Source organism: Dermacentor silvarum, chromosome 5, assembly GCF_013339745.2.
Source record: "Dermacentor silvarum isolate Dsil-2018 chromosome 5, BIME_Dsil_1.4, whole genome shotgun sequence".
Taxonomy (NCBI): Eukaryota; Metazoa; Arthropoda; class Arachnida; order Ixodida; family Ixodidae; genus Dermacentor; species Dermacentor silvarum.
The window spans coordinates 50,134,158-50,198,264 of NC_051158.1; the positions used below are offsets into that span (position 1 = coordinate 50,134,158).

General features: G+C 46.8%; 1 protein-coding gene across 1 annotated transcript; it reads left to right on the top strand.

Annotated features, from left to right (window-relative positions):
• The first annotated feature begins 3,675 nt into the window (after nt 1-3,675).
• Nucleotides 3,676-48,312, top strand: LOC119453381 (cytochrome P450 3A41). Its single transcript, XM_037715423.2, has 14 exons — nt 3,676-3,916; nt 13,364-13,460; nt 20,460-20,512; nt 23,435-23,531; nt 23,591-23,716; nt 26,814-27,063; nt 34,329-34,459; nt 35,895-36,003; nt 39,723-39,789; nt 39,846-39,954; nt 43,050-43,138; nt 43,930-44,070; nt 44,998-45,163; nt 47,985-48,312. Exons 1-14 carry the CDS (start codon nt 3,831-3,833, stop codon nt 48,072-48,074), a joined length of 1,611 nt encoding a protein of 536 aa, XP_037571351.1. The 5' UTR covers nt 3,676-3,830; the 3' UTR covers nt 48,075-48,312.
• Nucleotides 48,313-64,107: the final 15,795 nt, after the last annotated feature.

Here is a 64,107-nt window from a genome sequence, read left to right on the forward strand (position 1 = left end):
GTGCGAATGCAAGCGTGCGAAGGTAAGGAAGACCGCTTAATGGACGCGCCACCTACCACCACGCCTAATGTTTGAAGTCACGAGATCGAGAGTACTATATGTATAGGAGAGCACGCGTCTTCTCTATCCCGGCCGCGGCTGTGCTCCTCTCTCAGCGAGGCTGAGCGATGCGCGACCCGTTTGCCCCATGGTGGGGGTCATCTGCAGCAGGGGATAGGGCGAAGGCCCAGCTGAGATGCGCTTTTTAGGCTGGCGGCTTCCCGCAAGCAGTCTTTCCACGCGCCTAGTAATGGAGGTCGCGTAATCTGAGCTTCGGAGGCCTATGGCAGTTCAAAAGGTGAAACGGGAAGCCGCCGAAGCGTTCGCTGCCCGCTGACGGTGCTCCTCATCACGACGGCGTTATGGCAGCGAGGGCTCGCCGACAACGAGTGGGATCTGTTCTCAAGCTTGTCTGCGCACACCATGACAACATGCTTGTTTAGTTAGTAAGATCAAGTTTACTGCCATCGATACGGTCTATAGAACTACGATCTTTATTTCATATACTTGTCGAATATACCTATAGTAAATAATACACACATAACGCTTTGCTATCGCTATAAATGCGTTGCCTTTCTGGTGAAGCTGTGACTCTCTTTCCAGTAAGTAAACTGGAGGGACTCCTGGGCGGAAAGCTTTCATGTCATACTGACGAATGCGTAAGGTATATTACACGTCATTCTCTCCCCCTGCTTCTCTCAGAGTCTCTAAACTTGCAGAGGGAAGCGCGCAACGTATGTGCCTAACAGGCCCTGAACACATCAACGCACAGAGTTGAACAACACTTGCAGCTGTCGAGGATACCAGCGCCCATAATTGAGCGACTAATTGAGCACTATACCTCTACACTGAACGTGCGGCCAGGTCGTATAGTATCCTGTTTCACGTAATTTTGCTCTCTTAGTGTTTCGCCGTGCTCGTCATGTGCGTAAAAACAATTTCCTGAGTTTTACGATCCGTTATGACAGTTTACGGTTCGTTCGTTCCTACGCGAATGCGCCGCTGAAAAAGCCTCTCTTTTTTATGACACGTGTTCGTGTTTCATGTAGGCTCGCACGACTGTGTTCTCGTACACATCCGTTGTATTACCTCCGCCGAAAAATTCAAATTTTGCCGAAAATAGGATTTTCTCGCAATTTACTTATTTATTGCGTACAAGATACTCGCGATACAAGAACGCCGCGCTTGTAGCATCGTATCGTTTGTACGGAAGTGTGTGTTGTGAATAATTCGCGTGTTCAGAATCTTTTAAGGAATGGCATCTTCGGTCAAATGCTTTTCCAAATTCATGTGGCATGACAGCAAGGTGCCCGAACTTTGAACGCTGCTCAGCACTCAAGATCATTTACTGGCAACCTGTGTGTGTCCATTTTCCCGCGTGAATTTCTGGGTAGATTAAACGCGGCACAAAAAAGTTTATTTCCTCGGCTGTGAGACGTGACTTCTCATTAAAGCTCACATGCGTTTTCTGCAATTGCACAATTAAACTAGGAATCGCAATAAACAAACACCACACTCAATTTAGTTGGAAGCTTTATTTCGGGAATCCACTATAAGTATCATTTAAATACTTATGTCACTTTAATCTGATGAGATATCACTGTCTTTTTTTTGCGCAGAAAACAATAAATGTACGCTATTTCAAGGACTACATACGATTGCCAAATTTATAATAGATAAACATCACTCTAAAATTTAATTACCACAACCACCTTCGCGTGCACATACATTAATTTAAGTTATGCATTATTGCACATTTATTATTCTACATCTGACTGCACTGACGCAACGACGACGCTGGAGCTCACTGCTACTACTAAATTCTAGGACACTGTACGGCTACGAAACGGCGAACAGCTGCGGACTGGCCGCCATGCCTCATCGCATTGAAGTTTAGTAACCACTGTTGCGCACACTAAAGTTAAACTTAAACGTGAATGTGTCTTTTTTGTAATTACAAGACACCTACAGTATTTATTCCTGTGGGGCCTTGGAGGGAGCAAAGCGTAGACAAGAGACGACAGGTCCGAACGAAATATAGATTTTATATGAGTAGGTCAGCAGGGGCCCCGAACGCCGGCGAACCTAAGCGCAAGCCAGCGCGTCTCTGCTGCTGCGACGATGGCGCTGCCTTGACCGAGGTTACAGTGTATTATAGACGGAGGTGCAGTCGCAACTGTCGGTACTACTTCCCCAGAGAGGAGGTAGTATCGACAGAGCAATGGAGCCCACGAGACACGTCGCAGTGCTACAAGTGGATGTGCTGTGCGTGCCCCGCTTGTACAGGGTAGTCGGTCGAGTTGACGAGGTCGTAGGGCCAAGGTGGCTTCACTGACGGGTCTTCAATGTGGGCTGGCTTGAGACGTTCAAGAGCAATGGTGTCGTGTCGTCCATTAATGGAAATGACAAAGGCGTTGCTGCGGCGTTCTAGCACTGGGTAAGGGCTTAGGTAGTTAGATTGAATGGACTTTCGATGGGCAGACTGCCGCACAAAGACATGTGTTGCCACTCGAAGGTTCGGAGAAACGTAGGGCACTCGAAGTGCAGGTGCTCTGATGGTAACTCAGCACACGGATTGGAACATGGTACGCAATCGCGTAATGTAATCCGTGGTGGAGGGCAGTAAAGCTGCAGCTTCGAAGTAGTGAAGACGAAGGGTTCTACCACAAACAAGCTCAGCTCTCGAGCAGCGTAAGTCAGCTTTCAACGACGTGCGTATGCGAAGAAGGGTTAGGGTAAGGTTCTAAACCTACTCGGAAGGCTAATCGAGAGCAGTGAGGAAGTCTTGAGGTGACCCTGAAAGCGCTCAACGAGGGCCGTTGCATTGTAAGTGGTAGGCTATCGTACGTATGTATTCTCGTGTTGCCGAAGCAGTTCGTTGAAGAGGCAGCCTCAAATTGTCGACCTCAGTCTCTTATTACGGAAGATGGGCAACGGAAGCGTCAAACCTAAGTGGACAATAAAGTTGCCACGATGATTTTCGCCGAGAAGACCGTGATGGGCCTAGTTTCCGGTCATCGTGTGTACCTTTCGAAGCAGAAAAACAGGCAGCGATGACCTTCGCAGGGAGGAGGGTCCGACTAATATCCAGATGAACTTTCTCCAACGGGGCGTCAGTTGGAAAGAAGGTATTTGATGGAGGCACCGGATGACTGTGAAACTTCTATCGTTGGCATGGTAGACGCCAGACAGAGTGCATGCCTAGGAAGGAGTTTCTGCGTTGTACTAAATAAACTAACATTATAATAACAGTCAGGACGCCACGATGTCTGTACGTTGTATTAAGTCGTACTGGATTTCACTGCGACAAATTCAATTTTTGCTTCACTAACATCTTGCACCACGCGGAGGGCCTGCGCGTTCGGGGTGGTTCGGGATGATTATCTCCGCCACGGACGCCGACACCGACGCCGGATGTTCTGCGACACGGGGCCCTTAACGCTATCGCGTTGAAATTGGTGCCGTGTCGGCCTAGTGCGAATAAGCCTTAACGAAACAGGTGGCCAAACCAAGCCCGTATCACAGCCGTCGCCTGCGCACCCCGCGAGCTATTAACAGCGTCTCTTATCTGCGCTTTCGTTAGCAAAAAATAAAATCGAATGCAGCGGACGAATCAGCGCTAGTATAGCGGGTGTTTTCATACCGACCGAGTGCGCTCGGCGTGCCAACGTATCCGCACGAGGAAGGTTCGCGCTCATCTGGCAAGCGTGACAACTGCGTGAAAGAGCAGTGTCGAGTGACATACCACATGCCGCTCGAGCTGCGCCGAGCTTTGTTTTGTCGGGCCGCAAATGGATACAGCAAGCCCGGCTGCCCTTGCAACGACGGCTGCTCTGCTTTTGAGCGCTGTCGCCGTCGCCTTCGTATTTCTTCTCAGGTGAGAAAGATCAATTATTTTTCCTGACGCCAAGTGTACTGTTGTCTAGCTTTCTTCCCTGGACAAGCATCACATATGGTCATAGTTATCGTGAAGTCGTGAAATTGCAAAAAGCACGTTAGAGAGAGAGAGAGAGAGTGGTTGTGAAGAGGAAGAGGCTCTATTAAAAACGAGGCACAAGCATAGAGAGAGAAAGCAAGGAGAGGAAAGGCAGGGAGGTCAACCAGACGAGCATACGGTTAGCACAGAACGCTGTAAAACAGACACGACGTTAAACGCAGCGCCATGTTCTGTTGTACGGATTTTGAGCGAGAATAAGGCGATTCGAAGGACTCGATTCTTCGTTATTTACAACCATGTGAAGAAAACGGGCAATCGACAGCAATGTCGTACTTTGATTTAAACTTTTACGGCCATTCTGCATCGAGCCATCAGACACGCTGCCTGCGTGTCTTACGTGTGTTCCGTATGGTAAAATAAAAAATCAAAGCCCCTTTCTTGAAGAAAGGTGGTTGCACGCGAAGATTTCTCCCATGCGAACTGAATCGAAGTTCAAGTCCAAAGCCAACGACGACGCAACGAAACCAAGAAGTGCTCAGCGACCCGATGCGATGCCTTTGTGATTTGATTGCTTGTTTATCATTGTATTTTTTGAACGTTGAAGCTGAAGGAAGGCATATTTCGTTATGATGCATAGCCTTCATTTTAGATCATGTAGCCGCTGATTACAGGCGCACACACTTCCACGGACGACTCTACTCTTCCACAGTATTGCCTTGTGATCGCTGTGGTAGGCGGTCAGAGGCTCTGTCGTTGCCGATACATGGGATCGGCCTTACGGGCACGATGGCGCTCGCGCGTGCGTTCGCGCACGGCAGCCTCTTCTACAATGCGCTGCACCCGCGGCCTACCCATGGTGATGGCCAGGAATGCATTGCATGATGCGTGTAATGCAATGCAGATATATACAGTTCGTCTGGTATGGTGGTGTCGCCCTTCCCGTTGTTCTTATCGGTACAACTGCAATGTAAACTGTAGTGTACTACGATACGTATGTCGTGCGCCGTTGTTCTATTGCGTTAGTTTGCTTCCCTGCAGCGCGTTTTCGGCACTCACGAACGAATCAGTGAGACATAGAGAGCTTCGCCTTAATTCGGTCCTGCAGGTTTTAAGTGCCAAAACCACGATATGATCACGAGGAATGCCGTCGTGGGTGGCGACTCCGGATATTTCGACAACCTGGGGTGCTATGCAGGATGCGCCGGAGTTTCTCGTTCGCACGAGTTTTACCCGAGTTTGCTCGGCGGCAGTCGGGGAACGGGGATAGCAAGGAAGGTGCAAAAACAGCAGGCAGAAAGAAATGTCGAGATAAAGCCGCGTGTGCCAACATGGGCGCACCCTGCGCGGCACAGTGCTTCCGCGCTTCAAGCACAGAAGACTGGGCAACAAAACGCGCCAGCGCGGCGTATTGTTATCGATGTATTATAGCAATTTAGCAATTTAGCAATACCGTCACTGTCCCACTGACTATCGGCACAGTTGCTGTCAGCCCCTTGCCACGCCTTTCTCTGGCGCTTCAAGGGCGTGCCTCCTCTTTCGGGCATTATCTTTCTATCCTCCGTCGAATGCGAACAGGGCACATGCGATGCATTCTTGCACCTACACTTTCCATCAATGGAATACTTTGAAGTACAGACAAATAAAATAACGAACATTTTATTTTTTAAGTATCGGGTTTTCGTTTTGAATGCTATACATTTGTGATGACAAACAGAGATCGAGTGAATTATTAAATTTAGCTTACCTTAATTTTAATTAATAATTTTTGTTCATATGGTGAGCAGTTGCCAGGGGCGCCGCAGTGCTATGTTCGATGAAGTCAGTCAAGACAATGATCTGTCCATTCCCTGTCTATTAGGGGAATGGTAACGCAGTGCTGCATGGCTGTTCACCGCAGGTGCTTCACTGAGGCGGCCATCAAGGCCGCCGCTTTACCAACTGAAACGACAATGTAGTCATAGAGACGGGAGCAACAGCTGCCGCTGCAAAATAGTTGTGTGGTATTGTAGGCTCCGTAGTGAGGCAGCACAGTGAAAATCTACCAGTTTATCTGCGTGCGCGAAGCCTCCGTGATGCATTGCGAAGAACAACGTGCTGCGCAGCGACACAATTTATCGCTTGTCATCGCTTATTGTGCAATGAAGGTGCCTCCGTGCACATGTGCGCAGAATTTGAGTGTGTTGTACACTCCAATGTGCTTTCCGATTGCTTCCGTTGAATTGAATTGAATTGAATTGAATTTTATTCCGCAACAAGAAAAAGTTACGAGGAGGGCAGGTAAAAGCTGTAAGAACAGCTTGAGGTGCCCTGACCCCCCTAGCACACGGGAAAGCATAAAAGCGTGCGGCTAAGGAAGTACAACCTACTAAGGAAACACAAAAGATATAAAACGTCACTTGAAAAGAGGGACTACGAAGCAGTCATAAAGAAAAAGGAAATCATCGTATCACATCATTATACAAACATTAAACGCAGTTGGTTTGGTGATGTACTAGATACGTCAATGTTATTTTCTTTTATTATGTGGTTTAGAAGTGTAGGCAATTGAAATTTGAACATTCGATTTCCGTAATTAGTTCTACATTTCGCGACATACCACACTTCAGGATGGCGTACATTATAAGCATGAATGTTTTTCTCTAGCCTTGCTAGGCTAGTCATGTCATCATTATTTTTCAGCAAACCGTGTTTATATAAAGGGCATAGCTTGTAATCATACATTGATGTAACCTGAATGATGTGGTACTTCTTAAACAAGTCTGCAGTGTGGTAGCGATATGGAACTTTACAGGCTAGGCGTAGAGCACTTTTTTGCAGGACGGTAAGTTTGCTAATGTTTCCAGCTGTTGTTGTTGACCATACAAGAAACGAGTAATTAATAGAGACAAAAATAAAGAGTTATATATGATTATGTTAACAGAGGTAGGAAAATTGTAGCAGTGGCGGCGCATAATGCCTGTTGTCCTAGAGAGTTTATTAATAATGTAGTTCACGTGATCATCCCATGTCATGTTTTGTGAAAAATACACGCCCAATGATTTGAAGCATTTTACCACTTCAATTTTAGAGTTGTTTAACAAAATGGTGGGTAACTGGACATATGCGCGGCGGGGGTGAAATAAAACTGCCTTCGTTTTATTAATGTTTAGTTTTAGGGAGTTCATTTGGGCCCATGCATTAATTTCAGACAGTGCGCTATTCACTCGACTACCCAAATCGGCACATGATGCTGAGCTAACAGCGATCGCAGATGGATATCGTAACGACAGCGCAGCAATCGCACTTTGGCGGGTGAGGGCTCTTGTGTGCAGTTAGGAAATTAGACTTGGAACGCTGGAAGGTGTTGCAACTGTTTAGTGTACCGTGCTTATGATGAAGAATTGCCATCACACTGGGTCTAGAACGGCGAGCGTATCTCGACGCTGACGGTGTTTGCGCTCCTGCGGCTCCGATACGTCACCGATAACAGAGCAGCCATCTCTAACGACAACTGCGATACGTTGTCGTTGGAAAACACTACGCACTGCTCAGAATCGTCGTCCTCCACGGCGCATCGCCGTCTTGCAAGCAGTTGCAGTGACGTGTCGATAATTATTTCCTGTGCACTACGTCGCCACAATGCAGGCAATGAACCATGTTGTGGGGCCATCACAGCCCAAGAAGATAAATGCATAATCTGGCGAAAGCCAACATTTCTTTTTGGTAGTGGTGCTCAGTACATCACCGATGACAGTGCCTTGTGCGTGTTTTATTTCTGCGGTCAAGATTGTTGATGCCTCTCAGTTCCGCAACATGTGGCTGTAGCCGAAAAATAAGTTGGGCGTGTCCTAACCGTGGTGGGCGTGCGCACAAGAGTTGCATGCCTCGCGCGGGGCGTGACCTACGGTTTTGATTGACAGGCGAACTCGTGCCAAGCTCGTACATCGTGAAACCCCCCTCGAGTTGAACTCGCGAACACGGCGCCGGCTGCAGCAGCCTGCTGCCATCGCGTTCAGCGACAGCAAGCGTCAATATGACCATCTGGACCCGTTCACCTACATGAACGACGTAGAGTTTCAGCGTTATTTTTGCCTTTCCAAAACGCCAGTGCGCTGGCTGTGTGACGAGTTAGGCGAAGGCCCTCGTCTGCGGAGACAGCGTGGCGGGCAAATTATGCTTACCGAGCATCTACTGGTGTGACTAGGCTGCGGAGGAAAAGTTCGTGCGATCGCTTCGGCTCTCTCCGGCTTCAAGCTCTGTTCGTCCACCGCGCCCCAGCCCCAGGCCAGGTAGGGCGGCGTCATCGTAGTACTGGGGCACCTGCGAGCACCTGGGGTTCAACCCGGACCATCCAACCTGCGAATGCGAATTGGTCACATTATATAGGAAGGCTCAAAATGGACGCCGGGCTGCTTTCCAGTGCAACAGGTGCCGAAAGCAGTTTTCGCAGTTACACGGTACCGCTGCACTGCACTGGCAGAGGGGCGAAGGAATTTACTTCGGCCATCACCAGGCGGCAAATGGTTTGGCTCACGTACTGCGTGAGCAAAAGCGTAGACATAGTGGTTGTTGAAGGAGATGACCGGTGACTTGTTTCCTTTATCGCAGCACGCCATCACCGACTGGGGGAAGTACCCCTGTGAGGTCACGAGGGACGAGCTGCTGGCGCGACCTCCACTCGGTGGCCCCGGGAAGATAGTACAAATTGACGAGTGCCTTCTTCGCGGCGAGCAAAAGTACAGTCGAGGCAGCCTAATGACGGGTGACAACGTTCCGACAAGCCGCCAAAATTACGGCGCGTTAAAGATGGTGGCCCTTGGGTCTTCGGCATGGTCTGCGCGACCAGAGGGGTGCTGCTACTTTTCAAGGTCGACCGACGAAAGGGGGCGGCGCTAGGCGCCATTATTGCAGCCAATGTTCAACCGGGGACCATTATTCATAGTGACGAATTGCTCGCATACAATTGTATCCCAAATGTAGTGGATACTAGCGGGGGTATGCCTCAATCTGCATTGGGAGACAGTCAACCACAGCATGAACTTTGTGTACCCAATCACGGGAGTTCACACGCAAAAAATAGAAAGGTATTGTCAAAAAGTGAAGCCCACCTCATCAGCGATGGGCACAGGGTAACTGCACCGATGCTGGAGTCCCACCTGCAGTGGATGTGGTGTCCGTGAACGGCCACGTGCGCTGCAAAGACCCTTTCCTGAGTTTGTTAGAAGCCACGGATCGCTCGGGCTACCCAGTATAAAGACTATTTTCTGCAGTTGTTAGAAGCCATCGCTCGGCGCTAGCCAGTATGAAGGTGCATCAGAAAGGAAAAGAAAATAAAGCGTAGTTTTCTGACCCTTGTATGAGTGTTTTTCGGCATTCCTGAGTACTTACACGGTAAGCGCTCGACAAACCACTTCTGCGCTAGCCGACGCTCACTTCGTCTCGCACTCATACTTTAGCGCGGTCTGTTGAAAGCCCAGTGTGAAAACCAGGCGCACACCAATCTGTGCTCGGAAATGCTAGCGCAACTACGTAGCCAGCCGCGCCAATCTAATCCAGAGCAAAAAAGAGGAGGGCGAGCGTCCCCGCGTGGTATAACGCGAAACGTAATAAACTACAAATTGGCCTAATGCACATTCATTCAGTGGCGTAGCCGGGAGGGGGAGCTAACCTGGCTTCAGCCCCCGCCCCCTCCCGAAATTTTTTCGTGCTTTCATGATATCAGTTGAAGCTGCAAAAATTCTAAACAGTGAAACCAAACTTATATCATCTGAGGAATGTTACGACAAATAAATCATCTGGTTTCCAGCCCATACAGACTGCGAATCCACCGCCAACCCAAACCTTAACGAGTCTGCCCATCGTGTTGCGCGAGGACTCACTAACCGCGCCCGACTAGGGGGGGGGGGGGGGGGGGGGGCTCTGGCCGAGGAGGAGATGGAACGGATTTTCACATTCAGTGACATTACCCAATTCTACAGAAAGTCGAGGTGTATATATCCACCTCCTAACCCAAAATTAAACAGGTTTCAGGCGGTTGACTGGAGGCGACTTCAAACCAGAACTTGTACGAACCCGGTACATCTTAACCGCATGTTTCCGGATTAATACCCTGAGGCCAAATGTAAGTTATGTAGTGATAGAGTAGCCACCATAGAACAGATACTCTGTGATTGTGAAATAGTTCAGAGGAGAATTGCAGTCCTCCCGGATGAACTAAGGGCACGGTGGAGAACCGCACTGACTAGCTCTGATCTTCAGCACCAACTTTGGGCCATCCAGCAAGCTCGGGAAGCTACCGAGAGACAGGGTCTCTTTGCTGCCCCCGGCGTGGCCTAGACCCAAGGCCATCAATTTGCCGGATATTTATTAAAGTTGACTCACTCACTCAGGCACCGTCGACCAAAACAACCACCGGCGCCGGGAATCATTGTGGGTTTTATTTACAATGTCTTTTTCACGCTCGAAAAGAGATTTCGGCGCGAACATTGCGAACTCGGGCTGGATTTCGTGAAACGCCCATGCTCCTGGAGTCACATAACGCAGCGAGCCCCATCCGAGCACAAAGTTTCAAGGGCTTTTCGACGGCGAGCGGGCGCGTCGCGGCATCTCACGGCGGCCGCAGAATCTGCGGAGCGCGTGGATTTCAATTCCGAAACTCCATTCATGGACCACATATTAGCACAGTTACACCAACGGTTCGAAAAGGACAAGACAATCTCAAAGGACTTTTCAATAATTGTACCATCCGGATTGCCACCAAGCTCTATCTTCGCATCTGTATATTCCACTGTATCTTCGCATTTCTAATGTATATTTTGCGTAACTCCTGCTGTTTATATGTACTGTTCTGTTGCGACTATAATTTCCGTGCGATTACTCACAATACACGAACGGTAACAGCTACTCCTGCGCAATACATCGGAACGAAGGAAAGCGTCATTGAGGTTTTTCTCTTGCCGTTGCATATGCACAAAAATGTAAACAAGGTTCTTGAATGACAAAGATTTATCAAAATATTTGAACTTAACTTGTTCATTTCATGGTCTTAATGTTTGTTATATCAGGTACATGCACTGTTTTGCTGGTTTCGAACTGATACAATTCTGAAGGTCGCGTGATATTTTCTTTACTTATTAAATAGACAAATAAACCTGGAAGCATTGATATGAGTTATGTCTGCCGCAGTTCTTGTGACACATGAATATATTCTTTTATGAAAAAATACATTTTACGTGTCTTGACAGTGCGTAGTGCTCAAGAATTCCATTGCAGCACCTAATATACAATGACATTGGCAATGGCAATGTGGTTATTATTCATGTATTTGATCCCTCAACAAATTCTCTAAGGAGGAGGCCGCGCTGCAACGTGAGCGCACCCCTCCCCCCCGAACAAAATTGCCAATACCATCTAAACAGCACTAATTTCAATTTCTTCACGAGAAATTGTCGAAAAATTCGCTTTTTGCGAGTGTGCAGATGATTGCGCGTCTTGCATCTTAGTTGCAGTACTCAAATGCGCAAGGAAAGAAAAGGGGTTAAACAAAAGGGGGGGTTAAGTCTGCCGCAGAGGGGGGGGGGGGGGGGTTACAGCCCCCGAACCCCCCCGTCGGTGCGCCACTGAGAGCAAGGAAAGAAAGCCAAACGCTGACGCATAGCCAAATGCACTCGTTCCATGACGCCTGGCGTTAACCCCGCCTGCTCTTAAGTTGGCGCATTTACTGTGGAGCATACGGTCGTGACATCAATTAATTCCCTGCCACGATTTGTCGCACTTATAAGGCAGCTGAGTGTAGAACAATAGCGCGCTAAATTTTGGTTGTGTAACTAAAATAACCCCGCGCCATCGAAACTAACTGAAAACATCCAACCACACCTCCCCAACCTCAACGAGGTCACCCACTCCATTGCGCGAGTCCTAGTCAACCACACCGGAGACACTGGAGACGAGTTGGACACCAGGGAGAATCTGACCACTTATAACGATCTCGTTAAGGCATTTTACCTCCGTCGCCGAACCTTCCCCCCCACCTCACTCCAAGTTCAGCCGGGCTCAGGCTACCACCCTTTGTCTGGTACAAACACAAATAAAGTAGATTTTGTTCTACTTATGAATTTAAACATCTGGTTCTTCGGATATTCATTATGTGGCGTCGTTTTGTGCGCGTTTTTTTTTTCTTTTTTTTTGTGTGTTTGCACGAATCTGTTCACAAAAATTCCAAGAAATCTTGGAGTCCAAAATTTAATTAAACTCGTCGAAAATAGAACTCTAGCATCAGTTTGAAGGCTAGACATTCTTTTTTTTGTTTTTTTGTCAGTAATTTTCCTGGAGTACTCACATCAGCTTCCTAGCAGGCAAACTCTTCATGTATTTCGTCAGTTTGACGCTGCGAACGCTAACGCTCACGAACTGCTAACTATCCACATTAACTACTGTTGCTTCGTCTGGAGTACAAGTCACCCTAAAAACATAAGTTGACTGTTCCCACTCCGAAAAAAAAAATTGTCCGCCGTTTCTGTATTATGCCGTATGATTTTCCCTCATAGCCGTTTGTTAAAACTGGGTGTAATCAAGCTTCCTCATTTTTATAAATAACTCTTATAATATTTTTTTACATGCGCTCTTGTCAAGTCAATGTCCTGCAAAATATTAAAACCTAACGAAATAGCAGAGCCAAACAAATGCACATCTCGCTACTCACTCGCGTACATGAATACTGCCACAGATATTTCGTTTTAGGACCAACTACACGCTACAAATGATTAGTTACAACTTTCATAAGATAATAAATAACATGCTGATAACTGACACCGATCTAAGTTTTTGTAGCACTTTCCAGATGAATTTAATTTTTCTCGTGAGAATACTTAGTGCGCCTCATATGTATATCGCAATTTGTGCTTAAATAACTTATTCTCTGCTTGTCTACGATTGTTTCTTTAAATAAAAAGGTAAAACTGTTTTCAATTAATTGATTGCTGAATTGAAGCAAATCTTTACCTTGTTGCAAATCCTTATTTTTTTGCTTAACTATGTACTCGGTTTGTAGCGTGTATGAGAAATTGTTCTTTGCATGTGGGTTTATTTGAAGCCCGCCGGTGCTAGGCATTGTTAATTACATTATTTGATCTTTTTTTCATTACAAATATTTTTTGGTCACATGCTGCTTATGCCCGTGTCACCGTGTACAGAGCTTTATAAAGTTGATCATCTTTCTATAAGTACATGTTTGCTGCAAAAAGTACGCAGGGGACGACTGGTTTAAATGCATTCGTGAACCAGTTTAGCTTTGCTTTGTCCGTTTTTTGCACTGAAGGCAGGATTATCACAAGCTCAGAGTCCGCACTGCTACTCTGTTACTGCTCTCAAATATCGCCTTATTTTCTTTTATGTTTGATCAATTTTCAGATGGCGACGGAAAACTTTCGATTTCTTCCGGGGGACTGGCATCTCGGGTCCACCCCCGAGTATATTATCGGGCCACTTCCACCAATTCTGGGGAGAGGTACGGTGCTCAGGGTTACTTACGATGATAATGACGATGTTGATGTTGATAAAATTGTTTATTTATTAACGACTGGCTCGAAGGCCTATTATGCGACGTTAATAAAAAAAACATAAAAAGATCGTTTGTGGCTAGGGGCACAGCACCCTTATTCCATGGCGTTTTTTTCTGGGACAACTGCAGAGCTCGATGGGAATAAACCTTATTTAAGTAAGACCAATAACGTTTTAGAAGTGACACGGATAATATAAACAAATGTGCAGCAATGTAGCGATTACCCAGGCAATTGTATCTCCAAGGGTAGTCCAGTTTAATCATCACAAAGTTTATACCAACACAACAAAGTTCCTGCAAGATTTCTGTAAGTGGGAGAAACTTGTCTTCATTATAGTTTCTTTCATGTAAAAGTAAGTGAAAAGTAAGTAATCCTAGTTGAAACTGGAATTAGTTTTATTCGATTTTCTTCAGGGCCCTCTCCGAATACTTATATTGGTTCCGCTCTCTCAGTGCTTTCCTAACAGGGAATTAGCCGACGTTGTAATTACTTCAATCGGGAAGCACATGTAATTGAAAAACACGTGCATGATATGCAGGATGACGCGACAATGCTACCACGGTTAAGGTCGTTTCTCTTCCAGACCACAAACAAGTGAATGTATTCGTGTGTGAAATCCCTTGCAAAATCTATCACAGAAAGTGCGTTGATATCTATGATTTTCTAATACATTCAATAGTATATGATGAAATTCAATTGAATGCTATGAATGGTTTTTGCAACAGACGAGCCAAAAAGAGCGCTCAGCACGCAAGCAGCATGATAACGTTTGCTTTGGAACAGAGTGCCGTACTTCCCCTTCAAGCTGGCAAGATGCTCCCTTGACTAGTTTTGCTTGCAATCCCATCTGCATTAATATATGTGCAGGCGGCAATACCCGAATAAAAGCCGCACAGGTCAAATTTCTGGCCTCATTTGACACCTGAAGGCCGGCCATCATTCGTGACACGTAATTGTCACGCTTACATCGCTTACTCTGTGACACATGGTGTCGAATAGTGCATAGTGCATGCATAGTGACAGCATTCATTGTATACTTCTACGTGCAATAGGCGTTTTGTTTCTCTAGCCAGTGCAACTGTGGAACATAGTTACGCGGAAACACATTACTGCTGTTAATACATTTGACTTTTGATGCGAAGGTGTCAAATGGACCATTGAGTGAAAAAGCTGGCGTCGGTTATCTGTAGCAGCTAAACTCGCCTTGCCATTGGCTGCGACGCCACGTCACAAGCTGCGCCTCGACGGAGCAGAATGGGCGAAACAGAATACCTGCTACGACTTTAGCGCGCCAACTGTTGCGTGAAGGGAAAGGGCATCACCGCTACGCACGTCACCCTCGCACTTGCTCTCGGTGCGAGGGCTCCTCGACGGAGCTGAACTGGCACACCGGGCGGAAGGGCACACCTGCTGCAGCAGCAGCGTGCCAAGTGTTGCGTGAGCGGAGAGGGCATCGCCGCGACTAGTCGCCCGATGGGCATCATCGCGTCAGTGGCATGCGGTGCTGGCACCGCAGGCTGCTGCTGCTTGCTGGCTCGGGCAGCACGTACCGCTATGGTACGTTACTCGCAGCGCAACACCGGAAGGAACGCTCAGCACCGTCCACTTAGACATTTATGCTTTCGCATTCACAACTCGTAGCAAGTGTTATAAGGTGTCCTCGGACTTTCAGATTCGATTACATATTCCATACTTACAATTGATATTGGAAAAGTTGACATTGTCTCACAATTACTAGCATCGCTATAAATAAATGTTTTTACGGCGAAGCTGTTTATGAGTAGGGTTGAGTATATTTTTCATGTGTGTGAGCCGATCCTGGTGATAGTGCAGAGAGGGTCCAAGCGCAGTCGCGCATACCCCAGTGGACTCCGGGTGGTGGGCTCCGGGACCTGTAACGCGTGTCACACCTGGGACCCAAAGAGGTCCCAGGCACAAGAGAAAGAACAGTTTTTAACAGCGAAGCTGTTTAAGCCAGCCGTAATGTGTGGTTCGCGTTTCGTATCGAGAAACTGCTGCGCCGTAGCCATGGCAAGCATGAGGGCGGTGACACCCAGGAGGGTGAAGCGGTGCATGCGCACGCGGTCTCCTCCTCGCCAGATCCCTCCCTTCCCGACCCCCGCCTCTCTTCTCGGAAGCTTGCACTAGGCCGCGCAAAGCTCAAGACCATGGTGTAAGATATATACTCTTTAGGTGAGGACACTGGCGAGACGCGATCGACCAGATAATGTAGCAACAGCGCGTGTCCTTCGGCCTGGTGACGGCAGCGGATACGTATGGGTGGGAAGACACAACTTCAGTTAAAATGAAGGCGAGAGCTTCGCATGAGCCCGGGCCAGCAGGCAGCAACAACGGGTAGCCGAGAAGCGCTGACTCGTGGCTAAGGCCCGTCCACGTTACCGACACGGTAACTCGCCGGGCGCCGTTCGCCATTCGCGGGCCGCCGTTCGGCTGCGGTTTTGCTCGCGAACGGCGATATTTCGTTGCCGTACGTAGAGAGGATGACACCAGGACTCATTTGTGCGGCAGCCGCACCGCCGCTGATCGCTTGATGGCACCGATATCGTTGCTTGACCTTTTCCGGTTCCCTTCAAAGCTAAAGCGGACGGCGCTTCGGAATGAATCGCCGACGCTTAAAAGCCGCAATATTTTCCTACAGTTATTGTCCCTCTTCGCAATAATAGCTAACAAAGAGGAAAATACGCTGACATTAGCGGCGCCGTCGACTACGATGCGAGCACAGCCGAGCCAGTCGTCTGCCCTCGATAGCCGTGCACTGTAGATGAGCTCGACATGTATCGGAGCTCTCGTTCGTGTTTAACGTTTGACAGTGGATTTCGTCTTTCATAAAATGTACAGAGGGGTCCACTGTTAAAGCGAACACTGGAGCGCGTGGCTAAAGTCCCTATACCTGGATGGCTAAAGTACCGCCATCTACTCTTTCCTCCGCCGCCTCCTCTCCTAAAGCGCTTGCTTTTTTCTTTGCTTTTTGCTTGCGAAAGCCAAGTTGACGGTGGCGCACCTAGAAAGTCTACGTTGAAGCTTTCAGGCCGGGCGCGCGCCGCTGCCGCCGCCGGCGACTGCGGCTGCGCAGAGGACTTTCAACATGGCTCTGAGGCGGAAAAAGAATATAAAGTGAAAAGCGCGCGCTATCATCGTCCAATCGGAGATACAGGAGAGAGAGAAGCGGCGTTGATCAAAGGATGGCGGTACTTTTCTTATATAGGGATTTTACGCGTGGCGTCTGCTCAGTGCCACCGCCGGTCGGCAGCCGCAGCGAGTATCGCGCAGGCGCAGTGAGCGCTGTGGGCGGTGCTCTTTCGTCGTCTGCTACGGTCAGCTGCCGTGCTTCGGATCTTCGCGAAGCAAGCAGCTCGCGTAATTCGTGTTTGAACGCAGCCACTTTCCTTCCAGCTGAAAGCTTGAAAGTGACTAGATTGATGTATAATCAGATAAATGCCCTTAACATCAGCAGCAATGACTGTGCCGTCTTTTGTTCGCCTTCTCGTTTCATAAAGTAAGTATCCCTGTCATAATTTTACTTAGGTATACATGTTACGCACTATACAGCGAAAGTTTTTAGGCCTCTATACAGCCGTGTCACATATACCACCTGATATTAATCACAACATCGACTACATCATACCACCGTCTGGTGCTCTTTGGCCTTCCCTGGCCCTTGCGCCATAAAACCCCATTAATAATCATCATCATCGTTTCATATAAATTTGCCCCGCCTCAAAAAATGTTTACTGTGCACGTCGATCCCCATGATTTAACGATAACTCGTGTGATAGCTCTTTATAAATTAATATGCTCGTTAAAGGCGCTTGTGGATTCTTTGTGCAGCCTACGCACTGCAGCGACTCGAATATGCATTAGTACAAATGAGATAGGCACTACACACGGAGAAGTATTCTCTAATATAGCTGTGCCACAAAGAGACATTGGGAAAAAAAGAGATCATATTTGAATTGTAAGCTGAAACGGCAAAAATACCTGCTTGTTAATATTTTGCGTCGTCTAATTTTCCTTCAGCTTTGCAATGGCTAGCTATCAGTGTGTGGCCATGCACTCACCGGACAACATTAAAAAGGCTCACGGCTTGCTTCTCTACTATCCGAAGCGCGGCAGCAGACGGTAGCAGACGATAAAAGAATACCGCCCACAGCGCTCACAGCGCCGGCGCGAAACTCGCCGCGCCTGCTCGAAACTTCTTGCAGCCACCGGCCGGTGGTGGCGCCGAGCAGACGCCACGCGCTCCGGTGTTCCCTTTAACAGTGGACCTCTCTGTACAATTTATGCATCGCTTTATCTAGCGCAAATTACTTTGCTTGGAACAGAAGCTGCAGCCGATGTTTTCGTCGCCGGTGGAGGAGGCGCGCAGCTTCGCGGTCGTCGACTGGCCCGTCAGTCGTGCGGTGGGCGGTGCGCCGGCCGAACTGCCGTCTACTTTGGACACCTCTCGCGCGGCAGACGTTCTACGCCACTGGAGGCCGGTTCACCATCGGTATATTTGCCGCTAGCGTGGTCGTGCCTGAACCAGAAGTGAACAGTGTGTTGAGAAGTGCGTTAGCGATGACGTATTCACGTGACATTTGGAGGAGCACTCGGCGAGGATGTGAGACCAGCCGACGAGGAGAGTAGCGATGGAAAGAGCAAAACGAGCGAGAGCCGTGTTTTGATCATGAAACGCGTGTAACTCCGCTATTACGGCACTAATTCGAAAAATTATCGCGGCTGCGTGTTCGATTGTAGACTCCTGCACAACTGCAACACAACTAAATTTCGACCACTGGGTGGTTTCGAGGCCCTTTAAGGCAGTATGAGCCCATTAGCGGTGCCTCACTGCATGCTTCGCACCTCCCCAGGTATCACGTTAGTGGAGCTGCATTTCACTCACTGGGTCATTTGACACTTACGCATAAAATTTAATTCACCGCTGAAACAGAGCCTACGACTTAACTCGTGCTAACTGTAATAACTAATAAAAACTGAAACAGTAACAAAGGCCATAATGGCCAAATTGCTGAGGGAGTTAGAAAAACAATGCTTTCGCTAATACTTCATGTTAAAAGACATCGCCAAGCTTGCCCTAAAGTAATACTAGTGACGGCTTGGCCACACAGCGAGCTTTTTCTTCGCATTTCCGGCGATAGCGGTTACGGATACCGGCGGCAGCGGCGGACACCATAGCGAACCGAAACTGCTATTGGAATGAGCTAATAACATATTACGCTGTAAAAAGCATTTTTGTATCCACTCTGAATTGTCGCCTCTGTGATGTAACTGAGACTATAGAGCATTACTTCACGAGTTGTAAATACGCAATATTTTGGGAAGTGTTCCGAAGAACTGTCAAGAGAGACTTCATTTTGAATCAGCATACCATCCGATACTTGATCGCACCCCAAGGAGAAGACGTGTCTCTTGATGTGTTTTGCTTAATTGGACTACATAGCTTATGGAAGACACGCATGTTCGACCGAAACGCTGAACCTGTTGTTCCGTCGAAATTTCAGTACGCTCAAATGATTGGTCACTTGAAAGACATGTGTGACTTGACCGAGTTTCTACCGGACTGGTACCACCAGCTTGTTACGGTGCTTGTTGTTGGCACCTTTTTAAGTTCAAAGCTACTTGCAGTTTTTCGGTGTGCATGGTATGCTCAACGAGATTTTATGTCCTGTCTATATATACGATGAATATGAGATGTGTTGGCTAGTGCTTGCACGTTTTTCGCATATAGTATTTTTCTCGCATATACATGATGCAATAAATACCATGTAAGAAAAAAAAGTGGGTGTATAGCCTAGTGGTTATGACGCTCGCCTTCGGGCCATGGGTAGCCGGGTTCGAACCACGGCTTGCCAAGAAAGTTTATTTTATTGTTTCATTTATTTCATCATTTTTCTCGCTCTCTCTCTCTCTGTCTCTTTCTTTCTCTCTCTTCACATCCACTCCTCATTTCACACTCTCTGCAATTCACTTGAGACTGCTAACACTATCGCTGCATAGGGATAAACATCGGCCTTAAACAGCTCCGCTAATAATAAAGGTTTTCTTTTGACGAGCATGCTTAGCCTTCTTTGTAGCGACCGGTACGTAGCACGATCTTTACACCGAATTGAATTGTATAACGAAAAACTTTGGAGATCCCAAGGTCTTCGTTATAAAGGCACTTCACTGTGTAGTCTTTTTTTTTTTCTACCTCGTAGTGCCTGTAGGCAACAATTGTGTTTGTGCTCTGACCCTGGGGTTGAATTTTTATTTAAGAAAATGCGAAGTTGTCCCTGTACTATAGGGATGTTTAAATAAACAAATGCATGTTTAAACTAAATGTCTAAAGGGACACTAAAAGAAATAAATAAGACGAACTAGATTAATATATTACTCGTATCATTTTTTGTCAGTATATCACTTTGTTGACGAGAGAATTGCCGCGAAAGGTCCCACTGTTCCTCCTCTGTATGAACCGCCCTCTGTAAAGCGTATGAGTTGACGTGATCACCACGTTACCTCCCTCTGTGCAACTTTCTGTGAATCAGCCCATGCTTACGTCACATGAGATGTACCATGGTCCACAATGGAGGGCGCCACTCTGATTTTTTGTTTTCATAATTTTCTCGCTTACAAAAGCACTGCCATTTCTATGAATGACGAATTCGTTAGTACAGAAGGCTGACACTTCAATCCAGCTTGACTCATTATATTTATTGAGTGTATCTTTACCGACTAACTGTAAACTTCCGTCGTATTACCCTGACTTTCAGTGGAGTCTTGAGTTACTTGGAATAATACGATCTAAGTGTGATGGAAATTTGACACATTTATCATAACACGAGACTGAAGGGAATAATTGGAAAATTTATTGATTTCCTCCTGGTTTTTGAAGCCCTGAAAACATCTTTTTCTATGAATATAATCCACTTCTTTCTTTTAAGAACACCGTGGAAGTTATGGATGAGTGGTTCAAGAAATACGGAGACATTTACGGGTAAGTGAACGTTTCAATTGAAATTATTCATTCTTTTCCGCGTCTACAATGGGCTACAGAATTATCTCCCAACTTTGTGCGAATAATACGCAACTTCTTAACCTGTCCATGTGAACAAGTTTGGCTTGTACACAGTCACCTCGTAGGCAATAAATTTGAAACGGTTCACTAGTGAGTGCTGTCTAGATGCATCACTGACCTACGAAGTGGTAAAACACTTTAAACGCTTTCAGGTACTGCGTATAGAATGTAGGTTTCTTTTCTACAAAACTAGTTCACATGGTCTAGGCTTGTGCCACGCTTCTCTGCTTGTGCCATTGACTTGGCACAAGCGGAGGAGCGTGGTATTCGCAGCATACAAGAGTAGTGTAGCATTTTAGAGATAAGACGAGGACACCAAGAGAACCGTCAATGTGGATTGGACTATAAGATCATCAATAGCTCTAAATCATATCCCTGACGTTTATCAGCTTCGTTTTTAACGCTTGAAATTAAGCGTGATGAACTAGCTTTATTCTAACGAACAACTAGCGATATTCCTCTGTCCTCGCACGCCTGCACCGAAATTATAGCCACAATCATTTTATCCAACTTCTTTATATTAACAATACGTCACTATCCTTTGAAACCTTGCATTGAAGCTGCAAGAAACGGATGTGCATGGGTGACAGATCTTGCGATAACAACCCTCACTCACAAATTATTCATTTTTTGCTGCTATATTAATTGCATCAGAAACTCTGATTCTTCAATCAGTGCTTGAGTTTGCCTATGTAAAAATGATGTCACCTTTTTCTTTCTCTCTGAAAACAAGATTGATCGCTTCAGTGCTATTGTTGTAGTGAAAATGATTGACTAAATGATGCAGTGACTTATTTAATTAATTGATTTAATTGGATAATTGAATTATCACAGCTGCTACATAAGAACGGCAACTACATAGCTCCGTGCGAATAAGCTCTTTTGTTCAATGTAAATTTCTTATTTATGAGAATATTTATTATATCTGCTTCATCCATAATCTAAAACACTGACAATGGTCGCACAGGAAGCTGACTTAAGCATTCGCAAAGGTTTTTATTTTCATGGGCCTTCAGCTCAAAGGCTCTGCAGTGCTTTTGGGTTTCTTGGGAGTTGTGATTGATAGAGATCTATCCTGGACTCCTCACGTCAACCACGTAAAAAAAGCACCTGATGGCTATTGTCATCTGCGCAAATTCGTCGCAGGAAAGAACGGGGGGGTGTCCACCCAATCTGTGTTACAGTTATACAGGGTGTTGTTTGTTGGGTTCCTCCGGTAAAGCCTACCTGTTCTATCCAACACCTTCCGAACTAATTTGCGTGCAATTCATAGCATTCAGACGCAAGCTCTTAGGATATCCCTTGGAGTACCACGCAGTGCGTCAGCGGCTGAAACTATCGCTATTGCTCAAGATTATTCAATGATGGCACACATCGCCGTCTAGACAATGCGTGTACATGTTAGGCACATTGCCCGGACTCCTTGACACCACCTCGCCCCACTGACCGTGGAAAGACCCCGTACGTCCTATAACACAACTGTCAGTGCATATCGTACCTCAGTTACATCGGCGTATACACCTGTGGCCAGGCCGGTGTCTCCTCCATGGTGTTTGTGCTATCCTGAAGTACAACTCAGAATTCCAGGACTTCACAAAAAATCCAGACAAATCACCGTCTGCACTAAAACTAATGAGCTTACTCCTGCTGTACGACAAGTTCTGGCTGTGTTGTGTTTATACCGACGAGAGGAGCAACAATGCGATTCAAGATGTCACATTTGACGACGTCCACGGCTGCAGCTCACACATCTGCGCAATACTTTAATTTATTGACGCAGAGAGTCCTGGTACATGGACCATATTTTCCTACTCGAGACCGGCTTTACACAGTATGCAGGCAGTTCTCCAACGTGGAGCTCACGAACAGCTAACGTACGAAATTGTCAAACTGGACAACGACGTCAAACAGAAAGTCCACGAAACATTTTTCCAGTGGCTTCCTGGCTATTGCGGGATCAGTGGAAACGATCACGCAGACAAAGCTGACCTGAAAGTCACACCAAGAACAACACACAGCGTTCCCATTCCACTTTCCAGGACAGACGCTGCAAGGCAGCTTCGTCACCTGGCACGCAAGCTATCTTTAACTGAGTGGAACACCACAAATATGAGGCGCACCAGGCTACACGAACTGAACCCTTCCCTCCAACTCCGACCTCCACCCGGGATTCACCGACGTGAGGCATCGCTTCTATACAGCATGTGGTTGGGAGTGGCTTTCAGGAAGGCGTATTGCGCTTTCATTGGAATGACCGAAAGTGCTACGTGCGACGTCTGTGGCAGCGAAGAGAATATCGAACATTTATTGTGTCCCTGCGAACGATTTCAGTCGGAAAGACAAACATTATCGAACGCATTGCGACGACTGGATCATCGGCCGTTGTCCGTGCAGGTGCTAATTGAAGACCGTCCCCATCGCTCGTCAGCCCAAAAAGGTTTGAAGACACTGTTGGCTTTGTTGGGTGCGACTGGGCTATGTAAAGGCCTTTCAATTGCTAAGGCGCTCCGCATGCGTGCGTGAGCTCACTGTATCCTTCGTCCCCCCCCCCCCTTCCTCTCTCTATTTCATCTTTCTATTCCCTCTTTCCCGTACCCCTGAGTAGGGTAGCCAACCAGACGCATTTCTGGTTAACATCCCTGCCTTCTCTCTTTCTCTCCCACTCCTCCTCCTTCCGCCTTTCATTTCCCCTTCCCCCAGTGCAGGGTAGCAAACCAGAATATTTTCGGATTAACCTCCCAGCCTCTCGCACCCCGTTTCTCTCTCTCTCTCTTTTGCTGAGGGTAGGATTCGGTTTTTGCGGCCCTTCAACACCTGCCTGTCGTTTTCATGTCATCGCAGGATGTTCAATGGCGACGCCCCTTTTGTCTTGGTGAAGGACATTGAACTTTTGAGGCGCGTGTTCGTCAGCGATTTCGGTCATTTCGTGGACAGAGGGGTAAGTGCACTTCCTCCTTAAGACTGTTTCACGATTCACAACCTTGTCATTCCCTGCAGATTGTATGGAGATCCGTGAACGACAACCCGGCGTTTCGCAACTCGATAAGCGTCGCACGTGTGGACCGTTGGAAACCCATACGGCGCTGCATCTCTCCGGCTTTCACGGCAAACAAGCTGCGAGCGGTACGCCTAAAATCTCTTGTCTATCAGCGCGCAGTTATCACCCGCTAGCGGCGGTTATAACCCACTTCTACATTTCTCACACGTGTGACCTAGCGACTACAGTGAGTGACGTCAAGGGGACATTAAAAAGACAAATAATTCTACCTCTATTAGGAAATTATCCTTTAACAATATAAAAAAACGACGCTCTAAACACGAGAAGAGGCTTCGTAAGCAAGTAAAGGCGCAAGAGGAAAGACGGGGGGCAAAGCCGCCTTCAAGTTCCTGAACTAGCTCGCAGATACGTCATGGATTGGGATGCCGTCTACTAGGACCTAGTTAGGGTTTTTTTTTATTAGTAAACCGCGGTAGTTTGTTCTGCTCTAAGGAAGCCAAAGATCTAACATTCCAAGTTTGAGGAACTCAGCCATGCTAACCAAGATATAAAAAAAACTAAAAAACACCTTGACATCTGTGACGTCCCAGTGACTAACAGTCGCTGTAGCTTTGGCGCTAAATTAAAAAAGGAAATAAACTGAACTTTCACCTCCAATTTCTATTGCCATAATCAACCCTATTACCGCGAAATTAACAAACATAACATTTTCCAAGAGCACTTCATCAGTGTAAACTAAGTTAATGTTTCTCGGTAGTGTACCTTGATTACGGGTTCTTCTATACAAAGTGCATTGTATTATCCTTTAATGCATCTGCATTTATTTTAGTATCCCCCTTTCCTTCCTATATCTGTGAATCTCGTTATTCCTCAACGCACACTCTGATATGTGTCTGGCCTCGGCATTAGACCTCGAAGCATAGCCAATGTGAAATAAAAATGAGAGAATCAAAAACAAATCATTTTATCATTGCTTCTGTTCGAAGGGCTACAACAAAACAATAAACCACTTGCATTATGAATTTTGGAACCACTGCTTCCCAGCCGTAATGGATTGCCCGCAAGCAAAAAAAAAGTTGTGTTATAACTTCACACTTCCGGTACACAAAACAATTTAGTGGGTCGCATTAAAACCAATTTAGCATCACAAAGATAGAAGGTGCCTTATCTAGTGATGCTACAAAATCTTCAGACCTAGCGGACATCGTAAGAACGGGAGGTGTAATTGTTCGTCTCATTTCGTTAATTTTCCTGTTTCATTTATTTACTCGAAGAGGCGTACAGGCAGTACAGAGAGGAGTGGTATCAGAACAAATAAACAAGTCTAATGAAACAACGCATGGTCACAGACAGTAGTGGTGAACATTACAAGACGAGTGATGAAGACGACGGAAGCGGCAAGGCGATTCCAGTTTTGACTTGTTTTGGAATAAAAGATCAAGAGTAGAGGTTGTTCATGCTTTAAGGCAACTTTCATGCGACGGTCAATGCGGGATGGGAGGACGAGTGGCTGGGAGGCGCAAGAAGAGACATCCTCAAGTCATTCTTATTGCGATAGCAATTGTACGGACGCTGTAGTTGAATTTCGGCCCTCGTTGTCGCCGTCGGTGTCGCCGTGATATTCCGTATAAAGCCGAAGTGCGACAGGATTGCGCCGTGTGCTGTAGGTGTGATTTAAAGCATGCGAGGGTGAGTCGAGATGGATGGTGGATTGGTGAGCTGGCTTTTTCTCGTACGCGCAGTGGAGGATGTCGGGGAGGGCCGGCGCCGACTTCTTGCGTGCGCAAGAACGGAGGGGGACAGGGTAGCGCGTGTCTCCCCTTTTACTCCGTTCGCGGTGCCGCTGAGCGCGGCGCCGCTGAGTGTGGCCGCGTGCGTCCTATCTTCGAGGTAAAATGCGATGGGTTCACTGTATAGCCTACCTGAAATAGCTGATGGCGTCATGTGCGCTGTGTTCTTGCGTGCGTAGTTCACCTTGAAACGAGAGGCAACACAAGGGGGAATTCGCTCACCGCTGCTGCCGCTCTTCATCACCGCAGCGTACCAAAAGCAAGTGTCTACGGTCACTGAGTGAAGTACGTTCGTTTTCCCGTGTGCGCGTGACACCGTGCTTGGTAATTTAGTTAGTAAGTGAATGTTTACAGCAGCTTGTAGAGCTGATAAGTGTACTACCCTTACGGCGTATAGATATATAATTTGCTATTGCAATCAATGCTTCACCTGTCGGACGGAACTACAAGTTTTTAGTTTTATAAACTTTGTGGAACAAGCATACGTAGGAAATGCGTCGTCGGCAAGGTTACGGAGATACCTTCGGGCAAGAGACGATAAACATTCCACAATACTCAGATCACACCTACGCCTTTGCCGATATGGGAAGGTATGTTTTCGTCTGAAAACCTTGTGGGGTGACAACGATGAAGCAGTGAACAAAGAGGTGGGTAGGTGGTTGCGCGCCGGTAGCACTGGAATGCTTACGGCTTTTGTGCAGCACTGTTTCAAATGAAGGTGGTTATAATAAAGCGATATCTGTGTTTCGCCGAGATATACCCGCGTATCCTTGGCTCTATAGCTAGCGACAGGAATGGTGAGTCTGTATATACATTTATAGCGAATGCTGCATACCATGTTATGTGGAAATACCTGTGGTGTGGTACGTTTCTCTAAGATCTACAAACAGCCGTGGTTGAGCTTTTATGTTTAGGTTAACCATAGGTGACGCTGCACACTCAAAGGCAGCTGGCAAATATATCATTATGCCATTGTAACTAGCGCGTGATCCTTAGAGAACAGCTCATGCTAACGTCGATAGACTTAAAGGTCGAATATTAGGATCCCAAGCTGCTAGCCCACGTTTTCACTGAAGCATGAGGGCTGGTATTTTTTATATTCTGGCCCAGTATGGCAGTTTAATCGAATATCTGCGTGAAGTAGGCAATAATAAACTATTTTTTGTACGTATGTTCTTGTTCTGTTAATAATGTTTATTATCTCTTCCCCGAAATGTTGGGGAAGATGTTGTTCCTAGCATTTTGTGTGATGATTGAAGTTTTTGTGATCCAACTCCTAGTGAAAATTATTTACACGCGGTTATTGCCAATAAAACGTGAACCTCTAACAACAGAGTGTGCATTGCATATTGTATTGCTGACAGTAAGATTAATAGCGATACCTCATAGATTAATTTCGAGAAGCGTGCCATTAACGATTCTACTTGACCAGTTTGTTCCAGGCATGGTCGAAGCCGTGGACAGCTTCTTGGAGATCCTCGAGGAGCGAAGCGTTCGCGAAGGCCCGTCTGGTGAGCAGATCGACGTGCGACCTTACCTGAACACCCTGGCGTTCGACTTGGTGGCCAGGACCACGTTCGGTATGCGTCTCGACGTCCAGAAAAACCCGACCAACCCGCTGTTCGTGCACGCCACGTCGGTACTTCCAGGAACACTCGCCACCCTCTTCCGCACGGCGATGCGTAAGTTAGTTCATGGATCGGTTCATGGATCAAGGTTCAGATCGGTCATGTTAAGTAAACACCGTGATCATCATCACTAGCCCATTTGCATGCCCATTTATGGATGTAAATTGCAGCTGAAGATGGATTAACATCCTTGCTAAAAAGCTCATAAGATCAATGTCGAATGATCGAACACAAACGTACAGGGGGGTCCCATATAAAAATCCATACATTCCTACATATCATATGCAGAAGAGCATCACAAATAGAAAGATGTATATTCCCATATAAAATTCGGTGGTCTGTACCATATATATATATATATATATATATATATATATATATATATATATATATATATTTGTGCATATCGTCGTTGTCATCTGTACATACGACTCATCATCATCGTTTGTCTCGTGCGGTGCTTCGTCTTGCTTCGGGCGGCTGCTCGGAAATAAGGGCATCGCATCGGTCGACGACTCACAATATACATACATATACATATATATATACATATATATATATATATATATATATATATATATATATATATATATATGGGAATATACAGGCTTCTATATGTGGTCCCCATATGTTCTAATAATTCAGGACTTGTCTAATATGATATCTGGAAATACGTGAGCTCTGATGTGATTCTTTAGGTTGGTGTATTTATGTGGCACTCATATCATATGTGGAAGCATACGGTTTTTTTATATGGGCCCCCATATGGTTCATCTTGTGCCCCTTTTTATTCCTGAGGGTTTATTGGACGGAGTTCTTTAGGTGCGTAAGCATTTATATGCCTGCTCAGCGAGGAAAACCAAGCATCCATCCATTCATCACGTAAGACGATCGCTTACAAGATAGCGTCCGACAGCAGCGAGCGGATTGACCTACATGCTGCCTTTCGCACTAAGCGGCGAGAACACAGCGCACACGAAGCTATCAGCACTTGGTGCACTCTGTCCCCATCGCCGGTCGCTTTCAAAATAGGGCCCGCGCCGCCGCGCCGTACGCAGATGCTGCCGGTGTACGGTTCGTAATAGTTCGACGGGGATGGAAAAGGCGCTAAAGGCTTATAATGATCGGAAAATTTTAAGCGCACCTGGCGCCCCCCCCCCCCCCCCCCTGCGGTAGTTTGCTTGAATCATCACTGCACCTTGCGCTGCTATCCGCAGTAGTTGGTTGCCCCGCAGCGCTGTCTTATACTGCTCGGATCAAGTTCCACAGCATTGATAATGACACCAGACTGCCTGGAGATGAGCCAGTGGCACAAAGTTTCTGCATGAATTTTTTTAGACTGCGGCACTTGGGGACCCGTTCCTGCGGCGGGAGTCGGTGTCGGCGTTGAAGGGAAAGGGAATCGCAGCGGGGGGGGGGGTGAAAGACGCGAGCAGGAAAGCGGAGAGGAGGCTGCAGGGGCGCAATCAGGAGGCGGAAAGCGGGTGAGGGTGTGGTGAAAGCGTGAGAAAAAGAGCATAGTGCGGCAACGATGGCTACGAGATGGGCCAAAGTAGCGCGCGTCGTCTAGTATAATTGACGGCGGTGACTGCTGTGAATCGTGCCCACGCGTCACCCACGTGCTTGTTCTCGCGATCTCCAGATTAGCGAGGCAGTCGCGCCACACTTAGCTCCGTTTGCAACCGGCCCCACGAGTCCGATTGTCCGCGGCAGCCAATATATCGCGCCATGAAAACACGTATACAACAGCGCTCAAATTTCGCATTACGGAGTATCGTCATCATCAGTGAATTTTTTTTTCACTGCGTAAGCATTTCACGCCTACCCAACGAGGAAACCTCTCCCGTCCGTCCACCACGCAACGCGAATCATTATAAAGAAAGTCGTGTATAAAACACATAAGTTTGAAAGTAAAAAGAATTAGCGTAGCTTGTACGTATGGCGCAAGGCTAAAGAAACAGCGAAGCTGATCGGCACCTAGCACTACCAAGTCATGCCCAGCATTTTCCGAAATTTATTTATTAGTGATTGATTATCGATTACCTATTGATTGACTATCGATTAGCTATCGCAAGCTATTGGCCACGTATTTGAGCTAGGCTAAGCGCTACTATAGCCGATATTCTAGTTGAAATTAAGAGGAAAAAAATGGAGCGGGGCAGGAAATGTGATGTGTAGGATGGATAACCGGTGGACCGTTAGAGTTACAGAATGGATACCAAGAGAAGAGAAGCGCAGTCGAGGACGGCAGAAAGTCAAGTGGGATGATGAAGTTAGGAAATTTGCAGGCACAAGTTGGAATCAGGTAGCGCAAGACAGGGGTAATTGGAGATCGCAGGGAGAGGCCTTCATCCTGCAGTGGACATAAATATAGGCTGATGATGATGATGATATTGAAGTACTAGCAAGTCATCCCAAGTTTATTGATTATTGATCGATTAACAAGTAGCTATTGATTGGCTATCGATGATTGACTAAGCTTAAGCAGTCCCAACCATGCTTAGCTAGACTTGACCAGGCACAACTTCGCCAGTTCACATGGGTATGACACGCCGCGGTGGCTCAGTTAGCTATAGGCGTTTGCTCCCGGGCACGAGGTCGCGGGAGCGGATCCCGGCCGAGCCGGCCGCACTTCTATGGAGGCGCAATGCAAAAACGCCAGTGTGCTTGCGTTGTAATGCACGTTAAAGAATCCCAGGGGATCAGAATTAATCCGGAGCCCTCCACTACGGCGCCTCATAATCAGTACTGGTTTTGGCACGTAAAACCTCAAGAAGAAGACACATGGGTATGTGCCATTGCGCTCGGACCCTTTCTGCACTACCGTCAGGATCGGTCCACATTTTCTGTTCGCGGTTGACACATTACGCCCGGCGCAAACAGCTCCACTCTTAAAATTGTGGCGTTGGTGAGTTTTGAGCTTACGACCCCACGCTCAGCAGCCGAGTATCTTACCCGATGGGCTAAACACGCATGCTTATAGCAGGTGAACATATCCGAAGCATATCAATGTGTTGTACCTGCGGTACAAAACTGTTCTCAAAGGAGAACAGTTTCTTGAAGGCTTTGTTGAAAGATTTCGTGATGGCGGAATAAAAGCCATCTCTATGACCATAAGTAGAGCCGTCTTGCTGCATTGTAGACGTCAGGAAAATTCCGATTTTCCGAAAATATATTTCCAAACACGCAAAATTCCCGATGCGTTTCGATGGTCGCGGGATGCGGCTTCCGTTGGGACGTTCCTTCACCAGCCGAAATGCCACAGGTCTCTGAGGTCTCACGTGCTTCACGTCGCGCAACAGAGATAAGCAGCCAATGTGTTGATAAGGAACAATGAGGGGTTAATGGGTTCATCGTGGTTGATAATGGTTCGGCGAGAATGGATAAGGTGCTAAAGAGCGACAAGGGACTTTATTGGTCGGAGCAGTTATGATAAGGTTAATAGGCGTCGATAAGGGTTGATAGGGTCAGATAAATTCCGATAAGATTTATAATAACCGATAAATGTTCATAAAAGTGGGATCATATCCGAAAAGGTTGAAAAGGAGAGATAAAGGATGACAAGGATTGGATCAATTGTGATATGGTTGGTACCGACCCATAAGGGTTGATAAGGCTCCGGTCGAGTCCGATAATGCTGATAACCACACATAAGGGTTATTAAAGATAGGATCTAGTCCTATAATGTTGATAATGACTGATAAAGGTAGATAAGGGTTTATAATGGTCGGATCAAGCTTCATAAAATTGATAATGCCTCGGGTTGTATACTGATAAGCAAGTGGTTCAACGCTTAGCATACTTGTACAGCTTCCACAGGAGTTCCTGCGTGAATTTTTTTACGTCAGTCTCTCACTTTCTCACCTTCCTTCGGAACTCACCAAGAGCTTCAATGCTATAGCTTCCGCTATATACAGAATCGAACCCGGATATATCGAATCTGAAGGGGATCACAAAAAAGTTCGTTATGTAGGTAATTGGATGTATAAATAATAGGCCCTGATGCAAACGGCGGCTTACCGATTGGTGCGTGCGAGGACCGCTAAGTTAATGCACTCAACTCGGGGGAAAAAAAAGCAAACACACTTTATTTACTTGCAAAAAAAAATGCTGGATCACTGTCAACTTTGTTGCAAAGTCCAAGTTGGTTCTTTTCTTTAGACTTGCAGGGGCCATCGCTTACTTAAAATTAACTCACGAATTGGCACTCAACCCACACGACGACGCCACGAAAATCGGAAAGGAGGAATGTTGGCGTTCGAGGTGGCACGCGGGCTAGCCGAAAAACTCCACAGGGCTCTACTGACTTCCCACACGACCCACTCGGCTCAACTGACTGCACATTCTCTTCTCCACCTCCAGGCGCTAGATGACCTCAAAGTGCTTAAAGAAGTGCACTTTTAGGTCTTCGGCATGGCGCCGTGTTCGATATATTGAATGTGCTAGTTAAAGGGCGTTCTATGTACGTGTGCACCAGCGCTTTACATTTGCATGTGATTTTCAAGGGGTGTTTACAGCTGTACGATGTACACAATATTTCGTTATATGGGGGTACGATATATCCGGGTTGGCATGCATCTATTCAATATTTGTTTACGTTCGCCTAAAGGACACAAAGAAAGTACTAAGTATGTAATCACTACATGTATTTATTATAAAAACGTACTGTGGTAATGAATATATTGAGGCCTAATTACGAAGTAAAGCCAGAGCATGTGTTGTGGTTGTTCAGGCTAACTTTAGTTGCGAGTGTGTATAGCATTCGGCTCCAACGACGACGAATATCCCGTACGTTGCATTTTGCGAATCTGCCAAGCTTTCATTTTCTCTAATTGTGCCTGTTAACGAAGTTCAAACCCTCCAAAATACTTGCGTGAATCACTTTGCCTTCTATATCGCAATGTCATCCTTACATATAAATATCCATTAAAGGAATCTGTATCCCGCGCCAGCTACGATGCTGTGGATAGGCTACAGACTTTTTTCTTTTTTCGCATGCAAGCAACAATGAGGGAAACATTGAGGAAAAGCTTGAAACTTGCTCACTATCAATTCTCATCCAGAAGAAAAAAAATTCATTAAGAATGACCAGAATAATTTAATGCGAAATTTGAGCGCAGCACTATGTGTTTTTATTTCGAGATATATTGAGGCAAAGAATTTCAGGGCCACATCACTGCACCCGCTCACAGTGGGCCAGTGCTGTCACCACCTTCACTGAGAGAGAGAGAGAGACAGCATGGGAATATTGGCATGCAACAGCGTGACTTTGGCCTAGATAAAGTTGAAGAAGAGATGAGGGCAAGTGCTTCAACTTTTCTCTTATGCAGTTTCACCACGTTCAAAATGACACTGCTACATTTAGAATAATTCGATTTATTTTACCCTCAGATCAGGTCGGCATTTTACATAGGGGAACCAGCCCATCAGTCACACAACATAAATTTACATAAATATGGAACAAAACCTTACCTGTTCAAAATGGGAGTCAGTGTGAAGCTCTCATGGGAGTCAGTATAAAACGTCTAGCCGTAGTTGCAGCTGTTAGTCCAATCAGTATAAACATATTACATAGCAATCGCAACACACGTAAGGGTAACTGACTCATTTACAAAATAATATCACGCAATAAAGAGAAATCAATTAGGCCCCATGGAGAAATACATTTTTGAATTTCCTTTTTAGGCATCGTGGCTTTGTTCACTCCATTTTATTGGCAGGTGTTATGATAGTTTCAATAGGGTACGTTTTCACATATTCTTACAGGTGAATATCCATATTCAACTACATTTGAATATTAAACTTACTGCCATCAGACAACCACAAAATCGATTTGTCCTTCGAAGAAAGACCCATGTGTTACATTACATAATCCCACATTTTGGTTTGTAGGGGAACATACAAGCTTTCGTACAGAATCCCATACCGACATGTACGATGGTAGTGTGCAGCAAAGATGGTGCTCCTCTACCGGCAGTCATAGTTGCACCTGGAATGGAGCCGTTGTTGCTGCTTATCGTGGTAGGAACAGGGAAGAATGCACACCTATACCAAAATGCCACTTAAGCAAAACGCAAGGTGTTGACTATTTAGACAATCTTCTAAGTAATACCTTTTTGCAACTATTCAGTCGTTGAATTACGCACTATTTATCGGTCCCTGCGAGCATTGAGACCCTTGATGTGGTATGCAAGTAGTGATTCGACTTATATAGGCACCGGTGCTATCCTTACCAGGCGCACGTTAGCCTTAGTTGCTTATGTGCCATTAAACCCATCATCAACAACAACAATATACTTACCACCGTTCCGGTGATCGACTTCGTACTCTACGGTGTTTTGCAGAGAAACAACACACAGTACCTGGATATTTTCTGTGCAACTTATGTGCGCCTTGAAGTGCGTAACACGTTCCTTACAACTAAGCTTTCCTTTTCTTCCTCCCAGGAGTTTGACACGTCTGCTCGGTAGGTTCCTCGCCTAGTAAAGCGGGCCGATCCCTGAGGCAGTGTGATACTGAACTAAGGCGATCCCAGAGACAGTGGAATCCACTGTCGAATGAGTCGCATGGTGGGATCACGTGTTCTAGTTACTGTGTGTCTCACCAATTCGTTTCCGCGGATGTGTGGCGTGTTTCTCCTTCTTTTTTTTCCATTAGCTGGCTTGTATAAATTGCTGCTTAACAGTGTTCCGTAGTTTTTAAATAATGCTAAAGCTGTCTTTGGCAATAATTTTCTGACAAATGAAGACGTAATAGTAATATCGATGCTTTGTGCCGCAACTTTTTCGCGAGAAAGTGGTGGAGAGCTCGCGAGCTCAACGGCAGTGGGCCCACTTATCGTAGCCAGCACTACATTAACAGGTCTTGACTTCATAAGAATCAGTAGCATTGAGTCAATGAGAAATTATGGATATGGGGCCCATTGGTTTCTTCCATCAACACTTTTTTTCATTTTACCGAAAAAGGTAAGTTCGCTAGTATGGATTGCAAAATGCAATACTTGGATTCACTGAATAATTTCTCGCAGTTCGGGAGAATTGGCAAATTTCAATAATAAAAAATAAAGCACCAAGTTCACTACTACGTTACTCGGTAACAAAACCAAATATCGCAGTTCTATAAACCCTATCCGCTATAGATTGCCTAAACCGACAAATATTATGAGTTGGCTTAGAGCTTTCGTACTTTGATTAGGCAAATCAATCAACTGCGAATTATAGCCAGCTGCTCACATGTGAACATCCAAGAGTGCGGTCGCAGAGTGCTTATACGTGTTCTGTGTTACTTTTTATTTTGTTTTTGCATACAAATGTGAGCAGAGCTCTTTTCGGACGTGAAAGGCTGCGTGCCTCTCATGCTGACCCTGGAACGATGGCTCGGGTACGATGCGTTCCTGTCACTGGCCGATTGCGCCAAACCCGCCATCGAAATGCGGAGAAAGGACTCGAAGGTAAGCGAAGTGAACGCAAACATCTTCTGACCACTAAACTGCGTTTTCATAATATTGAGAGCAACTGATGCGCGCCAGACATTATCATGAATGGTGTTCCTAATACATTATCATGAATACATCAGTTTTTGGGGTCTTAAGCTCTTGGAAGCATTACCGCTAACAGCAACAATTTGAACATAAAGGAGAAGGTGAATTGCCTTGCCTAGGCCAAACCTGATCCCAATCCAATAAAATATACGTGTTTAAGAAACATTGAAATGTTGGCAGTATAGCAACAAGCAATATATAAGTCCTTAGTGTCGTCAGAGTAATAAAGCTGTTTACGAGAAGCGAGGAAATTTGGGACTCTGGATGACATTCCGCGAATAATTACCAGTTCATGTAGCGATGTATTGAGACCACACAACATTTTGTGATAAACGAAAATACTACGTCATCTAGATTGAACAGTCGTCTTTTGTTTTACTTGAGTTTAATCGGTCCTCTGACTTTAAGTATTACGTTTTATTTTTTAAAATCTACTACTTAAAGCGTTTCAATGTCTTTTCGTGCATTTGCTAACCTAAAGTGTGCTGTTCTTTGCACCTTTCGATTTATTTATCGCATCTGTAAAGTTAAGATTATTTTGCAACACGCTGCTGTAACACTGCATGCGGTGTCCATTGAATCTATTTATTACTATCTCGCTTGTTTGTCTTGTTTATTTTTGATGAAATATTGGTATACCAAGTGCTTATACGTGTCGCTCTTGTAATGACCCTGATGTAATTAAGGAACAATAAATAAAATGAAATTAACCGAACTGAACTGAAGCACCGATTGGCCGATGTGTAGCTTCTGACTAAATATCAAAAACAACATTAAATTTATTTATCGGTCATTTCATTTAAATGAAATAACTTACATAAGTATAGTATGCTAAATCAAAGAAATCACGTAAATGTTATGTGTAAGCCAAGAATTTAATAAGGGTGAACCAGTTTTTACACACTTTAACTTCCACCTTAACACACTGCGGTATTTATTTTGTGTGCAGTTACTGAGTTAAAAAGTTGTTTCCTCTAAATTTAAGAATGTTTCACAATGTAGAGCAGCAATAAAATGAGGAATACAAGAAGTCCTTCCTATTTCAGAATACTTTCAAATAAAAATATGAAATTTACTAAACAACCACTAAGGAAAAAGATACAACCACTAAAGCGGTGTTAAAGAAGGCCGACATTATTTCAATTAGTATCTAAAAACAACTCAACTTGCTTCTTAACGACACCATCGTACGAAATCACACAGCAAACTTTCAGTTATACTCTGCGGTCACATTGCAAAGAACTCAACAGTCTGAGGATAAGTGATGCCAACGAAGAGTGTATCTTGTTTCGTCGTCAACGCCGACCTGGGGCTACATCGTGATATTCTCCCTCATCATTTCAAGCTGACACGACCAGACCTTCTCCAGTGCATGCTGGAAATGGAATTCGACAAAACGCAGATAGACGTGAATGGATTCAACTGGACCAAGGAGGAATGGGAACAATGCAAAGGTGCGCCTTTCACCTGAAGCTTGCGAGGTCACACATCTGATGAGGTCTATCTTCCCATAACTGTTTTGTTGCGATAGCAATTGTACGTACACTTTTGGTGCAATTGCGCCGTATACTTGGCATGGTAACACGTGCATGTGCAGAAGCTCCACCTCCGTAGCTTTCCCTTCATTGCCACAGAAAGTGGTCCGCCAGTATATTTACGTAAGCTTTCCGAGATTCCTTTGTCACAGCGTTAAACTTTGGTATCACTTTCAATGCTGTGCCTTCGAGCAAAACTGCCATTTAATGCGTTAGCAATAGCAGTGTCATAGTGAAAAAAAATCAGTGCCCTTCCCCTGTAGAGAAAATGGGGGTAAGCAAAGCATGTGGCAAGACGACGCTGTCGCAGGCGTTCCTCTTTGTTTGCCCTAAACTCAGGGTCAGCGGCTCTTCGTTGACGTTTGGCCTCAACATAGCGCTCCCGCAACTCGGGGTGCACGGCTCTTCGCTGACGTTTCGCCTGGCCTTCGGAATCCCTCACGCTAGAATCGGCACGTCGACGCCTGCTCCTCGGCGGAACGCACCACGCGGGGTCTTCCCATCCGGCGTCGAAACTGATCTGAGTCGACGGAATCCCGGCGGAGCGAACGCCAACCCCCCTTCCCTCATTTCTCTCCCCGCGACACACCAAACGGCCCTGATTGGTCGCGCGCGTCACGTGATGCGACGCGGCGCAGCTTTCCCCGCACATGCCCTTTCTGTTTGTTTCTTTCTTCCCTCCCTACATTCTTTCTTTCTTGTCTCTGGCTCATAAGCGCATATCCAATGCGGGTATGCGCCACACATTATTTTATTATCGTAAATCGTTACGTACCTGGCGAGCATGTGACATGCCAATTTTGGTATATACCAAGAGAGCGAGACGCGAGTTTTCGACAGGTGAGGTTTTACAAGCTTCGCTTGAAGAATGTATGTGTGTGAAGTGTGGGTAGCCAGTAACGTGGCAGAACTATATATATTTATATATATAGTCACCGCCCATGCACCCGTACAGATGGTAAAACAGCAAAACTGAAATGTCCAGCCCCGATATGAGCCACACGTGATTTCTTTCTTTCTTTCTTCTCCCTGGCTCATACCCGCATACCGATTGCGGGTATACGCCACACGTGGCTTTATTATCGTTCATCGTCAGGTAACTGACGAGCATGTGATGTTATTGATGTCATCACCTATCAGTCATGTTAGTCATACATTCGTACCCTTCCATTGCCAATTTTGGTATCTACCAAGTAAACGAGACGCGAGTTTTCGCCGCCCAAAATTCGTGGTCTACGCGTCGTTTTGTCCGCGGACGTCATCCGCCAGAACCTAGCCATATACAGCTTCGCTGTAATTTACCTCTACCAGGTGACGGAACTTGACCAAACGCTTTTATTAGGCGAGGCCGTCTATAGCGCCCGGGAGATCTGAGATGATGATGATGATGATTATATAGAGATGAAAATGATGAGGTGATTAAAATCACTCGCAATATATGTGTTATATAAACGACAGAGAAGTGGACACCGACAGGATTGATTTTTGTTAATCATCACCATATAAAGCCAACAGACAATGAGACCAAGGAAAGCATCGAAGAAATTTGCTGTGGTTGAAATGGAAATGTAGAAAACAATGAAGAAAAGGTAAATGAAAAGTAGGCGAAAAGATAAATTGTCGCCGGAGGGAGCCGAACCCCCAACCTCCGCTTTACGCGAGCGTTAACTATCAAGTGTGCAAAGGCAACACCTAACAATCCGTCCACTAAGTTGGGTATTTACGTTTACTAGATCTAGCCTTGGGAGTGGTAGCCAGCACCACTCGGAGCCATGGTGGGCTGATGTGGAACATAATTTTTTGCCCTATGGCGTCACGTAACCAGATTCAAGGCGGCCAGTTTCGAGACCCTAGCAATGAGTGAGCCGGGCATTACATTCAGGAGAAATTGACACACATATTTAAATAGTAAATGGAAATTCACAATATAACTGCTCAAATAATTACTTTACGACAGATTTTGCAATTTGTGAATTGTAGCCGGTGAGAAAGAAAGCAACTTTGATTTAATTTTCCCAAAGTGTGGGACGAAATGCATGGGCGTTCCAGTTACTTTTGTGCTTCAATACACTAAAATAAAGTGTTTTATTAAAAGAAGTAAGTGGAACAACAGTGCAGTTTCAGCGCCTGTTTGATGGCGTATATTTATTAACGCGTACCATACTCAAAATTTATGCCTAGGGGATATTCCTCGCCATCGATAAACGGCTACAATTCATAAATTGCATTAAGTGCCGTAGTATATATTTAACAAGTCAGTGAATCTTCGTCAATTCGTTCATTACGCGTTTCGATTGTTGTACATGTCCATCTCTTTGAATATTGCAGCTCAAGGAATGAATTATGCTATCAGCCACAAAGGATTTGCTGTCAATTTTGTAAAATTTAGAAATGATCACTCCGTATATAGTTAACCTGTCTGTTAGCAAAGCCCTATGTTTCCGTTTTGTTAACTGTTCTTCTATGCTGAATGTTTGCAGTGTTCTGTAAAATGCCTATATCACTGCAGTTCCACTATTTTATTGTCTATAATTATTACACGGCTCTGTTGATACGGTTCATCACTGTATTTGGTAGCGTCTATTTTCCTTATTCGCTGACGGTAGACATGTGAACTCTGCATTTCGAGTACACGAAACAGATACATTCTGCATAGCATTCTTTTATTTCTTAGTGAAACTTTGTTTGCTTTTATGTATTCTAATTTTTATGTTTGAAGTGACATCATGTGTTCACATTATTACCTTTATGCAATGGCCCCTGGTGCCCTTAGGGCATTGATATATTTATTTATTTCAAGTACCTTACAGGGCCGTAGGGCATTGTGTAAGGGGGGCGTAAAAATCCCAACAGTGCATACACAACCAGATAAAAAAGTACAATACATGGTAATTAAAATTTGAGCACATAATCGAAAGTATGGAAGAGACCAAGCAATGCTAAAATAACGACAAGAAATATGGTACACAGTTTAAAAGACACGATAAAATAAAAAGCGCATGGCGCATGGATAAGTGCGCAATTCATCAAAGCATGTTATAACACGATGTAAGGCAAACCAAATGTAACAAGAAAGGAAACGAAATGCTTAACAGGAAATCAGGTAAAAAACACTTCCAAATATGAACTGAGACTTGCTAAACGATGGCTTCAGTGAAGTGTGTAATAAGTTGGTGATGGGATGTATCAGGATTAGACAGAGTAGCAATGCTGTTTGGCGGGTTATTCTATAATCGGATGGCTCGTGGAATTGCTGATGAATTGAAAGATAAAGTGTCACCATAGATCTGTCTAAAACTGAAATGAATGTTGGTACAATCTTTCGGACATGCAGGATGGGACATCGAGGTGAAAGGAACATAATCTATTGGAGTGTACATATTTGTGAAATAATGTTTGTAGAGCGATTTCACGGCGTGCGCCTAAAGATTGGACAGAAATATCAGGTTTAATCGATATATATATATATATATATATATATATATATATATGGTAATAATGACAATAGGATAACGAAGTAGTGTTGACAAGTGTCGTAGAATGTTCTTGCCCCGAATTACACTGCTGCCGTGAAACCTGATTCGTTAACTTGCAGCGAAGCCTCTTGAAAATAATTGCTTTTCTCTCTCATATTTTAGGAAAGGAGAAAGTGGCACTGCCCGTTAAAGACGTGGCTGCGAATGCTGCCAACATGCTTCAAGCCGGGTGCGTTGTCTAATTCAAGATGAAACAGGAAATTGACAACGGGCTTTACCAAACAGGTTCGAGACCGTGGGGGTCACGCTGTCGCACTGCCTGTTCTGCATCGCCAAGTTCCAGGCGGTCCAGGACAAGATCAGAGCTGAAACTGAAGCCGCCCTCGCGAAACACGTGAGTCAATCCAGTCTGCGTTTCTTGTTATAAATATGCTTACTCGTAAAAGCAGCGAAGGGAGACGCTACAAGTGAAAACGTTAGAAATATATTTCAATTGTGAGGTTCTAAACCGCGATATGATCATGAGGCGCGGTGCAGCGGGTGGCTCTGGATGAATTTTTTACCACCTGTGGTTCCTTAACGTGCACCTAATCTAAGTACGATCATCGTTTTTTTTCCGCCTCTTTCGAAATGAGGCCAACCCGGTCGGGATCCAACCAGCGACATCGAGTAGCGCTGCAGTGCCAAAGCCACTAAGCTTCTGCAGCGGGTAGCAAATTAATATAGAACCATTAGTGATCCTTTCGGTGAACGTCGATACCTTTGCTTCATGACAAGAGGTGGCTTAGTGGTTCTAAGAGGTTTCACACCTTTCGCGCACTCCAAATCGTCCGAGATGAACTGGTGTGTTTCAAATTGTAGTTGCACCTAATGCTGCTTGAAGGGCTAGTTGTTTGGTAGATTTGTGAAACCAGTTATATATACCATTGCAACATACGGAGTGTCGCAGCTAACACTAGGGAGGCTGTTGAAAAAATTTAGAGCCCTTCCACTATGTGAAGATAGAAGACCAGCGAAGCTGTTGGTTTCGCTTAATTACATTTATTTTATTTTTTTATTTGGTGGTAATGCAAATGGTTGAAAAGACACAAAACATAACTTCGTTGTGTCGCCGCGCGCCGTATGCTGCGTGTGCGAGGGAAAGCGAGTTTAGGCGGCTAGATTCACACCAGCTTGCGCCATCGCAGCAGCACATTGGGCCGCTGCGCGTTCTGCTTGTTGCTTTCGAATCCTTTGCGCTGTTGAGCGTGCCGGCGCTCCTTGAAGGTGCGCTCTTCCTCTTCGGAGTGAGCGACACAGGTCTTACCCATACCGAGTCCAAGGGGCAACTGATGACGTCGCTAGGGAAATGGCTATGTCAAGAGAGAATGAGACACAGCTTTTGTTTGGCAGACTATTGCGTGTTATCACTGACGTTTCGACACGCATCGTTATAGACTAACGTTCGGGCAACAGCGTTCGTCGCTCCGGTGCATTGTTTTTGTCTCTTTGGGTACCACGTGTGACAAGTGTAGTTGAAGGGCGCGTTACATTCCCCCGAGCCCACAGGGGTATGTGCCATTGAGCTTGTACCTTCCAGGATCGACCTACTTTTTTCTAATTGTTGTTCTACCAGTCGTTTTGACCGCTGACGCTATCCGCCAAAACCTAGCAATATACAATTTTGCTGTAAACTAAAAGCCGCAGTTTCGCCCAAAAGGCGAAGCATCGATTGCGATATCAAATTAGTAGACAGCTATATCAAGTAAAGATAGTAGTTTTATCGGCTGTGTAAACTCGGAATTATATCGCTTACTGACTAAATTAACCAGCATACTGTCAGCGGGCACAGGCAAACACGAACACATCGCACTCGATGACCGCGGTCACTCGCTGTCAAAACTCTGGCATCGGGAAGCGCGGGCGCAACAGCTTGCGAAGTGGCCGTTTGTGCTGTGTATCGCTTCAACTGAAACTGTGGGACGAGAGCTCCGCACGCACATAAGTATGCGCCGCCTGGAGATCGCTTTCAAGATAAGGGGCGCGTGACCGCCCGCGGCCGTGCAAAGTACGCAGTTGGTGCCCGAGTAAAATGCCGCCCGCCCTCCCTCCCGCGCTGCCTTCCCGCTTCCCTCCTTGCGCGCGCCCGATTGAGCCGCGATGGTTGGTTCCCTATGTGCGCGGTCGCGAAATACGCAGTTGCTGTTGGAGAACAAGGCCCCCTCTCCTCCCTCTGTTCCATCCAACCACGGTCTTTAGCGCCACAGCGCCACAGAAGACGGCGCATTTCCTTTCAGCTTCCCTCCCATGCGCGCGCCAGATTGAGCTGCGATGGTCGGCTCCCCTCGCGCGCTTTCACTCGCACATACGGCATACGGTGCGCGACGACGGTGTTATTGCCCTTAGACTTAATAGGGAACATCCCGGTGACGACGACCGCAAAATTGAGGTTAGAATGTCCATATAATTGCTATCGCAATCAAAACCTGGTAAAACATACCATTAAATACATATGTTTAATGATTGGGTGTTCGGTCATCAGTCCACTTCTGCCACCAGGTTGATTATTGTGTGCCTATTGCCTTGATATTATAGAAATTTATTAATCAGTCCTGGTTAACCTCACTGCCTTTCATTAAATCATTTTCTCTCTCTCTCTCTCTATTAATCAAACAAGTTTTCTCTCTTTATTAGGGGCGTGACTTCCTATGAAAGAGCTATCTTTTTTGTTCTTATTGACATGATGTAATAGGAGATTTTTGCGCCTTTATTTGGCACCAGATACCATATTGCACGTTAGAACATTGAATTCATTCATTTCCAGCATGCCATGACGTGCGTAATTATTTTTTTTACCCGCGTTACTCTTGGCACACGAAACCCTCACAATGCAGCATGATTAAGCGCCCTTGAGCCATGACACTAGTGGTATCAAAAGTTATTTGATTGGACTAACTCCGCTCGTTGCCTGACACTGCAACCGACTGGTCATTAGGTTGGTTGCCAAAATCACGCGGAACAGTCAACTCGCGATCAGCAAAAGCCAACAGCGACGCCATTAGCTTGCCACTGATAGGCCGTTGCTGTGGTTCGTTAAACTAGCAATCATTATACTTATCTGTCTCAATGCCATGCCATGTAATGCAATACCAGGCCGTGTCATCATGACATCACAGCTTAGCGGCTACGACATCTTCCAGCACATGACAAGGTAACGCATTCCATTCCATTTTTCGAGGGCATCATTCATAAACGCTCATGTGCCCAGCATTGGACGAGCATTTCAAAAAAAGGCTGTAGGCCAAATAATCCGGAGACATCTACTACGGTGTCTTTTAGCGATGTGTTGCTTCAAGACGGTAAAGCCAGCAAATATTTCACTTTTTCTCGTACATGGAGAAAAACAAGTTCATTCCTATGCATTACTTATCACACTGTAGCTTTATTTAAAGACCTTTTCTGTGTAACAAAACATTTATGAATATGTCATTCCTCTTTATTGTCTCCTAGGGGGAGTTCTCCTACGACGCCATTTCCGACCTACAGTACACTTCACAGACAATACTGGAAACGTTGAGAATGTACACTCCAGTGATAGCGTAAGTACTTGTGTGTTTCTCACGACATTCCGATAAAAAACAGCCGTATATCTTATTGTAAATTGCCTTATCACTACCCCAGATGCCAAACGATTATCTTCAATAATTCTATGCTAAAATAGATAGTCCTCCTACTCTATTTGTTGTCAGATATCAACAGCGTGCAATAAGCTTTCGAACGCAGCTCAGTGGCAGAGCCTACGCTGTTCAGCAGCTGTACACGAGGCTGCAGCTTCATTTTCCGGCAAGACGACCAGACGCTACTCAACTTTATCCCCTACAAAGCCCGAACAACATTCCCCATTTATGTAAATTTATACGAATGGTTCAACTATATATCCGGCTTAGGAGAGTATACATTCGAACAAAAACAATGAAACTGCAATCGAGTCAAAATATTAGTTTAGTAATTATCATGCATTGCTTGAGTCGTCGACAACTGAAACCTCCCTGCAGCGAATCAATAACGCTACTACTTAGATTTCTTTTTTTAGCGTTAAGCTTCCCACGATTCTATAAGAATGTCGAGGAATCAATTGTAGCATAGCAGAAATGATACGCTATAGGGTTTATTCCGTTAAGTAGGTAATTGCAGGTTATCGTGTTTAATCCAGTCATCCGCTACAACCTCTCGCATAGCCAAAGCATTGGTTTGAGGCATTTATCCCCTTCATTCAATCAGCAAATCTGAAGCTTTATTAGAGGCAGCGACAAGGCGCGTGGTGTACGACCGAATGAACATACAAATCATGAATACCGTGACCGGTTCTCTTTATTGCCATTGACCGCAGGTTTACAACCAGACGCGCGTCCTCTGATTACCGCTACGAAAACATGCTTTTGCGGAAAGGTGTCAGCGTCTTGGCCTGCAGTTACCAAGTTCACCATGACCCCAACCTGTGGGAGCGACCAGATGAATTCGACCCAGAAAGGTGAGCACACCTGCAGGCACGTGGGCGGTCGAGATTGTGTTCATAGTTCAGCCAGCGATATTGTGGCCTAACGCATCAACGAAGAACGAAGTTACATTCCCGAAATCCTCTTGTGAACGGGCCCGTCGTCTAGGGCCTCAAAACAATAGAACAACTCAGGGTAAAGCATGACGTTTTGCGAAACCATCAACAGTGATCATGGATTATCACAACGCTTTGCCTGAAACTACACTCGTACGACCGCCACGGTGGTTAACGAACTCCGACTGAATGTGCGTCGCCTCAGTGATCAAGGGCACGATTTTCACTTACGCTGTGTCCCAGGGCACACGAGCATACCAGTAAATGTGCCTGTCCATCGACTGGAGCTGAAAGATCTCTGCTATGCCGCCATTCCAGCAGACGAATGAATAAGCGTTTGTATGCAAAAGCAACATCTATTTACCGACGTCCCAGTATTGATCCTTGTAGTCTCACGTCGACTAAGACAGGGAAGAGACAGGATTTTGTGTGCGGGTCCTTTGTCTATAAGCAATCGTAAGAGAAGTACGATGGATTCCTTTTTTGAACGTTCAGAATTACTGAAGCAAAGGAAGTTAGTTTTTTAGGGTTAATTTGATGACTTCACTTCTTCCCGACCGCTACATTACTAAATAAACAAGCACCTCTACTCACCTGATTCTTCTGGGCCATTTATAGGCATGGTGTCCCCCTTCTTGTAAAGGTACATTGCAATAAAAAAATCTTTTAGTTTTTTTTACGGTGTCAGAACCACAATATGATTATGAGGCATGCCATAATGGGGGACTGCGGACTAATTTTTACCACCTGCGGTTCTTTAACGTACATCCAAGTGCACGGTACACGAGCATATTTTGCGTTCGCATTACATAGCCAACGTCGTGCCTTGTATTTCATTTTCCGCAGGTTCGCCCCCGAACAGAGAGCGTCCAGAGACCCACTTGCCTTTCAAGCGTACGGCATGGGACCACGAAATTGCGTCGGCATGAAGCTGGCGCAGCTGGAAATGACGCTCGTTGTTGCCAAGCTCGTGCACCGATTTCGGCTGCATCTGGGCTCTAAACACGTTAACGTGAGGAACTGTTGGAGTATTTCTGTTTGAGAGAAGTTAGTCCAACATACTGCGAGTTCGAAACAGCACGTGCACTTGTATCCTTTGACCTTGTCTTTTCGCGCTCCTTGAAATTGTAAAAGGAAGCGCGCCTTTTGTATATCAGGTGTTCGTTCTACAGCTGACATAATTTAGAAAAATCCCCTCTGAAGCATAGCACAAGACTACTCATTGAGCTGCATTAGTCGCTGAGATGGACATAATTATACAAGAAATCACAGCACATATTGTTACGTTGCGTAAGTCACATATAAACATGTATTTACTCTATTTACAGGGAAGGCAACAATATACAAACAAGATGGCTGTCGAGACCGATTACACATCGACACGTCAAATCGTTGTCTTCTGACTACGCCTGACTTCTTCTGACTACGCCACTCTTGGTGGCGCCGTAATAATATAGTTAATCAACCAACAATACTTCACTAATCAACATTTAACTAATAACATTTGCGCACATATTGCAATATACGATCTGAAGTTCAGTAATGTGGAATGTTGGGTGAGTTGGTGATTAATCATCATACCGTGTTGGTGATGCAGCGCACTCACCAGGACAAGGCGGAGAGACACAATAATAATTGACACTCGCTGCACTCGCGACTACTTCATTTATCATCAACAAACACTTCATCTTTATATACCTGCGCACCCTCAGACGTCAAAGATATGCACGGCAAGATTAAAAGCTCTTTCGAAAAATGCACATCCCCGCTCACACTCGGGCGTCAAAGGTAGATAACATATCTAACACGGTGTACAATCCTGTCCTAATCGTTGCCATCCAACAAATCTTTTTTTACTAATTTATTCTAGTGTCCTTCCAAAAAGGAGACCTCATGATGGCTCAGAAGAACAGATGGTTGACAGATGAAGCCCTCTTGTCTCTTGTAAATTTGAAAAGTTTCTATTATTTCCCTGGTCAGCTGATCATTATGGTGCGAAAGAACTGTAGTGTCATTGAAAAGCGGTAAGCACCCGTGTTGTGAACAACGACCTTTCATGTGGGAATCAATGTTTCCCTCCAATGACCTTTTGTGTTCCAAAATTCTTGTGTTCACACACCGACCCATTTCACCGACGTATACTTTTCCACAATAAGTAGGTAAACAATATACAAAAGACGATCTGCACTCGGCATATTGTTTTGTATGACGATTGACATATTCATTTGTGTGCTGAGCTGTTTCAGCACCTAACAAACTCAGTAAAATATGTACCGGACTGGATCGTAGACTTTAGAAAAAATTAAAGTAAATAGATATAAGGTGCACGGCGAAGCATACACCATTTTTTAAAGAGCTGTTAATCTTTCCTAGTATATCTTTGACGTCTGAGGGTGCGCAGGTATATTGATATGAAGTGTTTGTTCGTAAATAAAGTTGTTGCGAGTCCAGCTAGTGTGGTGTATTCTTGTCTCTCTCCGCCTTGTCCTGGTCAGTGTGCTGCTTCACCAACACGGTGTGATACAATATACGAACTTAGCCAGGGATGACGCATCAACTTGAAACTATTTTTATGTTGGTTGGCAAACCTAGGCGACGAGTCTGGAATTTTTAGAGCGGAGCTCTTAGGCGCCCGTTCCTACGGTTCGCGTCGGCGTCGTCCTTAGAGGTAACGGAGCGAACGAGCACAGCGAAGGATGAAAGAGCGAACGCGGAGTGCAGCGGGGGGATCAAAGACGGCGATAGCTAAGAGAGCGCGAGTAGGACGATGAAGGAGGGGGGTGCAACGGAACCACGAGGCGGAAAGCGGAGGAGGCAGGTATGGCGAAAGCGTGAGAAGAGACGCGTGATGCCGCGTAAGGCAGGCTCTGCGACGACGACCTCTATGAGATGGCGCCAGAATAGCGCACCGTCGTCTGTTCACCGATGGCATGGGGCGAGTGCGTCCACCGAAACCACATATATGAAAAAAAAGCTCTGCATGAGAGGTCTGTGGGAGCTGCTGTGAATTGCACCTCCGCGTCACCCGCGCGGTGCCTCTCGCGATCTCCCGATTAGCGAGGCAGTCGAGCCACACTTCCCTCGGTTTTTGCAACGTGCCGCACGAGACAGATAGTGTGCGCCAGCCGATATATCGCGAAATGAAAGCGCGTATAGAGCTGTGCTCAAATTTTACATTAGGGAGTATTGTAAGCGTCCGTAAATTTTTTTTCGGGGTTTCACTGACGCTATTTCCGTTACGATAGAAGCGGCATAATACAAAGAAAGCAGTACCACTAGAGCACTGCACGGGCCGATTTTCGAACTCACGACCTCTCGGTCCGCGACCGGATCGCCGAGCGTTTTTCCCATAGGGCGGCCACAAACGCCCTACACAGACGCGCCTTATATATCAAACTTTTATGGCGTGACCCGGGCCCGGCGGGCCCGGAAATATCTGCGTTACCCGCCCGGCCCGGCCCGCCACCCTTTCCCTTAAGCCCGAGCCCGGCCCGAGCCCGGACTCGAACCCGGCCGAACCCGGCCCGTGACCTGAAAAATACATGTTTTCAGAGTTGAGAAGCCCGAGAATAACTCGCAGAAAGCCGAGCCGGCCCGGGCCCGGGTCAAAAAGTCCACGCCGTGCCCGAGCCCGGCCCGAGCCCGGCCCGAGCCCGTGAAAAAACTGCTCTACCCGGCCCGGCCCGGCCCGTGGGCCGTGCCGGGCCCGGGCTTTCGGGTAAGCCCGACCCCGTGCAGTGCTCTAGTACGCACATGCCGCATTTTGTAGCACTGCATACACATTTGCGCCCTCGATCATTCATGAAGTTGTTTATTTTCTCTTTCTTCGTCAGGGTGAACTGAAACGACACACATACTCCATCATTGCATGCCCCGTGGATGGAGTCTGGATCCGTCTTGAAAAGCTCATAGGTGGATCGTAACAAGACAGAACGAGTACGTGACAAGTTTTTTTCAAAGGAGTCCCGCCAACCAAGCATCAATTGCCATCGTGCACGCGGAAGACACAAGCGAAGCGAAGGTGTTGCAAGTGTTCATTGTGTATCAAGGAACAAAGAAATTCCACACCATGTAGCGTCATTTCAGATACGAAAGTCCTTTGTCGGTCTTCTGCAAACTGCACCGGCGTTGTATCTCACGTAATGTGTCGCTGTTGAATAAATATTTTTGCATACCACACGTGGAATTTAGTATAAATATTGCACGCTTCATTGTTTCGTCATTTTTACAAACCAGCACATTCCCCAACCCCAACAGCCTTCAGTCACTATCACCCAGGCGTATACGCAGACACATGTAAGCGTTGTAACAACAGAGCAGATCTTCCGCGCATAATCTGGGCATGCCGAAAGAAACGATATATTAACAATAACAGGTCAAAAACACAACAACCAAGTTTAGTAATAACAGATGAGGAGCAATGGGAGACCGTGCTACTCAGCTCGGACTCGGATGTTCAAGCAAGAATAGTCCAAATTGCTGAAGACGCTGCCGCCGCCCAGGGGATGCCGGCCGCTTTATAAAGGGGGGACGGCGGAGGATTCTAGTGATTACCCCCTCCTCTAACCACATTTTGGGCAAAATAAAGTTATTGCTCCCTCTCTTTTACATCTGCAACCCTTTTGCCATCTTCTCATTCATGCCAACAATGTTTCAATGATGAGTGAAATAATAAACTAGTCTGTAAAAACGTATAACTGCGCAAAAAAAAAACGAGGACACAGGAAAGAAACACACACAACACCACGAGCCAGACTGCCAACCGTTTATTTCTGGAAAAGCAAGCAGCATATATTTCATTCAGGATCCTGAACACGTGTCCGCATTGTCACTGTCACATGTGCCGATAAACATAAAAATACAAAAAATACAAAAAAAATATATCCGCTGGGTTACTATGTAAAACAGAATTGCGACAGGCGATCATTAAAATAACCGAGAGCCGTTCTTCCTATGTCATCAAACGAGGGAGAGAAAATCGCGAGCATGTGAAGGAAACGAAAATAGCAGATGTCACTTAACAAATAACCATGTAACGTCGTAGGATGAGGCCATAAGTACATTTGATTAAAAAAGAAATAGAGTGAACAAATAATACACCAAACCAGAAACGTAGAGGCGATGATGTAATAAAAAATGTCACAGTTTCGCCCTAAGGGCGAAGCAATGAATGCGATAGCAACACAGCAATGTCATACGAAGTAAGGTGAGCGGCTTTGGTAGCAATATGAATTGTAGTAAACATGAGCTGATTAAGTAAGCAGGTGTGCTGCGGCGTAAGTAGACCGACATGAAGAGAGACTCGATGACCACGAGGAGGCGCGTGTGAAACGGTGGTGTTGATGAGAAGTGCTTCCCGTGGGCAGCGCGTGCGAAGGGACACACCTGTAGCGCTGCACTGCCGATCCGGGCAGCATTGCATGTGTAGCGTGCGTTGGAAAATGTGGCCCGACTATTACTAACTGAATGAACAAGCGTGGTGTGAGCGCGCACAAACAAACATGAATAGATCACACCGAATGACTGCAGACAACGACCGTCAAAACTCTGGCAGCAAGCGGATACGCCGCAGCGGCGAAGGTACGTGCGGTCTATCGCTTCAACGGAAACTGCGCGGCGAATGCACGGCACATAAAGGTGAGAGCCGTGTGGAGATAAGAGACGGTGCGAGCGAGCGACGAGCGCGGTTGTTGGCAGAGCGGAAGTGCGCCCCCCCCCCCCCCCCCCCCGCTCCCTCCGGCGCTGGCTACCCGCTTCCTTGCTTGCGCGTGGGATATTGAGTGCGTTCGCTCTCCGTGATAGCGCGCGTCCCCGCACGCTTCTGCTCGGGCATACGGCACGCGGCGAAGATTTTATCTATAGGGAACCTCACGGCGATGGCGACGGCGACGACGACGGCGACGCCGACGGCAGAAATCCCGTTGAAGTGTCCATATAATTGCCATCGCAATAAAAAGGCATGACGGATAAAGATACGGCATAATGAAAAAAACAGCAGAGGTAAAGATGAAGTCGACGGAAACTATAAACGTGGCTATGAAAAGAGTAAAACCTGTGAAAAACTAACGCTGAGGCGTTTTCGGCATTTTTTTCCTTCCCTTTCTTCTATTTTCCTCGCGCAGTTTATGGTCTAGGCCGCGGTTTCAGTACAAAACCAACGAAAAAACAAAAAACTAAAACTAGCAAAAAGTTTGAACGCCACGAAGGATTATACAAGGCACATTCCAGAAAAATTACTTCTTCTGGTAACAACGAGACAGACGGCGTGCTGATACACTTATCGCCAGTTTTTATCATGTAAAAAGCTTCAACAATCTCCCTGTTGGTCTGGTCCCTCGATTTGAACAAGAACATTGTGTATTTAGGAATTGGTTTGCAAGGGGGGTTGTTTCTTCCGCCTTCATCTTTTCCGCTGCATCTGTTACAGTGTTGGGCAAAAGTGCCTCCTGCATTGTTCTTTACATACCACTGGTGTTCCCGTGCCCTTTCATTCAAACACCTGCCCGTTTGTCCAATATAAATGCCGTCACAAATCAAGAGAATCGAATACACTACCCCACAAACACACTCGGTGTAGTTCGTTTAGTGCATGGTTGAACACTGGGTCGTACCTTCGGCTTCTTTTTTCGCGCAGTTATAAAAACGTCTATAAGCTATGAACCAACTAGCCCGCCAGAACGTCCTGTAGACGCTGTAAAAACATTTAGCTCGCTCGAGAAGTTTTTTAGGCAATGTGAAATACTCTTCTATGTATTGAATTTTCCCTTTCCCTCTGTGTAGGGTAGCAAACCGGACCCTTGTCAGGTTTACCTCCCTCGCTTTCCTCTCCTGGCTTGCTTTCTTTGTCTCTGGGCGCGGAAACCGTGAAGCTAATGTCAGAATTCGGCGTGTCACTTCAGATGCAAAGATCCTCTCTCGGATCTCTGCAAACTGTTCAGCCGTGTATTCCACAGAATGTGTCACTCTTTAATATATGTTAGTACATACCACATACGAAATTATGTATAAACACGATGCGCTGTTCCCCCACTGACATATGCAACCCTCTTTTTTGTTTCCAAGTTGGCCAACAACCTGCACTAATCAAATAAATACTAAACTATACTGTAAACTAACCTAGTCAATTCGCTCGATGCTGCCGCCACGCTTTCTCACGCCACCGTTTCGCGGTAATTGAGTGAGATGTGTTCATGTATTCCAATCAATTCATGCCAACAACCTGAACTAATGAGTTAAATACTAAACTATACTGTAATAAAATTATACTGGTTTATTAGATTCTTTTTTATGGCTAAATGAACGACATGCTTTTCCGAATATTCTATACCACCCAGTGTGCCGTAGCAAACTGGACGCTCGTCAGGTTGACCTTCCGCCCTTTTCTCTCCTTGCTTTCCCTCTCTTCCTCCCTTTCTGTCGACGTGGTGACTATAAATCCAATGTCGCAATTCAGACTAGAGCACTGCACGGGCCGATTTTTGCGGCCCGGGCCCGGCCCGGGCCCGTTTTTACATTGGGCGGCCCGCCCGAGCCCGATAAAAACTTTTATGGTTTTTATCGCACAGAGCGCCACGTAAGATGTGCTCGTTGTATGTGTTGAAAAAAAAGTCATCCACCCGAATATAGCATTAAGCTACAAAAAAAAAAAAAAACTCGTATACGCGTTCTTTTTTTGTTTTTTTTTTGCGCGAAGAAAGCTACGCAGTTGAAGAAAACGTTGTCCTATTCGGAGGATCGAACGCGACACCAACGCCTTTCCGAAAGCGGTCGCTCTACCACTTGAGAAAACCGGTATACGCTAGCGGTTCGCAGAGCGAGGGCGAGATAATGTACCACTGGAAGTGCGGGAACAGTAAATACTGCAAAACAGCTCCTTCATAAATCTGCAAGATAAAGGAAGATTCATGAAATGAGAATTGTCCTCCACCCGAGTGTATAGTATGAATCTCGAAAGCTTTATTACTTTGTAGATTCATGCTACATTCGGGTGGATGAGCAATCATGAATATATAGCTGTTTCGTGGTACACAAGCACCTCAAAAAAGTACAGCAGATCCAACAAGTTCGAATCTATCTGCGTTGAGCTGCTGCAGGCAACTGCGCTCGGGAACAGAAAGCACAGTGGCCTTGAAGTGTTTGTAGGGCGTGGTCCGATGCGGAGTTTTCGTTACCTCGTAGAACTTGTCAACCACTTTGGAAGATAGTGCCGACACTACGTGAAGGTACATCACTCGTTGTGATGTGATGCGGCGCAAATCGTAGAGAGCCTCGACTTGTGTGAAACGTACGGCTGGGGTCTTCGACAAGAACGGTGGCCGCCGCACCTGCTACTTTTGCCGCTCTGTCCGTGTCTTTCCTGCCGGCTGGCTCCTCGGTTGCCAATGTCGAATTTGATATGAGTTGCTACTGTGCGTCTCTGTCCGTCTACGTGCGTGTCTGCATATTACCTATATAAAAACTCGCGCATTCGAGTGACAGAGTGAACGTGAGTCCCACGCGAGAGCAGAGGTTGGTGTGTTCTTTTATTTAGGGTGCCTTCCACACCAGGAGGCGGCGCCGGTGAAGTATTTACATATGGACATAGCTGCCGGGAGGCCTGCCTCTTGGGGTTACAGCGAACTGCGTTGATGTAGCCAAGAGCGGAGGCCTACGGAGGCCTCGATGAGAGCGGTGGTCTGATGCGTCATGTCAGTGGAGTTGTTACAGGTGGATTTAGTCTGCAAACGAGGCCGCCGATTGCTCCGCCTGGAGTGAATCTTTCTTGATATAGAGTTTGTCACCCCACTTCTGAAAGTCTCTGTCTCTAAGAAACGCAAGAAAGAGGCGTAGCACTTCTATTCACGTGATCTGGTGACCTGGAAAAATGAGATGTTGGACGCACTCTTGTGCGAAACCTGTTACCGGGATGCCAAGTAAAATTTTTCACTACGGTGTGTACAATCATTGCATTCTACACCACTGCCGTGGAGGTTAACAAAGAAGCATAAGAAGAAGTTGGGGACCGCGCAATTGCGGATGCAACTCGAAATCTTAGGTGTAACGTTAACAGATCGAAAGACAGCTGCGTGGATTTGAGAAAACGGGGCAGCGAATATTTTAGTTCAGATTAATAGGTGTAAGGCGTAGAAAGAATGCCCAGAGTTAAGTTAAGGTTACAGAATATATCCCTAAAGAATAAAAATGCAGTTGAGGACGGCCTAGTGTTAGGTAGTGTGCTGAAATTAGGAAATTTAGCTACATAGAGTGGATATAGAAAGAGCTCACCAGCGACAAGAGTGATTTGGAAGGCTACTTTGTCCTCCAGTCTATTGACATAAATTAAGGTGATTTTGATTACGATGATGGTTATCATGACACTGATGATGTTTTCATTTGACAGCATGGGCTGACGTGATAGACTAGGCAGTACCAGGTAGACTCCGGCTGTAGATCTTAAGTCGCAACCCACCCGCGTGGTGGCTCAGTGGTTGTGGCATTGAGTTGCTGATTACAAGGTCGGGGGTTCGATTCCGGGCGCCATTGTCACATTCCGATGGGGGAGGAAAAAAAAGCGGAAATACTCGCCAACCCTACTTTGCATGCACGTTAAAAGACGCCAGTTTTTCTGAATGGCACACTAAACACCAAAAAATAAGCTTATTTCTATTGGTAAACAACATTTCCGCCGTACTTCGTTTCCTTTTCAACGGCAACAGGTTTATGTTCGGAGGCGTGTCTTAGTTACCGCTAGGAAAGCTTACTTCTACGGAAATGTGTGCTCATCTTAGCCTGCAGTCACCAAGTCCGCCGTGATGCCAACTTCCGGGAGAGGCCAGATGAATCCGATACACACAGATGAACACCAGGAAATTACAAGGGGTCACAACGGTCGAATATTTTTTTAGTACCAAAGCGCCATTGCGAGTTAGCGCGCCAAAGCCCCAGAAGCTTCTCTTCTGGAAGTAGTGCCGTCGTCTAATTGTGTCATTGCTGTGCGTAGGGTAAGCCTGGAATTATAACGTATGAATGGCTATAACAGGTGATTTATGGTTTGTTCTGCACCACATGTGTTACAATTAACACTACCCTCCAGTTCAGTTATTAACGAGCAAACATTCGTAAAAGTAGTGCCCCCTCATTGGCCACATAGTAACGTTCATTCACGTCATGTAAGAGCGGGTAAATGCTGCAATTTCCTCAGTGAATCTGCTGCATGTAAGCACCGGTAAGATAACGACCACTTACGTAACGTGCAAAACGTCATTAAGAGATCGAAGCTCCTTCCACCTGTGCATTTATTGGCTTCGCTGTCTCTTGGTAGCTATGCTTATATGAAAACATGCGGCCCTTCTCCCCGACTTTTCATGCACGTTTGGCCAACATAGCTCTGCACGGCAAAAGCGCGCGACGTTGCCATTGTGCAGCCTTTCGTTATTTTGATGCGAAAGCATCAAATGGCCAAATCATCCAAAAAGCCGGCGTCTGTCGTCTGGACAAGTGAAACACGACCCCTAAATTCCCATTGGTAGCAACGCCTCGTCACCAGCATGCCTCAACAGCTAGAGCAGAGCGGGCGAAACGGAACACCTGCAGCAGCAATAGTGCGCCATGTGTATCGATACTACTGGCGTTTATTATGAATAAGGAAGAGATGCTTAATTCTGCAGCCCATCAGGGAGCACGGCGCAGTGGGTATCAATAGCAATAGCGCACCAGACATATCACTGCGACGCCAAGTCACCCTCACTCTAGGAAGCCTTTGATATCCGCGCGTTCCTTGTCCGCGCAAGCTCTCGCGTGCGTTCTTAACCACACCTCGGTAATCGCTATAAGGAGATTATTGTCTCAAAAACAGAATACATTCGAAAGGAAAATGTTGATGGTAGTGGGTTTCGAACCTACGACCACGCGCTCAGAGGCCGAGTGTCTTACCTACTGGGCTAACCAGCGCCTCCTAGATAGCAGGTCTGTGGACTCTCCTTTGTGACGTCACGCTGCTTGGACGGAAATTTCCATCGCGGTGCTGCACAGGAGAGAGAATGAGGCGCGCGCGCTCTGTCATTTTCATACCGCGGGACTACCATGGCGCCCCCAGCGGAATATGCAGCTGTCGCACCACCTGTCGTGCGCGCCGCTCCGGATTCCTAGAGGAGAGAAAGAGGGGGCGTAAGAGAGGAGAGAGAGGACGAGGGGACGCGCATGTGCTGTGGGGGTGTGGCACGCCGGCGCCGCTCCGTAGAGGATTCCTAGAGGAGAGAAATGGGGGCGCGTAGGAGAGGAGAGAGAGGGGGAGGGGACGCCCATGCGCTGTGGGTGTGCGGGACGCGGGACGGATGGACAGAGCCGCCGGCAAGATATTGTTACGCGAAGAACGAGTCAGTAAGACGGGCAACTATTTACAGGATGTATTTACAACAGCGGTTGCAGCGCTGACCGGTTAGGTTCACAGCGCGAGCCCAGCTCGTTCTTCCTCTTCTTTTCTCGAGTGATGGCGCCCGCGCGCCTCGGTCAAACAATCAAATACCACACGCGTGTAGCATAATCCCCCGGCGGCAGAAGCGACGTCCCGGAGCGTCTAAATGTCATCACTGGGAGGGTGATACTGCTTCAGTCGTGTAACGTGCACGATATCGCTGAACTGGGAAGCAGATGGGGCGTCAGGGGCGATCTCGTATGTGACGGGAGTCACGGCACGAAGCACTCGGTAGGGGCCTGTGTAACGCGACAGCAGTTTTTCTGACAGGCCGACCTGACGCGACGGAGACCATAGAAGCACCAAAGAACCAGGCGGGAAGTGCACGTCTCGGTGTCGCTGGTCGTACAAACGCCTTTGACTCTCTTGGGAGTTCAAAAGGCGGTCACGGGCAATTTCCCTTGCGTGAGCAGCGCGGGCGACGGCATCAAGTGCATATTCACTGGTGGGTGCCGCGTGAACAGGGAGAGTTGTGTCGAGGGGCAGTGCTGGTTCTCGGCCGAACAGGAGGAAAAATGGGGAATAGCCGGCTGTGTCGTGGCGCGAGGAATTATAGGCAAAGGTGACAAACGGCAGAGTGAGGTCCCAGTCTGTGTGGTCTGAAGAGACATACTTCGCGAGCATGTCTGTGAGAGTGCGATTAAGACGCTCCGTGAGGCCATTAGTTTGCGGATGGTATGACGTGGATAGCTTGTGCCTCGTGGCACAGGACTGCAGGATGTCCGCGATAACTTTTGACAGGAATGTCCGGCCACGGTCTGTGAGAAGTTGTCGCGGAGCTCCATGTAATAAAATCACGTCGCGTAAAAGAAAATCGGCAACATCTGTGGCGCAGCTTGTAGGGAGCGCTCGGGTGATGGCGTAGCGCGTGGCGTAATCTGTGGCCACAGCGATCCACCTGTTCCCAGAGGTAGAAAGAGGAAAGGGACCAAGTAAATCTAAACCAACCCGAAAGAATGGCTCCGCGGGAATGTCGATTGGTTGTAGGTACCCAGCAGGTAGCGTCGATGGTGTCTTGCGTCGCTGGCATTTATCACACGCAGCTACGTATCTTCGAACGGAGCGAGCAAGCCCAGGCCAAAAGAAGCGTCGGCGGATCCGGTCGTAGGTACGTGACACACCGAGGTGACCGGCAGTGGGGAGGTCGTGAAGTTCGTGGAGAACAGCCGAGCGAAGGTGTTTAGGGATCACAAGGAGTAATGCTGGGCCGTCGGGGTGAACGTTGTGGCGGTAGAGTACGCCATCTTGAAGTGTGAATAAGCGAAGGGAACTGTCGGCAAGTGGAGATTCCAGGCGGTCAATGATGACACGCAAGGACGGGTCACGGCGCTGCTCGTCGGCGACATGGACCAGAGGAAAAACAGAGAGAACGCAGGCGTCGGTGTCAGGCTCAGACGTAGAGGTCGGGTCTTCGACTGGGTAGCGAGAGAGGCAATCTGCGTCCTGGTGTTGGCGTCCCGACTTGTACGTCACTGTGTAGGGATATTCTTGTAGTCGGAGAGCCCAACGACCGAGCCGGCCAGTAGGATCCTTGAGCGACGAAAGCCAACACAGCGCATGATGGTCTGTGATTACTGAGAAGGGCTTGCCATATAAATATGGGCGGAACTTTGAAACAGCCCAGACGAGAGCAAGACATTCGCGCTCGGTAATCGAATAGTTGCGCTCTGCAGTTGTCAGGAGTCGGCTAGCGTAGGCTATAACGCGGTCGTGTCCGTGTTGGCGTTGCGCTAAGACGGCGCCGATCCCATAACCACTGGCATCGGTTCGGACCTCTGTTGGTGCGGACGGGTCAAAGTGGGCCAAGATCGGTGGATTAGTCAGAATCGTGATAAGGCGTGAAAATGCGGCAGCCTGAGGGGAACCCCACGTAAAAGGCACGTCTTTCTTCATAAGTTCTGTGAGTGGTTGAGCGATTGCTGCGAAATCTTTCACGAACCGTCTGAAATAAGAACAGAGCCCCACAAAACTCCGGACGTCTTTGACAGACTGAGGTACAGGGAAAGCCGTTACTGCTCGAACCTTCTCCGGGTCGGGTTGTACTCCGGAAGCATCGACGAGATGGCCGAGCACTGTAATCTGTCGGCGCCCGAAGTGGCACTTCGATGAGTTTAATTGGAGCCCAGCCTTGCGGAAGACGTCAAGGATGGCTGCAACGCGCTCAAGGTGCGTCTCAAATGTAGGAGAAAACACAAGGACGTCGTCGAGGTAACAAAGGCAAGTTGACCATTTGAAACCTTGAAGCAGAGAGTCCATCATCCGTTCGAACGTGGCGGGGGCATTGCATAAACCGAACGGCATAACCTTAAATTGGTAGAGGCCATCTGGAGTGACGAAAGCGGTCTTTTCTTGATCTTGCTCATCGACGGAAATCTGCCAATAACCAGATCGAAGGTCAATGGACGAAAAGTATTTGGCACCGTGAAGACAATCAAGAGCGTCGTCAATTCGTGGTAAAGGGTAAACGTCCTTCTTAGTGATTCGGTTTAGGTGGCGGTAATCAACGCAGAAACGCCACGTGCCATCTTTCTTTTTGACGAGCACGACCGGCGACGCCCAAGGACTCGACGAGGGCTCAACAATGCCTTTGGCGAGCATCTTGTTTACTTCCTGCTGAATAACTTGCCGCTCTGCCGTGGACACACGATACGGTCGGCGGTGAATGGGAACAGCATCACCAGTGTTTATCCGATGCTGAACAAGGGACGTCTGACCAAGTGGGCGATTTTCAGTGTCAAATATGTCGCGGTAGGACAACAAAAGGCGATATAGGGCGGCTGCTTGGTCAGGGGCGAGGTCCGGAGCGACCATGGGACGTAATGGGCCGTCGAGGTTCAAGGCATCCTGTGGGTAATCAGGAGGATCTGGAGACGCGTCGGCTGCAAAAGCAGTGACGTGGTCGTCTGTCACAGACCGGAGCGTGGCCACCACTATGCCTTCAGGTAACACTTGCTTCGTCAAGCCAAAATTGATGACGGGGAGACACATCCGATTAGCGGCAAGGGTAACGACGGAGTGTGGCACAGAGACGTCGCGCGCCAGGAGGACGTCACGAATAGGTGCAACGACATAGTCGCCATCAGGCACGGTTGCCGTTGAGGCCAATTCGACGAAGGTTAGGGCTTTTGGAGGTAACCGAACAAACGCTGTAGTGCAGAGGGTGTTCGGTTGTTCGGGGCGAACGTCGGAAACAAGAGGAAGCTCGAGGCACAGCGTACCGGTGGAACAGTCGATGAGGGCAGAATGCGTCGTCAGAAAGTCGAGCCCGAAGATGAGGTCGTGAGGGCAACTGGTCAGCACGGTGAACAGGACTGGAACGTGGCGGCCAGCAATTCCTACGCGCGCAGTGCACATACCACTGACGGCAACAGTGGCGCCATTGGCGACGCGTACGGCCCGAGTGATGGCAGGCGTAAGAACTTTTTTGAGGCGACGACAAAGATTAGCGCTCATTATGGACACTTGGGCTCCAGTATCAACCAATGCCTTGAATGGAACACCATCCACGTCTACGTCAATTAGGTTCGCGTTCGTGAGGAGCGTCAGCGGAGGATTTGTACAGGACGGACGGGATGCAGCACTACCTCCAAGAGCTGCATGGCCTAGTTTTCCGTCCGGCGGTTTGGCGAGGAAAAGCGGCGAGGTTGGGGTGACGGGGAGCGACGGCGTTGAGGCGACGGCGATCGCCCGGAGGAGCGGCTGTCAGGGGCATCAGAAGTAGAGTACGGACGGCGAGGTGAGTAACGGCGAGCGTCGGCGTATGGGCGAGGAGCAGGGAATGAGCTCCAGTACGGCGGCATCCAGGTGCTGCGGCAGTGGCGGGATACGTGACCAACTCGGTGGCAGCGGAAGCAGATCGGTTTGTCGTCGGGGGTACGCCATTCAGCAGGATTGCGTGGTCGGGGAGCGAAATACTGGTCGTTGAAGGATGTGGCCATGGGAATGGATGCCGAATCAGGTCGGGAGACAGAGCAGGCGGTAGGGATGCCAAGGTTGGCAATTTCTTGCCGCACAACTGCTTGTATGACGGAAATAGTAGGGGCCGCTGGGTCAAAGGTACCGTCGAGGGGTCGTGGATGAAGGGGGGCCGGACTCGCCGCTTCAATCTCACGGCGAACGATACGAGTGACGTTCTCTTGAAAAGGTCGTGTGGCAGGAAGAGCGGAGCAAGAGGACGTGGCAGGGGTGTTTGGGAGCCGGGAAAACTGTGGGACGACGCGGCGGCTTTTGGCTACCTCGAAGCGGCGGCATTCTTTGACGATGGCGTCGACAGTAGAGACGTCGTTATAGACGAGCAAGTTGAAGGCGTCGTCCGCGATGCCTTTTAGGATATGGCCCACCTTGTCAACCTCGGTCATGTGCTCGTCGACTTTCCGGCAAAGCGCGAGCACTTCCTGTATGTAGGCGACATACGATTCTGTCGACGACTGGACACGGGTAGCAAGCTCCTCTCGCGCAGCCTGTTGGCGACCTGACGGGCTGCCAAAGAGGTCGCGAAGCCTCTCTTTGAAAGTGTCCCAGCTGGATATCTCAACCTCATGGGTGCGAAACCAGACAAGCGGTGTCCCGTCCAGATAATATATCACATTGGCAAGCATGATGGTAGGGTCCCAGTGGTGGCTTCGGCTAACACGCTCATACATGCTGAGCCAGTCGTCGACGTCAACGCCATTTTGGGCGGAGAATGTCCCAGGATCACGGAGACTAGGAACCGTAACGTACGTTGTGGTAGGCGCCGCAGGTGTAGGTGGCGACGGGGTGTTTCCATCGGAAGCCATGGCTGAGAAGACGACGGTGCGGCCGCTTCGGAGCTCCGTGGCGAGGACGGGGAACGTTCCACCTCCACCACGATGTTACGCGAAGAACGAGTCAGTAAGACGGGCAACTATTTACAGGTTGTATTTACAACAGCGGTTGCAGCGCTGACCGGTTAGGTTCACAGCGCGAGCCCAGCTCGTTCTTCCTCTTCTTTTCTCGAGTGATGGCGCCCGCGCGCCTCGGTCAAACAATCAAATACCACACGCGTGTAGCAATATATTATTTACATGTTGCATAGGAAGTTCTAGATCTGTTGTCTCTACCCCTATCCGATCTTTTTCAGGTTCCCTAGTTTATTGATCCTTATTACGGCAGGTTCACATCTGCAAGTACGTACGCAATGCGCCATTATTATGCGTACTTATTCGTCTTCCACCTTTGCCAGTTGCTTTTTCGCCATATGATTACGTTTAGCATGATTTCGAACTTCCAAAGAAACTACCAATAACCTTCCTGTGCTTCATGGCGCACTATTGTTGGTTCTTATGGGGATAGACTACACCTTGTTTCTCAGAGCTCTTTTCTCGAACACTTAACTCATATGACATACATTGATCTAGATGGGTAAGTATATTGTCACATACACCCGCCGTGGTTGCTCAGTGGCTATGGTGTTAGGCTGCTGAGCACGAGGTCGCGGGATCGAATTCCGGCCACGGCGGCCGCATTTCGATGGCGGCGAAATGCGAAAACACCCGTGTACTTAGATTTAGGTGCACGTTAAATAAACCCCAGTGGTCGAAATTATTCCGGAGTCCCCCACTACGGCGTGTCTGATAATCAGATCATGGTTTTGACGCGTAAAACCCCATAATTTATATTGTCACATACGACGCCTAACATTTTACGATCCTTATATTTCCTGCTTCTCTTATGACCGCTAGTTCACTGATTTCCAGACCATATACGAAGCCCTGTACACGCATGCATAACCGAGAATGGCGAACATGCCGTTCTGTATCGGATTTGCATTGTCTTGGTAATACATTATTAGCTTAGGCATTCACAGCTGCACCGCAAGAAAGGTCACGCTTGTTCGAATGACTTCTCACTTCATACAACATTCATAGGTATGCGTGAAAGTGAAATAAGAATAGTAATAGAGGGAAAACACAGAAATTTTGTTCACTTCTACCGTAAGTGCTCCTTCTGCAGATATTACTTAAACATCGTGATATGTTTTCTTGAAGTTTTGTAGAGTCGTTATGTATGGTACAATTGAATAATAAGAGTGCCTTTCCGAAGACGTCCATAGGTAGAATAACGCTGCCATTGCTGCGTTTTGTTATTTCTGCCAGTGAGTGTATCAACGAAAACGTTTCTGCTATACGGAAATCGCCTGGCGCAAGATGCCGTTGCAGTTTGCTAAATTCCGTAAAAATTGTCGCTAATACTGCAATGAGGCAGTTATATCTAAAAAATGTCACGCGGTAAAAAAATGTTACTGACATTTCAGCACTTATGCTAGCACCAACGACGCGAAATTACAGACGGCGTCAGAACAGTAGAAAGCATGCGGCCCAGAAGGAAACGGACATTTACACTATTTTATACATGAAGCTAGTAAACCTCTACTTCGCATATACTAGTTTGGTTTATAAATGCGAATAATAGGCTCCATGTCTACACAGGAGAAATATACAGGTCCCACGCACTTTCGGATTGTTGTAAGCAAAGCTTTCCGTGCTGTTTGCTTTGATTGACGATAATAGAGAGGTGATGTGGGAACAGAATGCTTTATTTCTTCAACGTTCAGCCCAACACGAGAACGGTGGGTGGATGTTATACGTTAACTTGCATGCACCACTGCTGTTTGTCAGCGTAGTACACAGAACACACAGAAGGAGGTGTGTGCGTGAGGCGTTGTAGTGCGCCATACTTCATAACTTTGTGAGGGTTGAGGATATTAATTGCATCAAATGGCACATCGCATCGTGGCAGAAGTATTTGCTTTAATTAAATTAGGGGGCTGTACGTGCCGCAACCACAATCGGATTACTAGGTACGCCGTAGTGGCGGCTCCCGATTAGTTTTGACACTAGGGTGTTCGTTAACGTGTGCTGAAATGTAAGTGCCCGAGCGTTTTTCTTTTTCTTTTTTTTTTTTGGCCCCAGTCGCAATGTGGCTGTGGCGGAACGGGAGCAAACCCGCGACTTCGAGCAATGTCGTAGCGACAAAGATACCGCGGTGGGCAAGAAGTGTTGATTTGGCGTATGACCGCTTCTCTAGTGTAGCCTAGACCGCAGGGTGCGCTTTAATGCGGCTCTGCTTCTGCACACCCCCGCTTATGTTGTGCGCTTGACAAATTTGCATGGTGTTTATTTTTCAGAAATAGCAGCAACGTACCGTACCGTACCTTGAACTTGAATAAATTTATCCTGTTTGCCCGCAACCGCTGACGTGTCCACTGTAGTAGCGTTTCCTTGGTTTCCCACGTCACCTTGAAACTGGGCAACTACTTTTAAATAGCGGTCTTTGATGATGTTTCACTTGTCCACCGGCGACTATGAGATAAGTAATAGAAAAAAGGAGAGTGTCGTCGTGTTTGTTGTTGCCGCAAACTTCACAATTGATGTACAAACGTGCATTATTGTGTCACACAGTCCGGAATCAGCATGCCGCGGTTTGACTTTTACGCTACATTCCTAAACGATGTGAGAATTTGCGGGTGCGAGCGGGAGCATTGGGCACTTCTCTATTTAATTACGAAGCGGTACGATCACTGTTGAATTTCACCGCAATTTAAATGCGCGGCCTCTAAGTTGGTCAGATTCAGTTTCAGTGTATAGCAATGGAATTTATTTGCGTGCATTGTGAACGAGAATAACTATGGAGCTAAATAGATCAGCGGCGCGAAAGTGAACTCCGGTCGGCAACTATCAATTTCGTTTAATAGGCGTGGAAGACAAAAACTTGAGCTGCAATCAACGAGAGCTAGACCATCAAGACCAGTGAAGGGCCGGCAGCCACAGGGTGATGCCAAAGTCTGCGGCGGTGATCGCTTGCGTGTTCCTGAGGCGCCCAGTGCGTGTTGCTTGTTAGACGATGACAATATTGGGCGTGCTTGGCCTTTATAACAATGCCTTCTTCCTTGCCAGTAATATGCTGAGGGATGTCAGAAGGACTAGCGCCCTTCCCCGGGTGAGAATACTCACAGTTCTCGTATAGTATTGTAATGACGAATGAGCATATTCACCGAATAAAATGTGTTTCTCTTAAGTTAACTGCATTAAATATCTTTTTTTCACATTTATTCGCTTCAAAGTAGCGGGTCAACGCCTATTTTACATCCTATATACCAGTTTTTACGGAATATGGGGTTGGATTTCAAAGTATTAGATTTAATTGAAGGCAACGAAAATAATAATCCAATCTGCTTGAAAGAAAAAACCGGTTTTATCGAATTTCGGTTGTGATTCTGCAAGGAGGGGGCAAGTATGCTAATAATCTATTTCCTATCTGTAATCTGGCATATTCCTGAGCGTTTGGCCTATTCTTTATTCTTAATTGGACACGTTGCCAACAACCACAAATATTTGAACTGTATAAGCCGCAGTGTTGGAACTCGAGGTGGGTCACCACAAGGTCACCACAACAACCTTTGTTGTTGGTAACTGTATTGGGCAGCTACTCATGCGCCCACTGCCGTGAGTCACATCACTTCATGGGCCTAAAGGTTTTCGGTA

Bases quoted from the DNA above. Each gene is read 5' to 3' on its own strand.
- LOC119453381 (XM_037715423.2), top strand. From the start codon at position 3,831: ATGGATACAGCAAGCCCGGCTGCCCTTGCAACGACGGCTGCTCTGCTT. The intron at 23,532-23,590 runs GTAAGTGCACTT...CATTCCCTGCAG, and splicing joins GTCATTTCGTGGACAGAGGG to ATTGTATGGAGATCCGTGAA. The intron at 44,071-44,997 runs GTGAGCACACCT...CATTTTCCGCAG, and splicing joins GATGAATTCGACCCAGAAAG to GTTCGCCCCCGAACAGAGAG.